This window comes from Macaca mulatta, chromosome 10 (genome assembly GCF_049350105.2).
Source record: "Macaca mulatta isolate MMU2019108-1 chromosome 10, T2T-MMU8v2.0, whole genome shotgun sequence".
NCBI lineage: Eukaryota > Metazoa > Chordata > Mammalia > Primates > Cercopithecidae > Macaca > Macaca mulatta.
In genome coordinates, this window is record NC_133415.1 from 82,443,535 (window position 1) to 82,515,623 (window position 72,089).

The 72,089-nt window shown below is 45.4% G+C and overlaps 1 protein-coding gene and 1 pseudogene across 2 annotated transcripts; both read left to right on the top strand.

Annotated features, from left to right (window-relative positions):
- Window positions 1-208: 208 nt before the first annotated feature.
- LOC716034 (signal-regulatory protein gamma) lies at window positions 209-28,119 on the top strand. 2 transcript variants are annotated; one of them, XM_028828282.2, is made up of 6 exons: window positions 209-533; window positions 9,238-9,594; window positions 20,996-21,313; window positions 21,924-22,256; window positions 26,962-27,046; window positions 27,634-28,119. In XM_028828282.2, exons 1-5 carry the CDS (start codon window positions 461-463, stop codon window positions 27,042-27,044), a joined length of 1,164 nt encoding a protein of 387 aa, XP_028684115.2. In that variant the 5' UTR covers window positions 209-460; the 3' UTR covers window positions 27,045-27,046; window positions 27,634-28,119. The 2 variants fall into 2 exon arrangements, with proteins under 2 accessions (XP_028684115.2, XP_077807517.1); XM_077951391.1 differs by having other exon boundaries at window positions 388-533; window positions 9,241-9,594.
- A 6,697-nt stretch (window positions 28,120-34,816) lies between these two features.
- Window positions 34,817-72,089, top strand: part of LOC100424840 (signal-regulatory protein beta-1-like) — a 37,428-nt pseudogene continuing 155 nt past the window's right edge.

Consider the following 72,089-nt stretch of genomic DNA (forward strand, 5'->3'; position numbering starts at 1 on the left):
TTCTCCTACCTCCAGCTGAGTGGCATTTGGTTGAGGCTGGTGCAGAACGAGACCACAAGCCAACCACATCCTAGGGTCTTGAAATAAAGACTTTAGAAAACAGTTCCTAACAACAGGTCTTTCTTGGCTTAAAAGCCCCAAATGGCAAATCACCAAGAAGACCTGAAACTGGGGTTGGGGTCATGAGGAGGGAGCACAGGCCCCAGGCAGGCAGGAAGCATTCTTTCTGCTAACCCTGTCTGATTCTCCTGAAAATGGAGCACAAGTAACTCCTTGCTTTGTAGCTGCCTGCTGTGCCTGATTTGTATGTCACAATCTAGAAGCAGGTTACTGTTGCACTCCATCACAGCCACTTCCTCTTGAATTGAGGGAGGAGGGGCTTGTCTTCTCTCTTCAGAGCAGGGCCTGAGATCTCCCCAGAACAGGCGTTTGAACAGAGCAGGCTTCTGAGGTCTCCAGAATGCCTGTCCCAGCCTCCTGGTCCCATCCTCCTGGTCCTTTCCTGCTTCTGACTCTACTGCTGGGATTTACAGGTGAGCATTGCATTGGGCTAGAACCCTTTCTCCCTGCCTCCTGGACCTAGCCTTGCCCCTGGACTTGCAGCGATTTCAGATCAGCACAAGCACTGCCAAGGAAAGTCAAGGACTGGACATTGTCCAAAAGCAGAAGATCAGGGAGCTGAGCACTTTCTCTGTGGATCTGCAGTTGGCTACCAGAGGCATCAAACCTTGTGATGCTTCTGCCACCATCACAATTACTTACATTTTTATAATATTTTATTTGATGAACACAGAAGAATCATTATTAAATCCTTACCTGTCTTGAGTCCTCCCACCCATTTTCCTGTGCCCTCCTCCTCTTTAAGAAGTTCCACATTTCATGCTTACAGCGCCCTATATTCCTTTCCTAGGGCTTCCATAACGAAGCACCACAGACTCAGTGACTAAAACAATAGACATTTGCTTTCTTTCTTTCAGTTCTGGAGGCTGAATTGCAAAATCAAGGTGCCAGCAGGGTTAGTTTCTACTGAGGTCTTTCTCCTTGGCTTGTAGAAAGCTATCTCCTCCATGTGTCTTAACACATGGGCTTCCTCTGTGTGTGTCTGTGTTCTCATTTTCTCTTATGAGAACGTCAGCCATATTGGATTAAGGCTCCCCACCAATGACCTCATTTAACTAAATTGCTTCACCCATTTATGCCTAGTGCTTCATTATTGGATCACTAAGCTTGCAGGAGTTATTTATATCCTACTGCTCAAGGGCATCACTAAGTTCTGATTTTTCTTTTTTTTTTTTTTGAGACGAAGTCTCTCTCTGTCGCCCAGGCTGGAGTGCAGTGGCCGGATCTCAGCTCACTGCAAGCTCCGCCTCCCGGGTTCCCGCCATTCTCCTGCCTCAGCCTCCGGAGTAGCTGGGACCACAGGCGCCGCCACCTCGCCCGGCTAATTTTTTGTGTTTTTAGTAGAGGCGGGGTTTCGCCGTGTTAGCCAGGATGGTCTCGATCTCCTGACCTTGTGATCCGCCCGTCTCGGCCTCCCAAAGTGCTGGGATTACAGGCTTGAGCCACCGCGCCCGACCCTGATTTTTCAAATTTAAAAAATTGCAACCTCAGGCATAAATGGGTTAAAGACCTTGTCTCCAAATATGGTCACATTCTAAGGCGCTGGGGACTGGGGCTTCAACCCATTTGCTTTGGGGGCACATTCAGCCCATAACAGGCACCACAAACTCCCTTAGTCATCTTGATTTTCCTCTGGAGAATTTATTTTCCCTTCCCCCAGGCATACAGGATTGGGAGGTCTTTCCTGGTGCCACTTGGGAGAGCCCTGTTCACTGCTCCCAGACAGGCTGCCTGTCCTCACCCCTTTTCAGACCATGCAGCTGACCGCTGGTCACAGGGCTGGGCACAATAGCCTCTCAGTTGCCCACTGGGCCTTCCTGTGATGTCACCTCACAGGTCTTAGAGGGCAAGGGTCTCACTGTTCAAATTATTTTTCTTACACATACACTGTACCCAAATGACAGCAGTAATAGTTCAGCAATTGCTCTCTTCCTGTAAGGTAGACACACTTATCATTTTGCTTGTATGAAGTCAACTAATCCTCACAACATCCCTGTGTGAAAGCTACAACTCTTGTGCCCTATTTGCAAATGGGGAGTGAGGCAGAGGGAGAAACTTGTTCATTGTCCCCTACCTCAGTCCATGGAGCAGTTGGGATCAAGTCCAGGTGGACCAGCTCCAGAGTTGATCACCCTTTTAGCCATGTTATGCTATATGCAGAAATACTAGAAAATGCAGGGAAGCAAACGTTAGATTAATAGTCACCCATCACGCCAGTCAGAAACAACCAGAGGTAAAACGCTAGCATATGTATGTATTTCCAAAATGTTGTTAAAAATATGTTGGATGATTTCTATGTGCCAAATATTTTACTGAGATTTTTAAATTTGTAATAATTGTAATTAATGCACAAAACAACCTTACGTACTAACATGATAGGCCAAACTTTTATATATATTTGTGTACACATTACATATACACATATATATATGCACATGTGCATATGCATGTACATGTACATGCACATATGAGATTTCATTTTTAATCATTGTTTCTCCAACTTTTTATTTTCTATTTTCAGTGACATTTTTAACAAAATAAATATTTTATTTTATTTTTATTTGACAAAAGTATATATACTTACGTACAACATATTATGAAATATGCATTCATTGTGGAATGACTAATTTGAACTAATAAACATATGCATTACCTTATACATTTATCATTTTTTATTGTGAGAACTCGTAAACTCTGCTATCGCAGCAGTTTTCAAGAATACAACTCATATTATTAGGTATAAACACCACATTGTACAATAGATATCTTGAACTTATTTCTCTTATCTAAATTGAAATTTTGTATCCTTTGACTAATATCTCCCCAACTGCACCCCCTCTCTAACCCTGGATAAATACCATTCTACTTTCTACTTCTATGAGTTCAACTTTTTAGATTCTACATATAAGTGAAATCATACAGTGTTTGTCTTTCTGTGCCTGGCTTATTTCACTTAGCAGAATGTCCTCCAGGCTCATCCCCATTGTTGCAAATGACAGGATTTCCCTTTTTGTAAGGCTGATTAGAATTTCATTGTGCATATATACTACATTTTCTTTCTCCATTTACCTGCTGATAGACACCTAGGTTGATTCCATATCTTGGCTATTGTAAATAATGCGGCAATGGACATGGAAGTGCAGATATCTCTGTGACATGCTGATGTCATTTCCTTTGGATATACGCCAGTAGTGAGATTGCCAGATCAGATAAGAGTTACATTTTTAATTTCTTGAGGAACCTGCATACTGTTTTCACTAATGGCTCTACTAATTTACATTCCCACCAACTGTCTGCAAGCGTTCCCTTTTCTCCACATCTTCTCCAAAACTAGTTAAATTTCCTCTTTTTGATAATAGCCATTCTTACACGTGTGAGATGATAGCTCACTGCGGTTTTAATTTGCATTTATCTCATGAATAGTAAGACTGGATATTTTTAATATGCTGACTTGCCATCTTAATATCTTCTTTTGAGAAATGTCTATTTGGATCTTTGGCCCATATTTTAATAGGGTTGTTTTCTTATGGTTGAGTCGTTTGACTTCCTTATATATTTTGTATACGGACTCCTTATTAGATGTACGCTTTGCAAATGTCTTCTTCCATTCTGTAGGTTGTCTCTTCACTCTGTTGATTGTTTCCTTGGCTGTGTAGAAGCTTTTTTAGTTTGTTATTAATGCCATTTTTTTGTTGTTGTTGTTGCTTTTGTTGCCTGTGCTTTGGGGCTCAAATCCAAAAATGTATTGCCAAGACCAATGTCATGAAACTTTTCTTGTAGTTCTTATACAGTTTCAGATCTTACATTTAAGTCTTTAATCCATTTTGAGTTGTTTTTGTATGCGGCATGAGAAGAGGGTCTAATTTCATTCCCCTACACATGGATATCCAGTTTTCCCAACACCACTTTTTGAAGAGACAGATCTTTCACCATTGTGTTTTCTTCACACTTTTGTCAATAGTCAATTGAGTGTGAATGTGTGAGTTTATTGCTGGGTTCTCTGTTCTGATCTATTGGTCTAAATGTCTCTTTTTATGCCAGTGCCATGCCTTTTGATTACTTTGAAACTGTAGTCAATGTTGAAATTAGGCAGTGTGGTGCCTCCATCTTTGTTCTTTTTTTTTTTTTTTTTTTTTTTTTTTTTGAGACGGAGTCTCGCTCTGTCACCAGGCTGGAGTATGGTGGTGCAATCTCGGCTCACTGCAATCTCCACCTCCCAGGTTCAAGCGATTCCCCTGCCTCAGCCACCTAAGTAGCTGGGACTACAGGTGTACACCACCACGTCTGGCTAATTTTTTGTGTTTTTAGTAGAGACAGGGTTTCACCATGTTGGCCAGTCTCGATCGCCTAACCTTGTGATCTGCTCGCCTCAGCCTCCCAAAGTGCTGGGATTACAGGCATGAGCCACCATGCCTGGCCCCATCTTTGTTCTTTTTGCTCAAGATTGCCTTGACGTAGCATATCACATTTGGAGATTTATGAATGTTGTACCATCCTTGCATTCCTGAGATAAATCTCATGTGACCATGCTGAAACACACACAGGATTTTAAAAATACTTTCTTTACTATAACCTTCAACTCATTTTTTCAGTCTACATGAAATGCACATTAAAGAGATGTATGGTTTTCTCTATTGCCCAGCCATTCTGCCTTCTTCCTAATTCTCTAATCTTACCACTCAAAGTCCCCCAATCTGTTAATATAAGCAACAGGTAAGCAAACTTCTCCCTTGGTAAAATGCATTTTCCCTCAAAACTGAATTTCTGTGCATTTCTATTCTGAAATTTCCTCTTCCATGAATGGTAGAGATGAGGAAAAAAATGTGAGGACACAAATGACACAGATCTGCCTATATTACCTATAACTATAGTTATATTTATATCCGTATCCATATCCTTATCCTTATCCTTGTCATCTAATGTACACTGAAGCCTCCAAGCCTTAGGAAATCTACCAGGCAATAACTTTACAATTTTTGAACATTCACCATATGACAGACACTGTTGGAAATGCTTTACATCTTTTACTTCATATGATCATTATATACAAATTGATATTCTTGTCACATTCCCTCACATAAGAAAACAGAAGCACAAAGTGCTCCAAGCTCACTCATTGGTAACTGGTAGAGTTATGATTTGAACTCAGGCACTCTGACTCTAGAGGTCACAGGTTTCACCATTACTCAAACACTTCCGGCCCTGATTCTATTCCGTGCGATTTCTGCAGCTGCTGCTCTTGGGAGTGGAGTGGGCGATGTGGTGTGAAGGAGGATTGTGGTTTTCTTCTCTAGGCTCTTCTACTTTCTATATGTTTGCAAACTGATTGGTTTTTTTGTTTGTTTTGTTTTGTTTTCACTAAGTCCTCTACATGAGAAACTCATTTTCTGTCAAATTCCACAGAAGAAAACCACCTAAAATAGAAGATTTCAGTCTTCTAGGGAAATGTCCCACTGAGCAATTCAAACATTATACACATACCTATTGGATACCTACTGTGTGCCAGGATCTGATATAGAAACATGGGGTACTTTGGTAGAATAAAAAAGAAAAAGTAATTGCCCTTTTGCTGCTTGCATCCACTGGGGAGAAAGACAGTAATCAACACACATAGTAAATAAGTGAATGAAAAAATTAATTTTTGGCAATGATCAGTACAATAAAAATAAAGTATGAGTATGTGAATGTTAATCATCTTGTGAAAGTATTCATATATCCCTTTTATTGATTGTTTTCATCATAAATAGATGTACAAATTTATCAGATGCTTTTCTGCATCAAAATAGATGATCATGTTTTTATCATGATCAAAATAGATGTTTTGATCAAAACAGATCAAAATTTTATCAGGATCAAAATAGATGTTTTTTCTATTTGTTCTATAAATATGGCATACCATACTGTTTGTTTGTCACTCGTATATTGAAACATACTTGTATTTCAGGAATAAATACCACGTGCTCATGGTTTATTATCCTTCTAACATGCTGTTCAATTCAGTTAGCCAGTATTTGGTTGAGGATTGTTGCATCAACAAATCCAGTAGTAATAAGGCCACTGTCAACAGAAAGGTGCGCAGCTGTACCTGACAGAAATTTAAATTTTGTGTTTCAGTAGAAGTTTAAGTTCCAATGAGACCCATTTCAGATGAGCAGGGACTGGCCTGTGGGACAACCAGTGGTTAATGCTTGCAACAGAAAGTATTCCCCCTAGATCTGGAACACAAGCCAGTAGATTCTAGTCATTTTTTGTTAGAATGAAGTAAAGAACAAGGCAGAGAGGGGCTTTTTTTGTTTTGTTTTATTTTTCATTTTGCGTTAGAAGCCCTGGGGAAGTTTATGACCATGAGGAGTGGTCTAGAGATTCCAAGAGGAATGAAAATCATTGCCGAAGTCTCTAGAGAGAAGAGGTATTTTTGTTTGTTTGAAAGCACTAAAAGGAGTGCCTGTGATTTTAATTTGTAAGTAAAATTTGTAAATGAAGAATACATTGCCACTGGTACCTCAGAACAACTTAGAGATTCTGGATTATGTGACATTATTGTAAGTATCATACGAGTCTTCTTTGAAGAAGTTGCTATATCATCCTGTGCTCTGAAGAAATGCGGCTGTCATTATTCATATTGGAATAGGATACACACTTTAGGATAGAGAGCTTTGGCAGCACTCCAGAAGGCAACACATAACTGTGCATAGCACAGCACAGGAAAGCCATCAGGGTAAAAAGCCTTCTCAAATTCGTGGAGCCAATAAGTAGCAAATCAGTAAGCCATGAACAGTCAAAGTGCATCTCCTAGGAACTTTCTACCCTGGTTTAGAATAATCCCCTCTTCATTGCCACTACTGATGAAAATGGTAGAGTAAGTCCTGCAGGTTATGTCTTAAAGGATCACTCTAACATGGTTATGAAAATTTCATCTGGAGAGGCATAGTGGGGTAGGGCATGCCACACAGGAAACCATATGGGAGGAACCCCCAGGGAGAAGGCTCAACCAAGCAGAAGGGGAAGCAAGAGAGACAAGAGATGGGAAGCCATTGCCTTTACCGGGAGTCAGGATGGAGGACACAAAGAAAAAGCATGATGGGTTTTACTAGAATGTTTCAGTGTCACTAGGTCACAGTAGAGGAGGACAAGAAGAGGAATTGTGGCTGGGACTAGCTTTATCACAGTGTTGTACCTGGTTTGGCAGGGTGCTCACAACTTGTTTGTGGGATGTTGAGGTATCAGGTAAATACGATTTAAAAAAAAAAATTACATATAACTGGACATCTTTATTTCTTCATATAACTTTGATTTGCCACATGGCATCCTTTCATTTCCACCTGAAGCACTCCCTTTAACATTTCTTGTAAGCAAGGTTTTGTGGTCATGAACTATCTTAGCTTTTGTTTATCTGAGAATGTCTTAATTTCTCCCTTGTGTTTGAAGGACACTTTCGCCAGGTATAGAATTCATGGTTGACAGGTTTTTCCTCTTACAGCATTTTGAACACATCATCCCTCGGTCTTCTGGCCTCCAATGCTTTATATAAGAGCTCAGCTGATAATCTACTGAGGGTCTCTTGAATGCGAGGAATCGTTTCTCTCCCACTGCTTTCAGGATTCTTTGAATTTAGTTTTTGACGGTTGAATTATAATGTCCTTTAGTGTGGGTCTCAGATTCTATCCTTGAGTTAAACTTGCATTTCTTCAGTGTCTTTAAATTTGTACATTCATGTATTTTATTAAGTTTGTGAAGGTTTTGGCTGTGATTTCTTCAAATAATCGTCTGCTCCTTTTTCTCTTCCTCTTCTTTTTCCCCCTGGGACTCTAATAATGTATATTTCAATCCAATTGATAGTGTCCCAGAATTCCTTTAGATTCTGTTCTCTATACTTTATTCCATTTTCCATCCATACCTCAGTCATAGTAAGTTTAATTATTCCATCTTGCAGCTTTATGACTTTTCTTCCACCTGCTCACACCTGTTAGGGAACCCCTCTACTGAACTTTCAATTGTTGTATTTTCAACTTCAAAGTTTCTATTGGATTTCTCTTCATAATTTCTCATTCTGGCTGTTCTTATTTTGTTAATGTGTTTATATTCCTGCTGTTTTAGTTATTTGTCCATTGTTTCCTTTACTTTCTTCAGCATTTTTAAGACAGTGGTTTTAATACTGGATCTAGTGTCAGAGTGAACCCAATGTATCAGAAGAGTCCTTATAAGAAGGAGGAAGGAGATTAATTATTTGAGAAGGACATGTGAGGATGCAAGCAAGATGTTAGAGTGATGGGAAGATGTGACAGTGAGAAAGGAATGTGGGCAGCCTCTAGAATTTGGAAAGGCAAAAAACAGCCTGCAGAAGACACATAGCTTTACTGACAGCTTTTAAATATACACCTACACACATATATATAATATATGTGTGTGTATATATATATGTGTATATATAATATATTATATATATAATATACATATGTGTGTGTGTATATATGTATGTGTGTGTGTGTGTGTGTGTGTGTGTGTGTGTGTATATATGTAAAAACACTTCAAAGTAGAGTTCAGGAGTTCTACTCAGGTCCTCAACCCAAAGCTCTACCTTGAAATTGAATCCCTTGGCTGGGCTTGATGGCTCTCACCTGCCATCCCAGCACTATGGAAAGCCGAGGCAAGTGGATCACTTGCACTCAAGTAAGAGCAACCTGGGCAGAATGGTGTGACCTGTTTCTACAAAAATACAAAGATTAGCCTGGCATGGTGGTGTACACATGTGGTCCTAGCTACTCTGGAGGCTGAGGTAGCAGGATCGCTTGAGCCTGAGAGGTTGAAGTTTCAGTGAGCCATGATTATGCCTCAGCACTCCAGCCTGGGCAACAGAACAGGACCCTCTCTCAAAAAAAAAAAAAAAAAAAAATTGAAACTCTCTGTGCCTCAGGGCTCAGTGCCCTCAATTGTAATACAACCTCATGTTATAGGCTTGTTGTGAGGGTTAAATGAGATAATACACGCAGTGTGCTGAGATCAAGTCCTGCTCCTGATTCCTGATGTGCACCCAGTCACTGAATGTCTTTGATAAACACGAGGAAATACAGAATTATGTAAGGATGAAAAAAATGATTGCTTTGTGCTCCTTTCCAGAAGTGGCAGGTGAAGAGGAGCTACAGATGATTCAGCCTGAGAAGCTCCTGTTGGTCGCAGTTGGAGAGTCGGCCACTCTGAACTGCACTGTGACCTCCCTGCTTCCCGTGGGACCTGTCCTGTGGTTCAGAGGAGTTGGACCAGGCCGAGAATTAATCTACAATCAAAAAGAAGGCCACTTCCCCCGGGTAACAACTGTTTCAGACCTCACAAAAAGAAACAACATGGACTTTTCCATCCGCATCAGTAGCATCACCCCAGCAGATGCCGGCACCTACTACTGTGTGAAGTTTCGAAAAGGGAGCCCTGAGAACGTGGAGTTTAAGTCTGGACCGGGCACTGAGATGGCTTTGCGTGGTGAGTACAGCATGGATCTCCCTCATCCCTTGATGTGTGACAATAACTCAATAATAGCACCTTCCATTCTTTGAGCCACAATCAGGTGTGGTGGTGGGTGCTCATTTTCATGACCTGATGTCACCCCCTTCTACAGATCAGGTGAGTTAAGGCCCAGGGACATCACGCTATTGCTCAAGGTTCCACGGCTGGTAAATGATGGGAAAGACTGCATCTCCAATCTGTCTGGCTCTACAGCTCTTGTCCTTCCCAATCTGGCCCAGCCCTCTAGTTCCATGAATGAGGAAACTGACAGATTGAGTGATTTGCCCGGGTACAGGGCCAGAGCTCACCTGCAGCCTCCAAAGGTGAGTCTCTTCTTTATGCAACAGGCACTCACTGAGAATCCACTGTGTGCCAGACTCCACCCTGGATGTTGTGCAAAGAGCAGTGAATGAAACAGCCAATAGCTCTTCCTCCACCAAGCTTACATTCTCTTCCATTCTAATGAGGAGAAATCCATCCAGGGGATGGAGCGTGTAAATCGTGTTTTTCTTTATTTAATCTTCAGAAACATCACACAGGGAAGATTCCTGGGAGGCACAGATTCACTCTTCAGTCTGATGGCCTGGTGGGAGGAGATGCCAACAAGTTTGGTGTTTGCTGTGGGTCTATTTGAAGCCTTGTGTGATTTCAGGACTGAGTCACACAGTCACTGTGGCCTCTGAGCAGAGCTGGGTCATCTCAGAATATCCCTCACCTCAGGAAAGAGGTCATACATATGGCTGGCTCAGGGTTGCCCAATTTAAGGCAGTAATAAAACCTATTTGAGGTTTCCAGCCAGAGGCCCAGAATCCTCATCCCACCTCCTGAATCCTGACATTTCAACATGGGAAAGACCTTCACGCTTTCAGCCCAACTCCCCTTTACAGATGGGGGACTTAAGCCAAGAGATGACAGGGGCCTTGTCCACAGTCACAGGGCCAGTTATTGATGGAATCAAAGCTAGAGTCCAGGTCCGGATCGAGGCAGGCTCCTTCCTTCCCCAGCATTTGTTAAGACACTGTCTTCATAGAAGAACCTGGTGCATCACAGGTGCTAAATAAAAGCTCCTCAGACAGAACCATGGATCAGGGAGCCGGGATTTCTTTTTTCATCCATTTCCCAAAGGTTCAGAATGCACCTCACATTCAGACACTAAAACCCACTGGTGGTTGGAAAACTTCCTCCAAACATAAGCCCTATCCTTCCATATTGAGATTCCACGTCAGGACATAGAACTGCTCCACTCTTTAACAGCTGCAGAATACTCCAATTTATGGAAATACCAAAATTTATTTCACAGCATCCTGTTGATGGATATGTAAGTTGTTCCCAAACTTGAGCTACTAACAATCCTTCAGTGGATGGCTTTGTACATGTATCACCCTAGTCAGGTGGGAGACACCCACTGGAAGTGACATTGCTAAGTTAGAGGGTGTGTGTGTTTTCATATATGAGAATATTGTCTAATTTCCCTCCTAGATGGTGTAGCAACAGGGCTTCCCACAACCCTTGAACATAGATGTGGAAGTGGCTTTATCCTGATTGTGCAGATAATATAGGCAAAGACACTGAAGTTTCCAGATGGTGCCTCCCCAGCCCAGGCAGTCACAGCCAATAGTGGCTCAGGTGTGACTCAGATCTGCTAATTCCTAATAGGGTGCTCACCCCTCTTTGCCATGCTCTTAGCCTAAATGATGCCCTGGATGACAAAGGAGGGAGGCAGGGAAGGGGGCCAGGGAGCTGCAGTTGTGCCAGAGTCTCCTTATAACCAGCGCTATGAGGGAGGAGCCATTTGTTGCCTCCTTTAAAGATGAGGACACTGAGGCTCAGAGAGGAGACCTGAGTGGTGAGCAGGTCAGGGAGCCAAGGTTTCCTCCCCACCAGCCTGACTCACGGCCCTTGTCTCTGCAGTACTCACTCAGCTCTGGTTTTCCAAGTGTGGAGAAGTGCTCCAACCTTCTCTTTCCAAACTCTGGCATTGTTCAGTTCTATAGCAAAAAGCATTAAGAACAAAACCGAGGCTGGGTGCAGTGGCTCACGCCTGTAATCCCAGCACTTCGGGAGGCCATGGCCGGTGGATCACCTGAGGTCAGGAGTTTGAGACCGCCTCACCAACATGGAGAAACCCCGTCTTTACTAAAAGTACAAAATTAGCCAGGCATGGTGGCACGTGCCTGTAATCCCAGCTACTGTGGAGGCTGAGGCAGGAGAATTGCTTGAACCTGGAAGGTGGAGGTTGCAGTGAGCCGAGATCGCAGCATTGCACTCCTGCCTGGGCAACAAGAGTGAAATTCTGTCAGTCAAACAAACAAACAAACAAACAAACAAACAAGCAGACAAATAAAATGAAAAAAAAAAAAAAAAGCCCTGAAGGGGTAGGAGGGGCTGGCTTTACACTCCCATCAGAAAGGTCCTGCATGTGTCTCATATATCAAGCTTGTTCCTAAAGGACAGGTCTCAGCACACATGAAGCATTTAGGACTCTACCCCCGTGTTACGCTGTTTCTCCTTCACTGAGCAGCATCTACGGAGCAGAGTCGGGCCTCCTGCAGCCCAGCAGAGCACGTGCCCACCCCTTGTTGGTGCTAAGGACCAAGGATGAGGAGATGACGTATTTCCTATGGGGTGCATCACGCCCATAGGAGCAAGTTTCCATGCTCCCCTCGGGCTGTCAGGAGCCCACAGTGTTTTATGGCTACAGGGTATCTGGGCCTGGACACCCAGGAGGGAGGCTTCTCACTAGAATTGCATGAAGTCAAGAATCTCGAAGGCAAAATTAAGAGTGCGGTCAGTGTTGGGGCTCAAGAATTCAGGGCACTTGCTCTGTTGATGGACAGGAGTGCTTGGTGGGACACAGGAGGTGCCCACTGGGACACATGGAGGACAAGGAGGCAGTGCCTTCATTTCTCTCAGCCTCAGTTTCCTCATCTGTAAAATGGTGATCATCACGACTCCTTTAGGAGAGGGGATAGGATTTGAGGTTCTCTCTGTAAATCACCTAGCACATTCTAAGCATCCCCAAATTGAGGTGCTATTTCAAGGTTGTGTAATCTTAGGCCAGGCTTGCCTTCCCTTGAGTCCTTGGTTTCTCCATCTGTGTGATGCTGATAATCATGGCCCCCACTCTAGGTTCTGCGAGGATTGGAGAGGATGTGCACAGAGCCCCTAATGGTGGTAGTGTTCAGGTGATTACTGAACTTCCACAGAACAGTGGTTAGGACAACATGGGCAGGATCTCAACTGCCTGGACCACTTCCCGACTCTGCCACTTTCTAGTTTTGCGACCTGGGACAAGGCAACCACCACCGTGGGCCTTGGTGTCCTCGCCTGTTGATGATAACACTGACATCACAGACTGGGGGCAGAGCTGAAGGAGTTAAATCATGTAACATGCTCAGAGCAGCACCTGGAGTGCAGTAAATGTTCCATAAATGTGAACTGTGTGATGCTGAAGCCATGACACTTCAGATGGGTCAGTGCTCCTCCAGGCCTCAAGGATATATGGGGTTTGGGGTGGAGTCTGGTAGCTTTCAATCCTGGCCGCCCATTAGAATCACCTGGGAAATTTTGACAAAAATGTTTACAAACCTGGACTCAGGATCCACCCTAAAAATGCCAATTTAATTGGTCTGACATGGGCCTGGACATCTGAACTCTTCATGACTCCAGAAGATTCTCATACGCAGTCCCTTGGCAAAGGTCGTGCCCCCTGGGGTTGGGGCTTTGAGAACAGCTTTTCTGGGGGTGGGTGCTTCAGAAAAAAATGTGGTGGAAACATCTCAGGAGGCCTCAGTGCCCTGGCTAGGACCCCTCCCACAGTACAGGCCTCAGGACCCAAGATAGAGTTTCCGGATAAAGCCCTGCTCAGATCCAGCATCAGTGCTAGAGGACTTTCCATTGTGGAAACATTTGTATCTAAAAAGGCACTGAAATCCCAGTACTCCTCAGCCCCAAAAGCCTCCCTGCCTCAAAACACCAAGATGTCACAGCAGGGCAGGGCCAAGATGGCTGACTAGAAGCAGTAGTAATCCGAGGCTCCCGTGGAAAAGAACCATAAAAGTGAGCAAATCCCGCAACACTAACCAAAGTATCCAGGTTCTGACATTAGAATTGACTAGGCAGCTGGCGAGACCCACGGAGAGGAAGAGCAGTGTGGTGCAGTGGCCCACCTGAGAGCTGTGGGGCAGGGAAGCCCCCATCCCCCAGTCAAGGGAGGCGGTGAGTGAGCGTGCTACCTAGCCTGTGAAACCGAGCTTTATCCACAGAGCTGTGCAACCCACGGATCGGAAGATCCCACTCGTGAGCCCACGCCACTGGGGCATAGGGTCCCAACCACAGAGCCATGCAGATTCTCAACAGTCATTTAGCTAGAATCTCCTTAAGGCTGCCGAGATCCCAGGGGAAGGGGCGGCCAGGACCACAGCTGTGGTTGCCTGCTGTCTAAGTAGGCTGAGCTCCTCGGGGGATGGGCGGCAGCCAGCACTGGGACTGATCATTGCTTAACACACTAAGTTCCCAGGGCAAGGGAAAGGTGGCAGCCATCTCTATAGCTCCAGGCCACGCTTTTCCCCTACTGGCGCCAGGAAGTTTGGATGGCCTGTTTCCAAGAAGTATCCCCCACAGCCCAACACATCAGCTGTGGCAGACTGTAGCCAGAGTGCCTCTTCAGGACGGACCCATCCCTCCTCACTGGGTGGGGCCTCCTTGCAGGAACTCCAGCAACTCCAGACCGGGTCTCAGGGACAGAACTCTGATCTCCCTGGGCCTGAGCCCTATGGGGAGGGGTGGCCACAGTCTTAGTCTGGCAGACTTAGTTTTTCCTCCTGCTAGTTCGGAGAAATCTGGGCAGCCCAGATAAGTGGGTTACCCCCCACTGAAGCACACCCACTCCACCAAGGGACAGTCAAAGTGCTTCGTTAAATGGGTCCTGATCCCCGTGCCAGGATCAAATTCACACATAACAATATTAAGCTTAAATGTAAATGGGCTAAATGCCCCAGTTAAAAGACACAGACAGGCAAATTGGATCAAGAGTCAAGCCCCATTGGTGTGTGGTATTTAGGAGACTCATCTCACATGCAAAGACACACATAGGCTCAAAATAAAGGGATGGAGGAAAATTTACCAGGCAAATGGAAAGCAAAAAAAGGCGGGAGTTGTAATCCTACTCCCGGACAAAAGAAACTTTAAACCAACAAAGATCGAAAAAGATAAAGAAGGGCATTACATAATGGTAAAGGGATCATTTCAACTAACTATCCTAAATATATGTGCCCCCAATACAGGAGCACCCAGATTCATAAAACAAGTTCTGAGAGACTTACAAAAAGGCTTAGACTCCCACACAATAATAGTGGGAGACTTTAACACCCTATTGTCAATATTAGACAGACCAATGAGACAAAAACTTAATAATGATATTCAGGGCTTGAACTCAGCTCTGGATCAAGTGGACCTAATAAACACCTACAGATCTCTCCACCCCAAATCAACAGAAAATACATTCTTCTCAGTGCCACAAGGCACTTATTCTAAAATCAACCACATAATTGGAAGTAAAGCACACCTCAGCAAATGCAAAAGAACGGAAATCATAGCAGACAGTTTATCAGACCACAGTTCAATCAAATTGGAATTCAGAATTAAGAAACTCACTCAAAACCACACAACTATATGGAAATTGAACAGCCTGCTCCTGAATGACTCCTGGGTAAATAATGAAATTAAGGCAGAAATTAAGAAGTTATTTGAAACCAATGAGAACAAAGAGAAAACATATGAGAATCTCTGGGACACAGCTAAAGCAGTGTTTAGAGGGAAATTTATAGCACTAAATGCCCACATCAGAGAGCTAGAAAGATCTGAAATCAACACCCTAACATCACAATTAAAAGAACTAGAGAAGCAAGAGCAAAGAAATCCAAAAGCTAGCAGAAGACAAGAAATGACTAAGATCAGAGCCAAACTGAAGGAGTTAGAGACACAAAAAACCCTTCAAAAAAGTCAATGAATCCAGGAGCTGGTTTTTTGAAGAAATTAACAAACAGACCACTAGCTAGACTAATAAAGAAGAAAAGAGAGAAGAATCAAATAGACACATTAAAAAAAGATAAAGGGGATATCACTGCTGACTCCATGGAAACACAAACTATCATCAGAAAATACCATGAACACCTCTATGCAAATAAACTAGAAAATCTAGAAGAAATGGATAAATTCCTGGACACATACACCCTCCCAAGACTAAATCAAGAAGTAGAATCCCTGAATAGACCAATAACAAGTTTTGAAATTGAGGCAGTAATTAAAAGCCTACCAACCAAAAAAAGCCCAGGACCAGACGGATTCACAGCCGAATTCTACCAGAGATACAAAGAGGAGATGGAACCATTCCTTTTGAAACTATTCCAAATACTAGAAAAAGAGGGACACCTCCCTGACTCATTTTATGAGGCCAGCATCATCCTAATACCAAAGCCTGGCAGAGACACAACAAAAAAATAAAACATCAGGCCAGTATCCCTGATAAGCATCGATGTGAAAATCCTCAATAAAATACCGGCAAACTGAATCCCACAGCACATCAAAAAGTTTATCCACCACAATCAAGTTGGCTTCATCCCTGGGATGCAAGGCTGGTTCAACATATGCAAATCAGTAAACGTAATCCATTACATAAACAGAACCAATGACAAAAACCACATGATTATCTTAATAGATGCAGAAAAGGCCTTCAATACAATTCAACATTGCTTCATGCTAAAAACTCTCAATAAACTAGGTATTGATGGAACATATCTCAAAATAAAAAGAACTACTTATGACAAACCCACAACCAATATCATAATGAATGTGCAAGAGCTGGAAACATTCCCCTTGAAAACCAGCACAAGACAAGGATGTCCCCTCTCACCATTTCTATTCAACATAGTATTGGAAGTTCTGGCCAGAGCAATCAAGCAAGAGAAGGAAATAAGGAGTATTCAAATAGGAAGAGAGGAAGTCAAATTGTCTTTGTTTGCAGATGACATGATCCTATATTTAGAATGCCCCATCATTTCAGCCCAAAACTCCTTAAGCTGATAAGCAACTTCAGCAAAGTCTCAGGATACAAAATCAATGTGCAAAAATCACAAGCATTCCTATACACCAACAACAGACAAGCAAAGAGCCAAATCATGAATGAACTCCCATTCACAATTGGTACAAAGATAATAAAATACCTAGGAATACAACTTACAAGGGATTTGAAGGACCTCTTCAAGGAGAACTACAAACAACTGCTTCAAGGAAATAAGAGAGGACACAAAACAAATGGAAAAGCATTCCATGCTCATGGATAGGAAGGATGAATATCATGAAAATGGCCATATTGCCCAAAGTAATTTATAGATTCAATGCTATTCCCATCAAATTACCATTGACATTCTTCACAGAATTAGAAAAAACTACATTAAATTGTATATTGTACCAAAAAAAGAAGCCAGTATAGCCAAGACAATCCTAAGCAAAAAGAACAAAATTGGAGGCATCACGCTACCTGACTTCAAACTATATTACAAGGCTACAGTAACCAAAACAGCATGGTACTGGTACCAAAACAGACGTATAGATCAATGGAATAGAGCAGAGACCTCGGAAATAACACTGTACATTTACAACCATCTGATCTTCAACAAACCTGAGAAAAACAAGCAATGGGGAAAGGATTCCCTATTTAATAAATGGGGCTGGGTAAACTGGCTAGCCATATACAGAAAACTGAAACTGGACTCCTTCCTTACACCTTATACAAAAATTAACTCAAGATGGATTAAAGACTTAAATGTAAAACCCAAAACCATAAAAACCCTAGAAGAGGCCGGGCACGGTGGGTCAAGCCTGTAATCCCAGCACTTTGGGAGGCCGAGGCGGGTGGATCACGAGGTCAGGAGATCGAGACCATCCTGGCTAACATGGTGAAACCCCGTCTCTACTAAAAATACAAAAAACTAGCCGGGTGTGGTGGCGGGCACCTGTAGTCCCAGTTACTCGGAGGCTGAGGCAGGAGAATGGTGTGAACCTGGGAGGCGGAGCTTGCAGGGAGCCGAGATCGCGCCACTGCACTCCAGCCTGGGTGACACAGCGGGAGACTCCGTCTCAAAAAAAAAAAAAAAACCCTAGAAGAAAACCTAGGCAATACCATTCAGGCACAGGCATGGGCAAAGACTTCATGACAAAAATGCCAAAAGCAATTGCAACAAAAGCGAAAGTTGACAAATGGGATCTAATTAAACTAAAGAGATTCTGCACAGGAATAGAAACTATCATCAGAGTGAACAAGCAACCTACAGAATGGGAGAAAATTTTTGCAATCTACCCATCTGACAAAGATATAGTATCCAGAATCTACAAGGAATGTAAACAAATTCACAAGAAAAAAAACAAACAACCCCATCAAAAAGTATGCAAAGGATTTGAACAGACACTTCTCAAAAGAAGACATTTATGTGGCCAACAAATATATGAAGAAAAAACTCAACATCACCGATCATTAGAGAAATGAAAATCAAACCCACAATGAGATACCACCTCATGCCAGTCAGAATGGTGATTATTAAAAAGTTAGGAAACAATAGATGCTGGTGAGGCTGTGGAGAAATAGGAACGCTTTTACATTCTTGGTGGGAATGTAAACTAGTTCAACGATTGTGGAAGACAATGTGGTGATTCCTCAAGGATCTAGAACCAGAGATACCATCATTACTGGGTATGTACCCAAAGGAATATTACTCATTCTACTATAAAGACACATGCACATGTATGTTTATTGCAACACTATTTACAATAGCAAAGACATGAAACCAACCTGAACGCACATCAGTGATAGACTGGACAAAGAAAATGTGGTACATATACACCATGCAATACTATGCAGCCATAAAAAAGAATGAGTTCATGTCCTTTGCAGGGTCATGGGTGAAGCTGGAAACCATCATCCTCAGCAAACTAACACAGGGACAGAAAACCAAACACCACATGTTCTCACTCATAAGTGGGAGTTGAACAATGCGAACACATGGACACAGGGAGGGGAACAACACACACCAGGGCCAATCAGGGGGTGGGGGATGAGGGGAGGGAGAGCCTTAGGACAAATAGCTAATGCATGCAGGGCTTAAAATCTAGATGTTGGGTTGATAGGTGCAGCAAACCCCCATGAAACACATACACCTACGTAACAAACCTACACATTCTGCACTTGTATCCCAGAACTTAAAGTAAAATAATAATAATGAAAAGATGTCACAGAGGACTCTGTTCCCTCCTCCTTCCAAAATGCTTCCAGCTCTACCTATGATCTTACTTTGATCTTACTTGTTTTTTGAAAGCCAATTGTCCAGACTTCGTGGTTTTGCTTCTATTATCATTTGAGCTTTTCGTGAGCTACAGGGAGCAGGATTTGAGCCTTTTCTTGGTGTTTCTACTCCTCTATGTTCTGCTGCCTAAAGAATAAATGTATAGATTCAGAAGCAGTAATGACAAAACCTCTTGATAACAGCCACAGGGCTCATTTATTAAGCACCTGGTACATACCAGGCTCTGTGCTTGCATTCACCCTCCCTCATCTTACCAGTGTGGGATTTTTATCCACTTTTGGCCCTTTGCCAGCTGGGGTCCCCTCAGACCTTGGTCCTATAAGGGACTCACACGAGGACCCCCTCGAGGCAATGAAGGGAGGATTAAAGAGCTGAGAGGTACAGAGGGAACAGCCAGCTCCTGAGAAGCCTTCAACAAATGGGAAATGATTGCAGACTCTCAGCCCTCTAGGGATGCCCAATGCTGCTGGTGTCTTAATGACTTGACTTCTTCAAGTGACACCCTTCGTACTGTGCCCATAAACTGTTTGCATGTGGTTGGGAGCAAGTTAATATTTACAAATGCAAGTATGCCTAACACATGTTTCCTGGTGACTGCTATAGGAGGTGCAGGGTAATAATTAGCAATCTGGAGACACGTTTAGGACTCATCTACAGGGAGAAACTATCCTCATTTTTCTGATTCTCCAGTTTGTGTGCTTTCAGGACCCAGGATAGATTTCTGCCTGTTGGGGTGGCCTGGATCTTTGTCTCTTGTAATGGATTAACGATGAAGAAATCACCCACCTTTGGCTTTCTTAGTACTCAGTGATCATTGTTTTTGACCCCAAACTGGCCCAACTGAAGACCTAGATTCCAAGAAACCTTCCCTCTTTTCAAATTTGGGACTTGTCACAGATTAGACCCGCTAACTAAAAAAAATAATGATTGATAGGAAGGCCAAAGGAAATAGCATTTATTTGTGAATTAAAGAGTTGCAATTTGGGAACCCTGAGTCATGGCAGCCCTGAATAGTGGCCCATAGGGCAATGCAGGAAAGGCTTTTTACAGGGGACTTTCATAAAAGGTTGTTTTTGAAAACAGTTCATTGGCTGGCAGAAATGCTAAACTGCAAACTCGTATTCTTTGGTTACTTAATTAGGATACTCCAGGATGAGAGTGATCAAAATCCCATGTACCTTGACTTCAGTGCGTTGTTATCCAGGTCTACAGCAACATCCTGTGGCTTGACCTTCAGCAGGTGTGAGTGCAATGCTCTTACAAACGCTTGACTCCATGTTAAAGTTTTAGCCTTAACTACTTCATTTTCTTTCAAAAACTCTACTGGAATATTATGAAAAGAATGAAAAATATGAAATAAATTCATAAATACACAAAGAGACAGCTCTGGGTGTATATAAAGTCTGGGTTAAAGACAGATCTGTGTTTATTTTTATGAAGCATCTTCTGACTGATCAAAAGCAAAACTTCTTCCATTGCCTCATTTAATCCTTGTTGCACCCCTGGGAAGGAAAAATGCTGCTGTCCCATTTTGCAGATGAGGAGCTGGGTATGCCAGGCCACCCCTCTCATGGGCTGAACAGCCTGGTTGCAGTTCTCACGGTGGTGCCACTTTGCCATTGTTCCTTACTTTGACTTCTGTAAACACCCTCTCTGAGGTTGGTGAGCTCTCCGAGGGAAACAGGGTAGGACCATTTAAAACACAAAGGGAGACCAATCAGTAACTTTGTTGCTGTGCCCAGGTTGGTGGAAGTCACCCTGTGTGGAGAGGAAGACTTTGAACTCAGGCCTGGACCTCCCTCTGGGACCTTCCCCTACACTGTCTGACCTGGGGCTGGTCCTCACCTCTTCCAACCTTTGTACCCTGCTATGTAAAATGAGAATAAGAACACCATCCTCTCCACATTATTAGAAGAATTAAAATTAACATATCTGAAGGTTCTTAACAGTGTCACACACTCATTATTAGTGATCATCGTCTCAGTCATGTCTCTTGTTTATCGATGCTCCTTTTGTAGCCAAACCCTCTGCCCCAGTGGTATCGGGCCCTGCGGCGAGGGCCACACCTGAGCACACAGTGAGCTTCACCTGCAAGTCCCACGGCTTCTCCCCCAGAGACATCACCCTGAAATGGTTCAAAAATGGGAACGAGCTCTCAGACTTCCAGACCAACGTGGACCCCGCAGGACAGAGTGTGTCCTACAGCATCCGCAGCACAGCCAGGGTGGTTCTGGCCCCCTGGGACGTTCGCTCTCAGGTCACGTGTGAGGTGGCCCACGTCACCTTGCAGGGGGACCCTCTTCGTGGGACTGCAAACTTGTCTGAGGCCATCCGAGGTAGAGGACCCTCACACCCAGCCCAAGCCCACATCTGGCTGCCACACCCACTCCCCTCTACCCAGGCTATTGCTCCACAGCTTGAATGGCCTGGAATCTATTCTCTAATTGTGCTGCCCACCTCCCATACACCTAGGTGTGCTGGTCACTTACTACCATTTTATTGGCAGCAGTCATGGGACCAAGGGGACCAGTGACTTTGGCACTTGGTCATGTGCCAAGCTCTCCACTAGAGAGCTTCATTTTTCTCACCAAGAACAACTACTATTAGTGAGCACCTACTATGAGCCAAGCCCCTACGTCTTTGGTGGTTGCACTGATTTTGTTACAGTTATGACATTCCAACTGCATGCCAGGGGTTGTACTTGTAGATTTCACTCAATCTTACTCTAGTAGGAGCTATCAGTTCTATGGCACCTACTGTGTGCCAGGCATTGTGCTTTGTAATTTCACTCATATGCAAAGAGCACCCTCAATGTCTGAGCACGTGCTGCCTGCCTAGCACTGTCCTGGTGACGCCGTCACCGTGGTGGTGGGAGCTAAGTTATGGAGCCCTCTCTGTGATCTGTCTGTGCCACAAGGTCAGAGCTTCTGCCCTGTGCTGTTTCAGTTCCACCCACCTTGGAGGTTACTCAACAGCCCATGAGGGCAGGGAACCAGGTAAACATCACCTACCAGGTGAGGAATTTCTACCCCCAGAATCTACAGTTGACCTGGCTGGAGAATGGAAACGTGTGCCGGACAGAAACGGCCTCGACCCTTACAGAGAACAAGGATGGTACCTACAACTGGACAAGCTGGCTCCTGGTGAACACATCTGACCAAAGGGATGATGTGGTCCTCACTTGCCAGGTGAAGCATGATGGACAGCTGGCGGTCAACAAAAGCCTTGTCCTGGAGGTCTCAGCCCACCAGAAGGACCAGAGCTCAGATGCCACCCATGGTGAGGTTATTCAAAATTTTTAAATTTTGTCTCTTTCTTTCATGTTAAAAGTAATATCCATGCTTGTTATAAAATAAGCTAGAAGTCTATGAATACAAAGTAAAATTTTAATGTCAGCTCCATCCCCCCAAATCCCACATACCAAGAGTCACCACTAGTAAGAATTTGATGCACAAGTTAATAGAACTTTTGACATAAATATATATTTAAGAAGCAAAGAGGGAGGCAGGGGGAACTATCTTTTCATAGAGGCCTTTGCCTTCCCTTATTCCTTGAGAGTTGTTACGCCCCTGTTTCTCATCAGCCCACCCTCGTGCTCCCTACTTTTTGTAACTTCTGCTTTGTTTCTGTTTCATCCTAAACTTTTCCATCCACATTTATGACCTCATCCCAGTATACCCTGACATCTACTGTGTATGTTTCAGAAGGACAAATGTAGTTTAAAACGGTACAAGGCCTGCAGGTGACCATGAATGGTCACAGAACAGACCTCTTCTGTGTCCTGATTGTGATATTTGAGCAACAATAATTACAACCTCCTCTGCAAATTTACTAAGTGCAAATTTCCATTCATCTATGATCTCTGTTTTCGCTTCAATCACCCGGTGAGTCTGGAGTTTTAAAGAAGGGGAAACCAGGACTTGGGAAGTCATGGGGGATGTTGTTGAAGACCTCTTGCCTTTAGATCAGGTGATTGGTTCAAACTAATTAAAGTAAATCTGGGTCCCTGAGGACAAGGTCAGTACCAGCCTAAAATGCAAATTTGTGCTAGTTAGAGAAACATTCCTCTTCTGCTGGGCATTATCCCATGGACCTGAAGTTGGCCTGTATTCCCCTCTCTATGACCAAAATATGTCTTACTTCCCTCTTACGTAATACCAGGAGAGGTCTTAACTCCACGAGACTTTTCAGAGGCCCAGGTTCCTCCCACATACCTTATGGTGTTAGTCTTATCTGCTGGGTCAGTGCTAAGTCATAGATTTGTCCATGTCCCTGCCTGCTAGAAGAGTAAATATAGGAAATGGAGGGCAAACGATGTCTTCTATAATCAGAGATGTATGGAAGGTGTGTGATCACGTCCACAGCTAACTCAGTCATGCGTGTACACTCAGTTGCAAATGGAATCCATAGTTGGGTGATCTTATGACTAAAGACAGGTTTATCATTATTATAGTTATATATATAATATATAATATTATAATATATAATATATTATGTTATTTCAAATTTTTAATCACTGAATTTCATAAAATGATTAAAACAATTCCCTCATATCATCTAAAATGGAGTATACATGCAAATTTTCCTCAAATTTCTATTATGACTATTTTTCTGTGCACTAAATTTGGATTTAATTCATCTTTAAATGCTTTGCAGTATTTTTCTCTGAAACACTTGGGTCTCAAGAATTTTGAGGGGTGTTTTAAAATGATGAATTCAATTTCCTCAATAGTTTAGGGTTACTCATATTACTTATTTCGTATTGGGTGAGTTCTGGTAAGTGGTGCTTTTTGAAGAAGTTTGTGTCCATTTTATCTAAGTTGTCATATTTTTGTGTGTAGAATTGTTCATAATATCTCCTTATTATCTTTTTGGTGTCTGAAGGGTCTATGGTGATATCCCCTGTTTCAACCTGATATTGAAAATATGCCGGCCGGGCGCGGTGGCTCAAGCCTGTAATCCCAGCACTTTGGGAGGCCGAGGCGGGCGGATCACGAGGCCAGGAGATCGAGACCATCCTGGCTAACACGGTGAAACCCTGTCTGTACTAAGAATATAAGAATATTAGCCGGGCGAGGTGGCGGGCGCCTGTAGTCCCAGCTACTCAGGAGGCGAGGCAGGAGAATGGCGTGAACCCGGGGGGCGGAGCTTGCAGTGAGCCGAGATTGCGCCACTGCACACCAGCCTGGGGCACAGAGCAAGACTCCGTCTCAAAAAAAAAAAAAAAAAAAAAAGAAAATATGCCATTTCTGTTTTCTTCTTCATCAGCCTTGCTATAGTTTTTTCCCCCCCATTTTATTGATCTTTTCAAAGGACCACTTTTTTTCAGTGAGTTTTTTAAATTGTTTTTCTGTTTTCAGTTTATTAATTTTTTGCACTCTTCTTTGTATTAATTCCTGCCTCCTGCTTGCTTTGAGTTTATTTTGTTCTACTTTTTCTAGTTTCTTGAAGTGGTGATTTAATTGACTTGAGGCTTTTGCTCTTTTCTATGTCGTTCCTTTGCCTCTGTTTATGGCTGGGCTGGTATTGGGGGGTGGGTTCCAGGTGCCTGGCTGCAGGGCTGTCCCTTTGTCCTGAGGCCCCTAGTCAGTCTCCCTTCTTCCTCTCCCACCTTGGAATTTCTCCTATTCCTGTTCCTTGTGATGTTTCTAAGGTTCATAGTTTTACTTCTCAGGGAGGTAAAACTGCACCATCAAGACTGGATTGCATTTGCTTTTTAGTTATTCATCCACACTGGCTTGGACCAGGACCAGGGCTGCCATTTTTGGGTGCCTTCGGTTTGCCAGATGTAGCATCTTTGCTCAGGTACTAAGGCTGGAAATGCATTTTAAGTTGTCTAGGCTGGCAGGTAAAGTGCAAGATGCCTTGTGATTACGTAAGTGCTGCACCATTGGTGTGGGAGCCTGGTGACAGACTGTGCACTAGGGTTAGGTGAGTGTTTTGACTCACAGTCATTTTGCAGTTTGGCCTTCTATCTTCAAGTAATACTGAGAACAGGGCTGTGCAGAAGTTACTATTTTGTTTTCATTTTTTATTTTGATTTGGGGAGGATATTTTGTAGAAATAAGTAGCTATGCTGCTGCAATTGTACCTGGCAGCTCCTACATCAACTGAAGATCTTTAAGTGCTTTGACCCAAATGTCCATTCCCACATCTCAGGGTCCCACAACTTCCCCATTAGGACCCTACCCCAGCATAGCAACCGTTGAAGCTGAGATTCATCCTTCTCTGTGATTCTGCTACTCTTTTAGTGATGTCCAGAGCCCAACCCTCTGTTCTTTCTGCCATGTAGTCACAAGAGATAAGAAAGTACAGTGCTGCCAAGAAGTCCTCTTGCTTTCACAGTGAACCTTAACTCATAATCAATCACTCTTAGCTTCTCAGCATCTTTCCCCCAAAAAATTGATGCCCAGTGATAGCCATCGAACAACTTAGTCCTTATAACTACCATTTCCCAATCTGTTTCAAAAGCCTGATGCCAAGGAATTTCCTGCCTGTGGTTACACCATCCCAGTTTACTGCCAGTGAAAGTTTTATCAACTGCATCACAGTCACAAGCCATGGTGCCTAGCCCCACTCACTGCCAGCCCTGGGGTCCTCATTACGAGCTGATGAGTATACAGGTTTCAAACTTATATTTTAGAGTCTGTTTTCCAGACCACTTACCAAGGTCAGTTTCTCTGTAAGGCAGACTAGAGATGGATACAGGAATGCAGGAATCTTCCTGAAGAGCTGTAGGGTCAACATGCCTCAGGAAATGGGGAGGCAGGACTGTAGGAGGAGGGAGGCGCTGAGCTACAGTGCAAGTAGGACAAAGACCCAGCTGCTCCTGGGGAGATCCCAAGAGCTGAGAGGGTTTTTAATTGAAGAGAGAGGCGTGGCCCTCCTATTTTCAATTCAGCCAATCTTTCTTGTGGGCTGTCCCTTAGAAGGAGGAGTGAACTTGGGCAGTGCAGCTCTCAAGGGAGAAGTCCCAGAGAGCCACCCAGCCGAGAACTGCTGGCCTTTAACACCCCAGCAGCCAAAGATGCTGAGATTTCCATTTCTTCCTTAAGGACCCACCAGCACCATTTTATTTATTTAAAATACACTGTAATATCTTTAATGGCCCAAACTGCTCGTGTTAAAAATGTTGATTTTAAAAGCCCGAACTGCTCTTGTTAAAAATGTTTATTTTAAAGCCCGAACTGCTCATGTTAAAAATGCAGAGTCCAAACATGTGCTTCCCTGTAACTGAGTTTGCCCAACTAACAGAAAGATTTCAGATGACACCTGCACTGGGGTGGAGGTGGCCTAGGTGACGTCTGAGGCCCTCCCAAGCATGAGACCCATTTCCATGACTCACCAGGGTGTTTTCTAGCCAGATGGTTTCATTATGTCCAGCGCTCCACGGCTCCTCCAGGTTCTGAGAACACGGAGTCCTCCCCTTACTTCTGGGGCTAAACAGGGAACCTGCAACTCTCATTGTGAAGCCATCCTCAAGCCACCTGCCTACGCTTTTACAGTCATTAAAATTTCCCTGGGAAGTTGGACTTGTTTTGTTCCAAAGGATACAGTCTCATGGATCATCCTAAGGAACACTAGTGATGAGCTTCTTTAGGTTTGAATGCAAGTAACCTTGTGACCCTCCCTAAAATCCATGGGCCTCAGTTTCCCTATCAGAACAGAATGATAATCCCTGCTCCACAGGCTTGTGAGGGTCAAGTAAGGAACCCAGTTGCCACATGTATGAATACCTGAGTATACGCTCACTCCACCTCTTCCCTCCAGGAGAATAAGCTGGCAACCCGGGACAGGATGAGTGAGAATGGGGAGCCTCTTTCTGTGGCTTCTGCCTTGTGCTGGAGTGAGGATAGCCAGGGCAGGATGCAAGTTCAAAGGTGGGGCATAGATGGACCCAGGCAGCCTCAGATGGAGGCGGAGGCCCTTACAAGGGCCTCCCAAGTGGCCTCTCTCATAGCTTCTCCTCTTCCCTGATTTCCAGGCCCGGCATCATCTCTTACTGTGCTGCTCCTCATAGCTGTCCTCCTGGGCCCCATCTACGTCCCCTGGAAGCAGAAGAGCTGACTGTAAGTACAAGGAAGGGAGGACCGACCAAGGGCTATTCCAGAACGGCAAGGCCAACAGGGAGGCCCAGCCCACATGCCATGCAGCATCAGGGTCCATGGAGTTAAGCTCCCTCCGCACCCTGGGAAGTCTTGGGGAACCCTCTAAGAGGCTCCCAACCCGCAGAAATTATGTGGATGGTATACGATGTGGGATGCTTGAAACGGGTTCAAAGGTGTCCACAGTGCCCTGGGAGTTTCATGGAGGCAGTGATGAGTGGGTGGTTCCTTCCAGGCTATCTGTAGATCATTTGAATGCTGGGACTCGATGGGGTCAGAGGAATCCACATTGTAGACCAATGTTGAGAAGCCCAGATGAGAAGCTCTGAAGGCTATTTGTGCTCTGACCCTCTGGGTGTCTGAGTGGAAGGAATATGGGAAAGGGCATCAGGACTCGGCAGGATGGCTGAGCACACAGAGTTCTATCTCAGGCCTGCCTGTCCACCAGTGACAGGCATTGCAGGAGACCAGCCCCAGGAACGTAACAGACTCTCAGGAAACATTTCTTGAATGACGAGCAGATGACTAAATGTGGATGTGTTTTCCCACAGCTCCTTCCTTCCTCCCCTGCCACGTGGGACCCTCATCTCTGCTGCCTCCTTCCTTTCTTGAGAGGCTCAGCTTGAGAGAATGAGTTAGTGAGAAGCTTCTCTAGACTTGGCTCCAAACGCCTCCCCTCCCAAGACATCTGCCTGCCCACAGGCTCCTGTTGCTCCTTCACACAGACCTTGATGCCCCAGAGCAGGGTCTTCATTCATGGTCCTGAGAAGAGGCCATGGGACTGGGCTCTGGGCACTGACTTATGACACCTCCCTAGAATGTGAGAAACACGCCATGTCTAAACACACCAGGACTCCTCCCATCCATCGCCTTGGGACTGGCCATAAACCACAGACTCTCTCCAGGCTTTCAAGAGTTATCCTGTCTTCCAGATTCCTGCCTACCCCAACTCCCCAGCCTTGTTGAGGTTCTCTATCGCCTCTTGAATACAAATGCACTCCCAAAGTGGTTTTAAGAAAATAAAAAGATTCTCCTTCCTCTTTGTCTAAGGGTCTTACTCCTCACACTCAGAAACAAAGAATCTCTCCCTGCTCTCTCCGTGATGGGAACACTAGTTCTAGCATCCTGCAGGCTTCCCAGCCCTGCTGCTCATGGCGGAAATGCTGCCACAGTCCAAAAGCCTCCTTGACTCCTGGAGTCCTCCTTGATGTCTCTTTACACCCCATATTCAATTCTGCCTTCAAAATACTTATGATCACTCATGAGACGGTAAGTGTTTAAAAACGGACTCTCTTAAATGAAAAAAAAAAAAACTGCTTTGTTGTGCTTGACAATTTATGTGGTGTAATCACCCCCAACATGGCCAGTTTCAAGCTACTAGAAGTTCAGGAATTGCAAAATTCCTGAAATTTAACGGTTGGCTTTCAGGGGTCAGTCCAAGCTTGCTGCAGGACAACACTGAGTTCCATCCCTAACCTGAACACTTCTCACCTCCACCACCCCTCCCTGTCCTGGTCAGCATCAGCTCTTCCGGGAACACTGCTGTAGCCTCTGTTGGCTTTCATTTTTCAGCTACAGTGATTTTTGGAAAAGTCAAATTGTTGCTTCTTCCCCAACACAGCTGCATGACTCCCTTCATCCCTCCTTCAAGCCTCTGCTTAAGGTCACTTTATTAAAGGCACCTTTTGCAAACCACCCTGTACATAGTATCAATTCTCCCGTCTACCCCGACATTTTAATTTCTCTTATCCTGATTAATTTTTATTTAGCATTTATTACCATAAGCATTATACCGAATACAGGCAGCCCTAACTTTTCATGGCAGAGCAGGATTGCAAGAATGACTGTGCAGCCAGAAACCCAGGAAAGCAATCTCCACATCCAATCAGAAAAACAGTGATCATTTTGTGACCTTTACAATCTTTTGTCAAAATATCGGAAACTCTCATACTGTCAGTTACAAATGTAGAAGGCAATAAAAAATAATAAATGAATATTTATTAGTACACCATAATTCCAAACATTGGAAACATCGAGCGTTCAAGTATTTTATTTCTTTGTAAAAATGTTTCAAGAGTAGTTGAAAGAGTGCTTACCTCCTTCTTGTACACTTCTGATATGGAGCAAACATCCTTTCTACCTGGGTGTTTTATCACCTTCCTCTCTAAGTTTGGATTTGTTTCTAGCACCTTAGCATTTGCATTTTCAGTGTGGTGAAATCTCTGCAAAAGTTCCTTTCACGTGAAGATTTTTGCTGTTGTCACATCCTCAGGGACACCTTCACCCTATTTGTCAGCACCCCATCCCATATCTGTTAAATTCACCTTCTCTGAGTCCTGCAGGCTGCCTATCTGAAGCTTCTCAAACACTACCAGGATCTGCGTTGCCTCCACCAGCTACTTATGCCTCTATAACGCCACCGACATTCAATTTGAACCTTACCTCCAGCATTTTCACTGCTCATTTATTCACTGTATTTTCACTGTGGTTGTCCAATCTGTCTTTCAATTATTTGTTTCCCAAAAATGTCACACGGGCTCATCACCAGTTACATGAGGTTGCAGTCTTGTGTGACCCTGTGCCCCTGGCCTGTGGACTTCACAAGTGCCTCTCAGTTTTTCCCCCTATGGTGAGACAGGATGGCTAGAGGGGACTGGAGTTGGTTGCTCGCCTTCCCAAGGTAGGTTAGGCTCTGATCAAATTCCAGCAGATTAGGCTCTGGTAAAAATAGTTTCTCCTGAGAGCTGGGCTTGGTAAGAAGAAAGAATGCTCTGGTGTATTTCAAAATGGTTCACTTTCCCCTCCCCACCCCACAGGAAGCGTAAGTGAATATTTCTCTCATATTTACTCTGAGTACCTAATCAAGCTCCTGGAGGTAAAACTCACAACAGTGTTGGAGTTCCCTGTGACTGGGTCCTCCTGGAATCTGTTTCTTAGACTGGCCCACGCCAAGTCTCTAGCAATTCTTGAATTACAGTGCAGGTTTTCCTACCCTGGCACTGGTTCCCATGGAGGTTTTGGCTTCAGGAAGTTGTAATTATCTATATCATTTTGTCTAACTTCCGATGTTGGAGACAGTGGTCTGTTCTGTGACCTCATTTCTCTGACGGACCTAAGAAGAGTTGTTATTTCTTACATCATCTTGTTACTTGATGTTGGCTCTAGGGACTTTTTGCAGGGGTCATCCAGGAGTTTTGGTTCCATCCTTAAAGGCTACTACAATAACAAGACCTCAAACTTTCCACACCCAGAATTTCAGTCTCTGAAGATCCAAACTCAGTCCTTAGCTACATGGCCCCATGGATCAGGGCTGTCCAATGAGGAAGGGCCAAGGGAACCCTGGCATGAAGGGAGTGCCTCTGGGACAGAGAGCAGGCCCAGGGCAGTCAAACTGTCTCCACTACTGTCCAAGGCTCCCAGGTGTGGGATCCCCAAAGTGGATATCAGCAACTTCCCAGGGGTGGCAACTGTGCCTGCTTCCTCTTTTACTATGAGGCTGTGCCAGTCTCGTGGCCTTTTCCTTCCACGGCAAATTCCCTCCTCAGATGTCATGGCAGGTGGGGCTTCTCCTTTCCTGCAGGGCTTAGAGGCTGGGGTCTCCCCATGATAAACCTTTGAACACAGCAGGCAATGGCCATAGCTGTCTTCCAGCCCACCTGGACGACCCTTGCCTCTTTATGCTATTGGGACTCACAGGTGAGTGCAGCCTGTTCTACAAAGGTGTATTTATATGTAATGTCTCCTCACCCTCTCAGCCCATCTCACCCGTTTTTATAGATTTCCATTTGGGAACATTTTCTTCTCTCCCATCCCAGCAGGAGACAAGATTTGGAGCACGTTTTCCATGAGCATCTGTGCAGACTCTTACTAGGATGTGCCTTTCCCTAGTCATAGTGATTTTCCGAGGCCATGCTTGTACCATAACCCTGGTGCTAGTAATGACTTCATGATTATAGGACTGGACACATGACCCACACTCATCATGTGGTGGTACCTGCATACCCCCCAGCCATTGGCCAGGGTTGTTGCAACTGCATCATAAATCCTCTAGGACAGAGAGTCTGTTTTTTAAAGGTATTACCAAAACACCACCTAATAACTATAACATCTAACTTTTGGAGGACAGTCAGCAATTATTAAGGAATTTGCATATGTTAATCCATTTTATCACCATAGCAAACCTCTGAAGTTGATATGATTATTATTTCCATTTTATATTTGAGAGAACTCAAGAAGCAGAGATGTTAAACAGGTTCCCTTAGGTCACACAGCTAGAACTGATAGAACTAAATTCAAACCTAGAAGTTCTGATTCCTAAGCCCACAAGCTTAACCTTTGCTCTTCTCAAACATTCACCGACTTGTCACTTGTCCCACAGCCTTATCTCATTATCTGCACCTTGTGTCATGACTGCAGGGCTAAACTTGACAGAAAGAGAATTTTAGTTTATGGTTCCCCAGGCTCCTGGTTTTCTCAAAAATTTAGGCTGTATCTGTACTGCACAAAGTCAACCTAAATTTGAAATTCAATTCTCCACATGATTTCCACAACATTTTTCACTCAAATTGTATCTATGCATCTAATAGATCTTCATTGAAGGATTGGAGTTCACAGGAAGTCATCTTGCTGCTTTAAGTAGAGATTCTGCCAAAGTATGGAAACTATTCTATCAATATTTGAGTCATATATTTCAAACGATAATTTTTGAAGGCATAATATTTTGTGACTCATCTTTCAGGTTAGTTGTTACTTTCATAAAAGGAAACATTTCTCTTTCAACCATTTGTGCTTTTTACCTTAAACTATACTTCTTAAGATAGTATTTCTATTGCAACATTTTCAAACTGTTTTGTGTTATAGCTTTTGCCATTGCTATATTTATACCTATTGTCATTAGTTTGTTTTTTTAAATTTTTTATTATACTTTAAGTTCTAGGGTACATGTGCACAACGTGCAGGTTTGTTACATATGTATACATGTGCCATGTTGGTGTGCTGCACCCATTAACTCGTCATTAGGTATATCTCCTAATACTATCCCTCTCCCCTCCCCCCACCCCATGACAGGCGCTGGTGTGTGATGTTCCCCTTCCTGTGTCCAATTGTTCTCATTGTTCAATTCCCACCTATGAGTGAGAACATGCGGTGTTTGGTTTTCTGTTCTTGCGATAGTTTGCTGAGAATGATGGTTTCCAGTTATATTCATATCCCTACAAAGGGCATGAACTCATCCTTTTTTATGGTTGCATAGTATTCCATGGTGTATATGTGCCACATTTTCTTAATCCAATCTGTCAGTGATGGACATTTGGGTTGGTTCCAATTCTTTGCAATTGTAATTAGTGCCACAATAAACATACGCGTGCATGTGTCTTTATAGCAGTATGATTTATAATCCTTTGGGTATATACCCAGTAATGGGATGGCTGGGTCAAATGGTATTTCTAGTTCTAGATCCTTGAGGAATCGCCACACTGTTTTCCACAATGGCTGAACTAGTTTACAGTCCCACCAACAGTGTAAAAGTGTTCCTATTTCTCCACATCCTCTCCAGAACCTGTTGTTTCCTGACTTCTTAATGATCACCATTCTCTCCCTTCAAAGGAACACAGCTCCTTGCCAGCAACGGAACAAAGCTGGACGAAGAATGACTTTGATGTGTTGAGAGAAGAAGGTTCCAGACTATCAAACTTCTCTGAGCTAAAGGAGGAAGTTTGAACTGTTAAAAGTGAAGGCCATGGAGTGTGACAACCTGTGTTCTAGTTCTAAAAGCTGGGTGATGTTGAACAAATTTATTATTGCCTGCGTGCCTCAAGTTTCCTCACCTGTAAAAAAAGGTTAATGGTAGTGCTAATTTCCTGGGGCCAGACTGATGAATTAATAAGGTAACTGACATAAAATGCTTGGCACAGTATCTGGAGCACAGGACATCTACAATAAACACAGCAGCTACTACCCTTCATGTCATCTAGAGACTAGTTTCTTGTTTTAAAGTGTAATTTGGCATCGATTAACATGATTCTATCATTTTTATGTTCATTTCTGTGACTGTGGAGAAGGAGGTGATGATTTCACCCATTGTGCATCTGCCACATTGAAACAGAAATTTGGGTGGAAATGTGATGACTTTTACGATTTCATTTGACAATTACTCATGATAGGTGAAGGATTACAAGCCCAGCATGGGAAAGAGAGGTTTCCAGACAGGTCTTTCTTAGTCATAGATGATGCAGGAGAAACCATTTCTCCTACCAAGGAAGTTTTTCTGAAGCACAAGCATATCAGGAAAGCAGTGAACTCTTCCTGTACACAAATGTAATTATAGCCACAATTTTTTGGTTATAATTAAATATGAATCAAGCCTTCTGTATGGTTTATATTACTCTTACCACATCACTACAAAGTGCATGTTATAACTTCCATTTACATGTAACTAAATTAGGGCTTAGAGAAGTCAAGTGTTTTGCTGAAAGTCACGCAGCCGGAGATTGTAAGAAAAAAAATTCATCTACAGATTGACAAAAAGCAGGGTGAAGAGGATCCAGAGGGAGTGATTGATCTCAGAGTGTCAGAGGTAGACCAAGTATACCATATAAGCTGGGTCCCAGAAGTCCTGGGAAGCTGGGAGAAGGCCACTAGTGGGAAACTCAGCATGCAGGAGGAATGCATTTAAAAGCAATATTTGAGTTCCCTCTTCACCTGGCACCATGCGTATCAATAATAACCTACTGAATCTCAAGGATGTATAGTCATTATCTCTTTTGATGTTCACCAAAACATGGCAGTGATACTTATTATCCCAAGGTTAGAAGGCAAAACTGAACCTAGGTAGGCCCAGTAACTTCCCCAACTCCTTAACACATCTTCTTAGCCAGGGTATTTATTCTCCCGCCCTCCTCAGTTCCCATCTGAACACAGTGATGAATGGAATAGGTGTTCTGTGTGCAGAGCAAAGAGTATTGAAATTGATGTGACTGCCCCAGGAATCTGCCCTCCATATTCTTCCCCATAATAAGCTTATACCCTCTCCATAACCCGTAATCCCCACCTCACCCCACAAAACAGATCCTTATTACCCTAAGCCCACTTCCTCTCCTGGAAGAAGTCAGGAAGCAATTCCTTCTTCTGGGTGCAGGCACATGAAAGTGCTAAGGTCCACCTGAGACTGAATTTGGGTGAAGTTTTGCCAGTTATACTGATAAAGGTTTGGAATAGGGAACCATTTCAAGAGCAGACCTGGCTCCTCTCCAACACTGAGCAGGTCCTGTGATCCCTCCTCCTGTCCCCAAATGAGTAGTACTTGGTTGAGGCTGGTGCAGAATGAGACCACAAGCCAACCACATCCTGGGGTCTTGATATGCAGAGTTTAGGAAATGTTTCATAACCACAGGTCCTTCTTGGCTTAATAGCCCCAAATGGCAAATCACCAAGAAGACATAAAGATGGGGTTAGGAGTCATGTGGAAGGAAATCAGACCTCAGGTGGGAAGGAAGCATTATCTCTGCTAAGCCTGTCTGATTCTCCTGAAATGGAGCGTGAGTAACTGCTTGCATTGTAGCTGCTTGCTGTGCCTGATTTCTATTTCACAATCCAGAAGCAGGTTACTGCCTCACTCCATCACAGCCACTTCCTCTTGAACTCAGGGAGGTAGGGTTTGTCTTGTCTCCTCAGAGCAGAGTCTGCGATCTTCTCAGCACAGACGTTTGGACAGAGCAGGCTCTTAAATTCTCCAGAATGCCTGTCCCAGCCTCCTGGTCCCACCTTCCTGGTCCTTTCCTGCTGATGACGCTACTGCTGGGGGCACTCACAGGTGAGCATTGCCTTGGGTTAAAATATTTTTCCCTGCCCACTGAGCCATGGCCTGCCCCTGGACTTCCAGGTATTCCAGACAATGACAAGTGCTGCCAAGAAAGGCCAAGGATTAGGCCTTGACTGAGAGCAGAAAATCAAGGAGCAGAGTGCTTTCTCTGTGCATTTGCAGCTGGCTACCAGAGGCATTGAACCACAGGATGATTCAACTCCCACTACAACAATTACTTACATTTTGATAGTATTTCAACTGACAAAGCAGAGAAGAATTATTATTTAAATCCTTACCAGTACTGAGGCCCTAGGGCCAAGTGACATGCCCAAGTCCACTGAATGAGCTCAGAGACACCCTAACAGGGTTATGTGGCTCCAGGCCCAGCATTCTCTCTTCACCAAACTGAGGATGTGAAGTCTGTAATGATGCTCACTTGAGTAGGGCAGTGGTGCAGTGTGTCCCAGGAATGTTCAGCCACCATCCTACCTAAGGGTGCTCCTTACTTCGTCCTCTGTTTCCCCATGCTCCTCCCTCCCCTGTGACCTTATTTTTACTACCCATTTCTCTGTGACCTGTTCCTCTTTAAGAAGTTCCACATTTGCTACTTACTGGGTCCTTATTCCTTTTCTAGGGCTTCCATAACAAAGAACTGCCTGCTGGGCAGCTAAAACTACAGACATTTACTTCCTTGCAGTTAGGGAGGCTGAAGTCCAAGATCAAGGAGTCAGCAGGGTTAGTTTCTACTGAGGTCTCTCTCCTTGGATTTTAGAGGGCCATTTTCTCTCTCTGTCTTAACACATGGTCTTCCTCTGTGTGTGTCTGTGTCCTCATCTCTTCTTATGAGAATATCAATCACGTTGGATTAAGGCCCACCCCAATGACCTCATTTAACTAAATTACTTCTTGAAGACCCTGTCTCCCAAACTGTAACATTCAGAGGTGCTGGGGATTAGAGCTTCAACACGTGCATTTTGAGGAACACATTCAGCCCATAACAGATACTACAACCTCCCTTGGTTCTCTTAATTTCCCATGGATAATTTCTTTCGCCTTCCCCAAGACAGGCAGGATTGGAGGGCCTTTCCTGGTGCAGCCTGGGAGAGCCCTGCTCACAGCTCCCAGGCAAGTTACCTGTCCTGATCGCTTCTCAGGCCATGGAGCCGACCCCAGAACCAGAGGGCTGGGCACAGCAGCCTCTCAGTTCCCCACTGGGCCCTTCTGTGATGTCACCTCACAGGCCCTAGAGGGCAGGGGTCTCACTTTTCAAATTATTTTTCTCACACATACACTGTACCCAAATGGTAGCAGTAAGAGTTTAACAATTGAGCTCTTCCTACCATGTAGACACAGTTATTAGCAGTTTGCCTGCTTTATCTCCACTAATCCTCACAACATCCCTGTGTGAAAGCTACAACTCTTATCCCCTATTTGCAAACAAGGAGTCAAGTGGAGGGAAGAACTTCTCCATTCATTGTCTTCTACCTCAGTCTGTGGAGAAGCTGGAATTCAAGTCCAGGTCGACCAGCTCCAGAGTTCATTCTTTTAGTCATGTTATGCTACTAGCAGAAATATTAGAAAATGCGAGGAAGTAAACATAGAATTAATTATTGCCACCCCCGCGTAGCCCCCATGGCTACGGGGAGCCCCGTCGCCGGGGGGTGAGGCACACCCTGCGACCTGGCTCCTAGCAGCCACCCCCGCCTCGCCCCCTGGCTACTGGGAGCCCCGTCGCCAGGGGGAGGCACCCCCGCGACCGGGCTCCAAGCAGCCACACCCGACTTGCCCCCCTGGCTACTGGGAGCCCCGACTCAGCGAGGGAGGTGAGGCACCCCTGCAACCGAGCTCCCACCAGCCACCCCTGCCTCATCCCCCTGGCTACTGGGAGCCATGGTGGACTCAGCCTGTTTCCAATATTGTCAGTAATATCATCTTCCCCTCTGAAAATTATGAACTCTTTCACAGACGGTTGTACAACCCCACTATGCACACCCTCAGAGGGTGTACAGCCCTCTCTATTAGGAGTCATATCATCCTCTTCCTCCCTGAATATTAACAACAGGATCCCAGGAGTGTTTCTATTCCCTGTGATATTGGGTATCATATCCTTTTCTCTCAAGCAGAAGTTTGAAACAATAACACTGGGGGCGTGTACACCTTCTCTGATATATTAATTAATATCATCCTCTCCCTGGTGGATATCAAGAACAAGTCTATTAATTATTAATATAATAAATATAATAACTAATACTAATTATCAATATTAATGATCACATTAAGGATCATAGAAATTCGTACTGGTTTAAATATTAACAATCTGTAATAATAATTAATAGTAATATCACTATTAATAATTAATAATGATATCAGCTTTTAATGTTTCTTAAATCAATACAAAGTGATGTTGGTAATAAAAAAATAATTAGCATTAGGGACTAATAATATTGTTAAATGGCATTAATATTAATAATTAATTTGAAGCCTGCTTAATCATGTATTTAAAATAATTATCCATACTTAATAATGGTATCCTATCAATTATTAGTATCATTGATAATTATTAAAATTGATCATTGATGTTTAATAATCATATTATTACTCCTAATACCACAGGGATTGTACACCTACCTGTGATGCTGTTCCTAATATCCAGGAACGGAGAGCACGATTTTAGTTTTAATATCACAGTAGGTGTACACTCACCCCATGACACCGATCCTAATATAAACGGGTAGAGTATGACATGATTCCAAACATAGCAATGAATGGACAATCACCCGGTAATATTGCTCCTAATATTCCCGGAAGAAGCCTATGCTATTATTCCAATATTTCAGGGAGTGTACAGCTCTTCTGTGATATTGTTCCTAGTATACAGAGGGGGAGAGGATGATAATAATTTGTAGGCTGTGTTCACCTGCCATGTGATATTGTAACTAATATCCTGGGAGGGAGAGGATGATATTACACTCTGTACAGCAGGAGGCGTCCACCCAGTCTGGGATATGGTTCCTAATATCCATGGAGGGGAGAAGCTGATATTACTCGCAATATGGCAGAGGGTGTACATCCACCCTGTGACATTCTTCTTAATATTTCAAGGCCGAGAGCTTGATATTACTCCCAGTATCGCAGACACTGTACAACCCCTTCTGATACTCTTCCTGATATCTGGAAGGGGAGAAGATGGTATTACTCCCCATAACGCAGGAGATGAACAAAAACTGTGTGATACCAGTGAGACACCCCCCCCAGCGATGTAGTGACTAAGAGGCAATCCCTCTCCCCGCTGGCTACTGGGAGCCCCATCGCCGGGGGGTGAGGCACGCCCCCTGATCAGGCTCTCAGCAGCTACCCCCGACCGGCCACCCTGGCTACTGGGAGCCATGTGGACTCACAGCCTCTTTCTTGTATTGTGAGTAATATCATCTCCCCATCTGAAAATTATCAACTTCTTCTCAGACGAATGTACACCCCCAGTGTGCACACCCTCAGAGAGTGTAACCCCCTCTGTATTAGGAGTCATATCAGCCTCTTCCTCCCTGAATATTAAGAACAGTATCCCAGGGTTGTTTCTACTCCCAGTGATATTGATTGTCAGATCCTCCTCTCCCAAGCAGAAATTTGAAACACTATCACGGGAGGTGTACACCATTTGTGATATATAAATTAACATCGTCCTCTCCCCAGTGGATATCAGGAACAAGTCTATTAATAATTAATATTAATAATTCTATTAATATTAACAATAATTATTGATTTTAATGATCACAATGAAGAGAGTAAAAATTAATACTGGTTTAAATGTTAACGATTTGCAATTATAATTATTAGCAATATCACTATTAATAAAAAATTATGATATTAGCAATTAATGTGAATTAAATCAATACCAAGTGATGCTGGTAATCAAATAATAATTAGTATTAGGAACTAATAATATTATTTGATGACATTAATATTAATAATTAATTGAAATTAATTATAATTAATGCATAATCACGTTTATAAAATCATGCATAATCATGTTTATAAAATCATTATCCATAATTAATAATGGTATCTTGTGAATTATTAGTATCATTGATAACTATTAAAATCGATCATTGATGTTTATAATCATATTATTATTCCTAATTCCACAGGGAGTGTAAATCTACCTGTGATGCTGTTCCTAATATCCAGGGACGGAAAACATGATTTTCTCTCTCTCTACTGTCCTCCATTTGCCACCCTAGCTGTCCTTTCCCTGTCACCCTGAACTTCCCTGGGCTCCTAGACAGGCACAATTGTTGGAGCCTGATTTTCATTATGCTCCTATAGGAGGAAAAGCAAATGAATTCAACTGATGGAGTTTAGGTATGATTTGCTGTGGGAGAAAGAAAGCAAAAGTAAAGTTATGGATGGAGCTCCTTGGGTGGATTTAAGATACCGTTGTTGTGGAATGATGTTGCGTGCCTTCACTTCCTCATCTCGTGTCAGAGAGAATCACCCTGTTCAGCAACTGCTTTCTGTGGGACATGTAGATCATCCTCTCGGTTTGTTTCCCTGTCGCCTCTCAGTAGTCTAGCAACAATATAGACTCTTCAAAAGAATGGGAAATCCCAGCTTTGCTTAAATACAGAAGCACTCACAGGCCATTTTCTAGGACAATATTGCCACCTACTGGAGGCAGCCACAAATGCACACCAATAAAGGCAGCCACCACTTAACCGGCTGCCAAACCCTTGAGATCCACTGCCTGATTCAAGGAGGCCTCTTCCATCTGGCATCCCTTTTTGGAGATGGGTCAACTAAGACTCATTGACTAACAAAGGGAGAATCCAAAAGTCAAAAAAAGCAGTTAAATGAAAATGATATATTCAAGAGCTCAGCTGGGGTGGTCTTGGCATCATATTGGTTTTACAAGAAAAGAAAATGTCAGATGCCTTTCTGGGTGAAGTGTTATCTCCTACTTTGTTACCTGAATTGTGTTATTTTCCTCCGATGAGGGTTTACTGTATCCTCCTGACACAGAGTGAAATCAGATCATTAAGATCTAATTGATAATCAGACCTCTTAATGATCAGATTTCAGTCATGGATAAAATCAACTTGAGACTCAGTTGCAGAACGTCAAGGCTCTGTCTACTTCTGGTTGGCTTCGCTTCTAGACTGTAGCCTGGAAGGGCCCCAGCCGACGACTTGGGATGTTTACTAGTGTCCTCCCACTTCCTGCCTTATCAAATTCAGAACTCCAATTTTTATCTCCTCAGCACTGTAAGTCTTTAGGGCACTCTGCTCCACTTTTCATTGGATTACTCCAATGGGCACAAGGCATGAAACTTAGTGCCATCTTTAAGGATGTAAAGGGTACAGAAATGATGCTCCCTGTCATGTATGCATTTAGTTCATCAGTTGTGGAGAATGACCGTTCACTATCACAACCAATTGGTGGGCCCAATTGCAGCCACTGCGCCAGATGTGGAATCTTTGCTAGAGCAAATGCACATTGACTCAGGTACATGGTATGTGGCCATCAATTGAATTAATCCATTCTCTTCTATCTCTATCAGAAAAAGGGATCATAAATAGTTCCACTCATATGGAATAGACAACAGTATACATGTGTATTTTTGCCCTAGGACTATATTAAATATAGTGTTCCTTTTGTTATAATATAGATAGAAAAGGTGTGGACTACTTGTACATCCTTCAGACCATCACACCTGTCTACTATATCGATGTTAACATGCTAATTAGGCCAGATGGCAAGAATTAATCAACACCTTGGAGGTGCCAGTACATGTGCATTTCAGGTGACAGGAAGTAAATCCTATGAGGAATCAGAGGCCCCCTAAATCAGGGGCATGCTAAGACAACCCATCCAAAGAAAAGGATGAATTATTGAATCTTGCATACCCCATGGAGAAAAAGAAAGTACACTGCCTGATAAACCTCTTTGGGTTCTAAAGGTAGCATATTCTACACATGGGCATACTGTTTCAGTCAATTTACAGGGGACACTATAGCCTACCAACCTTGAGTGGGGTCTGGATTAGGAAAGGGTCCCAGAAGATCCAAGCTATAGTGAAAACAGTACGGCTACTTGGACCGTGTGCCCTGGCTGACCCTCTGGTATCAGAAGTATCAGATGTGGGAAAAGATAGCATGTGGAGTTGATGGCAAGCCCAAGTGGGAAAAGTACAAGGCAAAATTTTGGGGTTCTGGAGAAATGCCATGTTTTTGCAGTGGATAATTATATATCTTTTGAATAACAACTCCTTTTGAATTATATACTGTTTGAATATACCTTTTGGCCCCTGGTAGGAGCACCTAACCATGAGACATTAAGTGACTCTGCATCCAAATCTCCCCATTTTGTAATGAGTTCTATCAGATTTATCAAGTCATAATGTCAAGTGTGGCCAAAAAAACCAGTCTCTCATAGAATGGAGTTGGAATACCTAGCATTGAGCAGCATGAGCAAGAAAGGAGACCACAAGTGAGTTGTATGAGAAAGGCTCCCAAAGATGTTCACAGCCTAATCCCTGGAATATGACTATGTAGGTTATATGGAAAAAGTGAATTAATGTTGCAGAGGGAATTAAGACTGCTAATCATCTAAGTTTAAGATAGCAAGGTTATCTTGGATATCTGGATGGCCTGATGTAACCACAATGATTCTTAAAAATGAGAAAAGGGAGAATCAGAGATTCAGAGGGAAATGTGACCATGAAAGAGGCATAGAGAGATGCAACACTGCTGGCTTTGAAGATGGAGGAAGAGGCCGTGAACCAAGAAATGTGAGTGAGCTCTAGGAGAAAGAAGAGGCAAGGAAATAGATTCTCTTCTAAATCCTCCAAAGAGAACTTCATTTTAGTCCAGCAAGACACATGTCAGATGTCTGACCTATACAGGCGTATACTTGGGCCTGGGAAACAAAGGGTAGAGGCAGGAAGGGCCCTGCTTACCTTTATCTGTATTCCTAATAATACACTTAGGGAATTTGTGCTTCCTGTCTCTCCGTCTGCCATTCATGGCCCTGCCAGCCCCCAAGTCAGGACTCTGTAGGATGAAAGGTCCTGATTCCCTATAGGGGCACACTTCTGCCAGGGGACATGGAAAGAGTCCCGCTGAACTCTAAGCCATAGCTTCTGCCTGTCACTGCAAAGACTTTGTATCCAGAGACCATTATGCAAGAAGAGTCACTGTCTGGGCTCAGGCAATTAACCCAGTTCTTCAGGAGGAGGAAGTGCTTATGTGACCCAGTAAGGGCAGGAAGAAATATGTTTGCCACTCACATGATCCATTTGGACCCTACTTGACCAAATTTGATAGTAAACAGACAATTGCACCACCCTAGCTTGAAAATAGCATGGGAGCCAGGGTCTCAGACCCCTCAGAAGTGAAGATTTGGGTCATGCCACCAGGTAAGACACCAATACTAGAAGAAGCATTACAGGAGACTGAGGGTAATTTAGAATGGACACCAGAAAAGGGAGACAGTAAAAATCAGTCACATCCCCTAAATCAATTGCTGTGAGAAAAAGGAGAATTCTCTCTGAAATTCCAAATAAAATAAATTCTCCCTTTTATTTATTATTTTATTTGAGAGAATTCTCTCTCAAATTCCAGCTGTGCATTGTACCAACTAGAATTTGAAACCAAAAACAATACCATTTGTTTGAGCAATTCCCCTCCTTCCCATCCAAACTAACTTGCTGAGATTTTGATTGCAGTTGCAATGAATCTATAGAACAAGTTGGGAAGAACTGAAAATGTGACAATATTGAATCTTTCTATAAAGGTACATTGAATATCTCTCCATTTATTTAGTCATTCTTTGATTTCATTCATCAGAATTTTGTAGTTTTCTTCATAAAGAGCTTGTTTAGTCTTTTTAGATTTATGCTCCAGCTGTCCCTTCCCAGTGGAGTTGTATAGATAGTGCTATTTCTCCCAGCCACAATGTGTGACAATACACATGAAGTATCGTCAACCAGGGAAGCTCATCTGAGCTTCAGTGTCAGGGTTTTTACTGGGGGCTAGTGATGTAGATATGGCTGACCTTAGTCTCCAGATCCTCCAGAAGTGGTGCTGATAATGTGTGGCCCAAGGCCACCACTATCAATATTAAATAAAATAGACTTCAGATCAGAGAAAATTACCAGAGACAGAGAGTGCTATTATATAATAATAAAAGGATCGATCACCAAAAAGACATAGTAATTACAGATATGCAAGCACAAAACAACGAAGTGACACAATATGTGAAGCAAATCCTGATATAATTAAAAGGAGAAATAGGCAAATCCACAATTATAGTTGGAGAACTCAACACCCTTCTCTCTCAACAACTTATGGAATAACTATACAGAAAAACAGCCTGGATATGGAAGAACTGAACAACATGATAAATCAACAGGGTCTACTGGTCATTTATAGAACACTCCATCCAACAGTAGAGTACACATTCTTTTCAAGCACCCACAGAATGAATACAAAGATAGATCATATCCTAGGCCATGACACAAACCTCAACAAAGTTGAAAGAGCTGAAATCATATTGAATGTGTCCTGTGGGCTACAATAGAATCAAAACTAGAAATCAATAACCTAACAATAACAGAAAAACCTCCAAACATTTGGAAGCCAAACAGCACACTTCTCACTTCTTCTTCTCTTTTTTTTTTTTTTTTGAGATGGAGTCTCACTGTGTTGCCCAGGCTGGAGTACAGTGGCGCAATATCAGCTCACTGCAAGCTCTGCCTCCCAGGTTCACGCCACTCTCCTGCCTCAGCCTCCCAAGTAGCTGGGACTACAGGCTCCCGCCACCACACCCGCCTTTTTTTTTTTTTTTGTATTTTTAGTAGAGATGGGGTTTCACCTGGCAAACCCTCACCAGTGCCACACCAGACTCTGCTGTTATGTCGGGACGTACCAGCTGGAGAGGACGGGGGTAAGGGCTAGGACTCAGGACTAAGGCACAGTCTAGCCCCACACACAAGGGGTGTGCAAACCAGCTCTGGGAGAAACAAAGGAAAACTACAGGCATCCACTCCCTGCTCCTCCCCAACCCCAAGGTGGGAGGGGGTGGCCCAGCTGAGTAGGAAGCATCTGGGAAACCCAAGGACCCCCTCACCCAAAGGAAGAGAGTCCCTGAGGTGAAGGCAGGCCCTTGACCCAGGGCTGGGAAATGAACAACCCTGGGGGCAGGGCGTGATGGACAGCAAGGGAGGAGCGAGCCAGTGGGAGGTTGGAGGGTGCAGCCTCTCAAGTAGGAGGAGGAGCAACAGGGGAGAGCTGAACTCGGGAGTGCCCAGAGTGGTGATGGTCCTGCCATGCCAGGGGAGGGATTGCCAGCATTGGCAGGGATGGGGCGGGCATCCTAGAGGCCCAGGACACTGGTTCGCTACCTCTGCGGCCCAATTCCCCAAGTGAAAATGCTAGGAAAGGCATAGGGAGCACTCCGGTGCTCCAGGAAGGCTCGAGGGGCCCCTTCCTGAGCCCCTCAGTAGCCCAGAGGGCAGAGGAGCAGGCTAGGTGTCCAGAACCCCTCAAGACAAGGTGGCCAGCCCTGATTGGGAGGGCTTAAGCAGGGGAGGGAATAGGCAGACAGGGTCCCGGGGCAGGGGAAAGGAAGTTCCCTACTTGGGGGACTGTAGGGGATCTGGCATCCTATGAAGCCGAGGCAGCTTCTCACTGTGGGCCTGCCCCCATCAACTCCTACCCCAGGTCTTTTCCAGAGTCCTCCAGCTCACTCCCACCTCCAAAAGAAGCCACCTCTTCCTACACTCCATCTCCAGGGCCCAGTTCTTAGGACAGCTCTCACGAATCCTCCCAGTCCCCTGTGAAGAGAAGCCTGGAGGAAAACCAACGCCCTGTTTATGCAGGGTGGGGAGACCGAAGGAGACCCCATCTGCCCAGGTGTCAGGGGACCAGCCCCTCAACACCACCCTAGCCTCTTGTTTCTTTCTCCTGAATCTTCCGCAGACCCCCTCCCCTGGCCATCCCTTGTCCCTGGGGAGCCCTGACTGGGAAGGGTATGGGCAGGCTGGGCAGGACTTCGGTTTCTTGTGCCCGGAAAGACTACAGTTTGAGCCAAGCAGCAGATGTCTCAGGCACATGGGTTATACGGACGGGGCTCAAGCATTAGTTTCGTCATCAGAAAGGGGGGTCCCTGTAGCCGCTCAGCCGGAAGCAGGGCTTATACGTTCGAAGGTGGTTTTTCCTCTGCTCAAACCGGATGGAACCGGCTCAAAACGGACGGAACCGGATCAAACCGGATCAGACCGGATCAAACCGGAACAAACCGGATCAGACCGGATCAAACAGGCTCAAACCGGTTCGAACCGGATCAGACCGGATGGAACCGGATCGGACCGGATCAGAGCAGCTCAAACCGGTATAAACCGGTTTAAACCGGTTAACACCAGATCGAACCGGATCAGACCGGAACAAACCGGCTGAAACCGGACCAGACCAGCTCAAACCGGATGGAACCGGATCAAACCGGATCAGACCTGCTCAAACCGGATGCAACCGGATCAAACCGGTTCAAACCGGATCAGAGCGGCTCTAACCGGTTCAGACCGGATGGAACCGGATCAGACCAGTTCAGACCGGGTCAGACCGGATCAGACCAGATGGAACCAGAGCAGACCGGTTCAAACCGGTTCAAACTGGTTCAAACCGGATCAAACCGGATCAGACGGATCGAACCGTCTGAAACCGGATCAGACCAGCTCAAACCGGATGGAACCGGATCAAACCGGATCAGAGCGGCTCTAACCAGTTCAGACCGGATGGAACCGGATCAGACCGGCGCACACAGGATCAAACCGGATGGGACCGGATCAAACCTGATGAGACCGGATCACACCAGTTCAGACCGGAACAGACCGGTTCAGACCAGATGGAACCAGAGCAGACCGGTTCAAAACGCTTCAAACCGGTTCAATCCGGATCAGACCGGATCAAACAGGCTCAAACCGGTTCGAACCGGATCAGACCGGATGGAACCGGATCAGACCGGCTCAAACCGGTTCAGACCGGATGAAACCGGATCAGACCGGCTCAAACCGGTTGAAAACGGAACAAACCGGATCAGACCGGATCAAACATGCTCTAACCGGTTCGAACCGGATCAGACCGGATGGAACCGGATAGGGCCGGATCAGAGCAGTAAAACTGGTTTAAACCGGTTTAAACCGGTTAAGACCGGATCGAACCGGATCCGACCGGATCAAACCGGCTGAAACCGGATCAGATCAGCTCAAACCGGATGGAACCGGATCAAACCGGATCAGACCGGCTCAAACCGGATGGAACCGGATCAAACCGGTTTAAACCGGTTCAAACCGGATCGGGCGGCTCTAACCGGTTCAGACCGGATCAAACCGGATCAGACCGGCTCATACCGGTTCAGACCGGATAGAACCGGATCAAACCGGTTCAGACCGGATCGAACCGGATCAAACCGGTTCAAACCGGATCAAACCGGCTCAAACCGATTCAGACCGGATAGAACCGAATCAAACCGGTTCAAACCGGATCAAAGCGGATGGAACCGGATCAGACCGGATCAAACCGGATGAGACCGGATAAAACCGGTTAAGACGGGATCAAACCGGATGAGACCTGATCACACCAGTTCAGACCGGATCAGACCAGATGGAAACGGAGCAGACCGGCTCAAACCGGTTCACACCGGTTCAAACCGGATCAAACCGGATCAGACCGGATCAAACCGGCTGAAACCGGATCAGACCAGCTAAAGCCGGATGGAACCGGATCAGACCGGATCAGACCAGATGGAACCAGAGCAGACCGGTTCAAACCGGTTCAAAGCGGATCAAACCGGATCAGACGGATCAAACCGGCTGAAACCGGATCAGACCAGCTGAAACCGGATAGAACCGGATCAAACCGGTTCAAACCGGATCAAAGCGTTTGGAACCGGATCAAACCGTATCAGACGGTCTCAAACCGCATGGAACCGGATCAAACCGATTCAAACCGGTTCAAACCGGATCAAACCGGATGAGACCGAATCAAACCGGCTGAAACCGAATCAGACCAGCTCAAACCGGATGGAACCGGATGAAACAGGATCAGACCGGCTCAAACCGGTTCAAACCGGAACAAACCGGATCGGACCGGACCAAACAGGCTCAAACCGGTTCGAACCGGATCAGACCGGATGGAACCGGATCGGACCGGATCAGAGAAGCTCAAACCGGTTTAACCCGGTTTAAACCGGTTAACACCGGATCGAACTGGATCAGACCGGATCAGACGGGCTCAAGCAGGTTGAAACCGGATCAGACCAGATGGAACCAGAGCAGACCGGTTCAAACCGGTTCAAACCGGATCAAACCGGATCAGACGGATCAAACCGGCTGAAACCGGATCAGACCTGCTCAAACCGCATAGAACTGGATCAAACCGGTTCGGACCGGATAGAACCGGTTCAAACCGGATCAAACGGGCTCAAACCGGTTCAGACCGGATAGAACCGGATCAATCCGGTTCCATCCGGATCAAAGCGGATGGAACCGGATCAAACCGCATCAGACCGGCTCAAACCGGATGGAACCGGATCAGACCGATTCAAACCGGTTCAATCCGGATCAAAGCGGATGGAACCGGAGCAGACCGGATCAAACCGGATGAGACCGGATAAAACCGGTTGAAACCGGATCAAACCGGATAAGACCGGCTCACACCGGCTCAGACCGGATGGAACCGGATCAGACCGGCTCACACCGGATCAGACCGGATCAAACCGGTTGCAACTGGATCAAACCGGCTCAAACCGGTTCGAACCACATCAGACCAGATGGAACCGGATCAGAGCGACTCAAACCGGATAGAACCGGATGAAACCGGATCAGACCGGCTCAAACCGGTTCAAACCGGAACAAACCGGATCAGACCGGATCAAACATGCGCTAACCGGTTCGAACCGGATCAGACCGGATGGAACCGGATAGGGCCGGATCAGAGCAGCTCAAACCGGTTTAAACCGGTTTAAACCGGTTAAAACCGGATCGAACCGGATCCGACCGGATCAAACCGGCTGAAACCGGATCAGACCAGCTCAAACCGGATGGAACCGGATCAAACCGGATCAGACCGGCTCAAACCGGATGGAACCGGATCAAACCGGTTCAAACCGGTTCAAACCGGATCAGGGCGGCTCTAACCGGCTCAAACCGGATCAGACCAGCTCAAACCGGATGGCAGCAGATCAAACCGAATCACACCTGCTCAAACCGGTTGAAACCGGATCAAACCGGATAAGACCGGCTCACACTGGTTCAGACCGGATGGAACCGGATCAAACCGGTTCAAACCGGATCAGAGCGGCTCTAACCGGTTCAGACCGGATGGAACCGGATCTGACCGGCTCAAACCGGTTCAGACCGGATAGAACCGGATCAAACCGGTTCAGACCGGATCAAACCGGTTCAAACCGGATCAATCCGGCTCCATCCGGTTCAGACCGGATAGAACCGGATCAAACCGGTTCAAACCGGATCAAAGCGTTTGGAAGTTACAGGCCGGATGGAACCGGATCAAACCGGAACAAACCGGTTCAAACCGGATCAAACCGGCTCAAACAGGTTCAGAGCGGATAGAACCGGATTAAACCGGTTCAAACCGGATCAAAGCGGATGGAACCGGATCAGACCGGATCAAACCGGATGAGACCGGATAAAAGCGGATAAGACGGGATCAAACAGGCTCAAACCGGTTCGAACCGGTTCGAACCGGATCAGACCAGATGGAACCGGATCAGAGAGACTCAACCGGATAGAACCGGATGAAACCGGATCAGACCGGCTCAAACCGGTTCTAACCGGAACAAACCGGATCAGACCGGATCAAACAGGCTCTAACCGGTTCGAACCGGATCAGACCGGATGGAACCGGATAGGGCCGGATCAGAGCAGCTCAAACCGGTTTAAACCGGTTTAAACCGGATCGAACCGGATCCGACCGGATCAGACCGGCTGAAACCGGATCAGACCAGCTGAAACCGGATGGAACCGGATCAAACCGGATCAGACCGGCTCAAACCGGATGGAACCGGATCAAACCGGTTCAAACCGGATCAAAGCGGTTCAGACCGGTTCAAACCGGCTCAAACCGGATCAGACCAGCTCAAACCGGATGGAAGCAGATCAAACCGAATCACACCTGCTCAAACCGGTTGAAACCGGATCAAACCGGATAAGACCGGCTCACACTGGTTCAGACCGGATGGAACCGGATCGAACCGGTTCAAACCGGATCAAACCGATTCAAACCGGATCAAACCGGATGGAACCGGATGAAACCCGATCAGACCGGCTCAAACCGGTTCAGACCGGCTCACACCGGATCAGACCGGATCAAACCGGTTCAAACTGGATCAAACCGGCTCAAACCGGCTCGAACCGGATCAGACCAGATGGAACCGGATCAGAGCGACTCAACTTGATAGAGCCGGATGAAACCGGATCAGACCGGCTCAAACCGGATGGAAGCAGATCAAACCGAATCACACCTGCTCAAACCGGTTGAAACCGGATCAAACCGGATAAGACCGGCTCACACTGGTTCAGACCGGATGGAACCGGATCGAACCGGTTCAAACCGGATCAAACCGATTCAAACCGGATCAAACCGGATGGAACCGGATGAAACCCGATCAGACCGGCTCAAACCGGTTCAGACCGGCTCACACCGGATCAGACCGGATCAAACCGGTTCAAACTGGATCAAACCGGCTCAAACCGGCTCGAACCGGATCAGACCAGATGGAACCGGATCAGAGCGACTCAACTTGATAGAACCGGATGAAACCGGATCAGACCGGCTCAAACCGGTTCAAACCGGAACAAACCGGATCAGACCGGATCAAACAGGCTCAAACCGGTTCGAACCGGATCAGACCGGATGGAACCGGATCGGACCGGACCAGAGCATCTCAAACCGGTTTAAGCCGGTCTAAACCGGCTCACACCGGATCGAACCGGATCAAACCGGATCAGACCGGCTCAAGCAGGTTCGAACCGGCTCACACCGGATCAAACCGGATGGGACCGGATCAAACCGGATGAGACCGGATCACACCAGTTCAGACCGGATCAGACCAGATCAGACCAGATGGAACCAGAGCAGACCGGTTCAAACCGGTTCAAACCAGTTCAAACCGGATCAAACCGGATCAGACGGATCGAACCGTCTGAAACCGGATCAGACCAGCTCAAACCGGATGGAACCGGATCAAACCGGATCAGAGCGGCTATAACCGGTTCAGACCGGATGGAACAGGATCAGACGGGCTCACACCGGATCAAACCGGATGGGACCGGATCAATCCGGATGAGACCGGATCACACCAGTTCAGACCGGGTCAGACCGGATCAGACCAGATGGAACCAGATCAGACCGGCTCAAACCGGAAGCAACCGGATCAAACCGGTTCAAACCGGTTCAAACCGGATCAGAGCGGCTCTAACCGGTTCAGACCGGATGGAACCGGATCAAACCGGTTCAAACCGGTTCAGACCGGATAGAACCGGATCGAACCGGATCAGACCGGATCAAACCGGATGAGACCGGATAAAACCGGTTAAGACGGGATCATACCGGATGAGACCTGATCACACCAGTTACGACCGGATCAGACCAGATGGAAACAGAGCAGACCGGCTCAAACCGGTTCAAACCGGATGGAACCTGATCAGACCGGCTCACACCGGATCAGACCGGATCAAACCGGTTGCAACTGGATCAAACCGGCTCAAACCGGTTCGAACCGGATCAGACCAGATGGAGCCGGATCAGAGCGACTCAACCGGATAGAACCGGCTGAAACCGGATCAGACCAGCTCAAACCGGATGGAACCGGATCAAACCGGATCAGACCGGCTCAAACCGGATGGAACCGGATCAAACCGGTTCAAACCGGTTCAAACCGGATCAGGGCGGCTCTAACCGGTTCAGACCTGATGGAACCGGATCAGACCGGCTCAAACCGGTTCAGACCGCATAGAACCGGATCAAACCGGTTCACACCGGATCGAACCGGATCAAACTGGTTCAAACGGGTTCAGACCGGATAGAACCGGATCAAACCGGTTCAAACTGGATCAAAGCGGATGGAACCGGATCAGACCGGATCAAACCGGATCAGACCGGCTCAAGCAGGTTCGAACCGGCTCACACCGGATCAAACCGGATGGGACCGGATCAAACCGGATGAGACCGGATCACACCAGTTCAGACCGGATCAGACCAGATGGAAACGGAGCAGACCGGCTCAAACCGGTTCAAACCGGCTGAAACCGGATCAGACCAGCTAAAGCCGGATGGAACCGGATCAGACCGGATCAGACCAGATCGAACCAGAGCAGACCGGTTCAAACCGGTTCAAACCGGATCAAACCGGATCAGACGGATCAAACCGGCTGAAAACGGCTCAAACCGGTTCAGACCGGATAGAACCGGATCAATCCGGTTCCATCCGGATCAAAGCGGATGGAACCGGATCAAACCGCATCAGACCGGCTCAAACCGGATGGAACCGGATCAGACCGATTCAAACCGGTTCAAACCGGATCAAAGCGGATGGAACCGGATCAGACCGGATCAAACCGGTTGAGACCGGATCAAACCGGATAAGACCGGCTCACACCGGCTCAGACCGGATGGAACCGGATCAGACCGGCTCACACCGGATCAGACCGGATCAAACCGGTTGCAACTGGATCAAACCGGCTCAAACCGGTTTGAACCGCATCAGACCAGATGGAACCGGATCAGAGCGACTCAAACCGGATAGAACCGGATGAAACCGGATCAGACCGGCTCAAACCGGTTGAAACCGGAACAAAGCGGATCAGACCGGATCAAACATGCTCTAACCGGTTCGAACCGGATCAGACCGGATGGAACCGGATAGGGCCGGATCAGAGCAGCTCAAACCGGTTTAAACCGGTTTAAACCGGTTAAAACCGGATCGAACCGGATCCGACCGGATCAAACCGGCTGAAACCGGATCAGACCAGCTGAAACCGGATGGAACCGGATCAAACCGGATCAGACCGGCTCAAACCGGATGGAACCGGATCAAACCGGTTCAAACCGGATCAAAGCGGTTCAGACCGGTTCAAACCGGCTCAAACCGGATCAGACCAGCTCAAACCGGATGGAAGCAGATCAAACCGAATCACACCTGCTCAAACCGGTTGAAACCGGATCAAACCGGATAAGACCGGCTCACACTGGTTCAGACCGGATGGAACCGGATCGAACCGGTTCAAACCGGATCAAACCGATTCAAACCGGATCAAACCGGATGGAACCGGATGAAACCCGATCAGACCGGCTCAAACCGGTTCAGACCGGCTCACACCGGATCAGACCGGATCAAACCGGTTCAAACTGGATCAAACCGGCTCAAACCGGCTCGAACCGGATCAGACCAGATGGAACCGGATCAGAGCGACTCAACTTGATAGAGCCGGATGAAACCGGATCAGACCGGCTCAAACCGGATGGAAGCAGATCAAACCGAATCACACCTGCTCAAACCGGTTGAAACCGGATCAAACCGGATAAGACCGGCTCACACTGGTTCAGACCGGATGGAACCGGATCGAACCGGTTCAAACCGGATCAAACCGATTCAAACCGGATCAAACCGGATGGAACCGGATGAAACCCGATCAGACCGGCTCAAACCGGTTCAGACCGGCTCACACCGGATCAGACCGGATCAAACCGGTTCAAACTGGATCAAACCGGCTCAAACCGGCTCGAACCGGATCAGACCAGATGGAACCGGATCAGAGCGACTCAACTTGATAGAACCGGATGAAACCGGATCAGACCGGCTCAAAGCGGTTCAAACCGGAACAAACCGGATCAGACCGGATCAAACAGGCTCAAACCGGTTCGAGCCGGATCAGACCGGATGGAACCGGATCGGACCGGACCAGAGCATCTCAAACCGGTTTAAGCCGGTCTAAACCGGCTCACACCGGATCGAACCGGATCAAACCGGATCAGACCGGCTCAAGCAGGTTCGAACCGGCTCACACCGGATCAAACCGGATGGGACCGGATCAAACCGGATGAGACCGGATCACACCAGTTCAGACAGGATCAGACCAGATCAGACCAGAAGGAACCAGAGCAGACCGGTTCAAACCGGTTCAAACCAGTTCAAACCGGATCAAACAGGATCAGACGGATCGAACCGTCTGAAACCGGATCAGACCAGCTCAAACCGGATGAAACCGGATCAGACCTGCTGAAACCGGTTCAGACCGGTTGAAACCGGATCAAACCGGATGAGACCGGCTCACACCGGTTCAGACCGGATGGAACCCGATCAAACCGGTTCAAACCGGATCAAACCGGATGGAACCGGATGGAACCGGATCAGACCGGCTCACACCAGTTCAGACCGCATGGAACCCGATCAAACCGGTTCAAGCCGGTTCAAACCGGATCAAACCGGATGGAGCCGGATCAGACCGGCTCACACCGATTCAGACTGGATGGAACCGGATCAGACCGGCTCACACCGGATCAGACCGGATCAAACCGGTTCAAACCGGATCACACTGGATCCAACCGGCTCAAACCGGTTCGAACCGGATCAGACCAGATGGAACCGGATCAGAGCGGCTCAAACCGGATGGAACCGGATCAAACCGGATTAGACCGGCTCAAACCTGTCGAACCGCCACCCCCGTCCCGCCCCCCCTGGCGTCTGGGAGCCCCATGGCCGGGGGGGCGAGGCACCCCCTGTGATCGGGCCCCCAGCCGCCACCCCCGGCCCGCCCCCCTGGCGTCTGGGAGCCATGTGAACTCACAGCCTTTTCTTGTATTGTGAGTAATACCATCTCCCCATCTGAAAATTATCAACTCCTTCTCAGACGAATGTATACCCCCAGTGTGCACACCCTCAGAGGATGTAACCCTTCTGTATTAGGAGTCAAATCAGCCTCTTCCTCCCTCAATATTAAGAACAGTGTCCCAGGGTTGTTTCTACTCCCAGTGATATTGATTGTCATATCCTCCTCTCCAAGCAGAAATTCGAAACACTATCACGGGGAGTGTACACCCTTTGTGATATATAAATTAACATCATCCTCTCCCTGGTGGATATCAGGAACACGTCTATTGATTATTAATATTAATAATTATATTAATATTAATAATTATTATTATATTAATGATCACAATAAAGAGAGTAAAAATTAATACTGGTTTAAAATGTTATCGATTTGTAATAATAATTATTAGTAATATCACTATTAATAATTAAATTATGATATTAGCAATTAATGTGACTTAAATCACTACCAAGTGATGCTGGTAATCAAATAATAATTAGTATTAGGAACTAATAATATTATTTGATGACATTAATATTAATAATTAATTGAAAGCATGCATAATCATGTTTATAAAATCATTATCCGTACTTAATGATGGTATCCTGTGAATTATTAGTATCATTGATAACTATTAAAATCGATCATTGATGTTTAATAATCATATTATTATTCCTAATTCCACAGGGAGTGTAAACCTACCTGTGATGCTGTTCCTAATATCCAGGGACGGAAAGCATGATTTTACTTTTAATATCGCAGTAGGTGTACACTCACCACGTGACACTGATCCTAATATAAACGGGGGTAGACTATGACATGACTCCAAACATAGCAATGAATGGACAGTTACCCGGGAATATTGCTCCTAATATTCCCGCAAGAAGTCTATGCTATTAGTCCCAATATGGCAGAGAGGGTACAGCTCTTCTGAGATATTGTTCCTAGTATACAGAGGGGGAGAGGATGATAATAAATCGCAGGCTGTGTGATCCCGCCCAGTGATATTGTAATTACTATTCTGGGAGGGAGAGGATGATATTACACTCTGTACAGCAGGAGACGTCCACCCAGTCTGGGATATTGTTCCTAATATCCACGGAGGGGACAGGCTGATATTACTCGAAAAGTGGCACAGGGTGTACATCCACCCTGATTCATCCTTCACAATAATCCAAGGCAGAGAGATTGATATTATCCTCAGTATCACAGACACTGTACCACCCCTTGTGATACTCTTCCAGATATCCAGATCCGGTTCCCAGCAGCGGGTGAGGCACCCCCCCGCGATCGGGCTCCCAGCCACCATCCCAGCCGGCCCCTGTGGCTTCTGGGAGAGCCTTGGGTCAGAGAGCCAGCATTCCTTTTTTCATTAATTTCACAAAGGTTCAGAATGCACCTCACATTTAGGTGGTTTTCTTCTCCTTGACTCTTCTGATTTCTGCATGTACACAAGTTGATTTTTGTTTTCACCAATTCACCCACATGGGGAACACATTTTCTGGCAAATTTCATGAAAGCAATTCACTTAAAGTACAATATTTAGTCTCCTCGGAAAGTGTTCCACTGAGCAATCCACAGATTACACACATATTTAATGAATACCTACTATGTGCTAGGACTTAACAAAGAACATTGTTGAATAAAAGAGAAAAAGTACGTGCCCTTTTTTTGCTTGTCTCCACCAGGGAGAATGATAGTAACCGATACACATGATAAATAGGCAAATAAAATAGTATATTAGACAGTGATAAGTGAAAATAAAGTATGTGTATATGGCTTTTATTATTTTATAGAAGTTTCATATGTTCCTTTCATTGATGGTTTTTGTCATAAAAAGATCTCCAAATTTGTCAAATGGTCTTCTGTATCAAATGAGTTAATCATGTGTTTCTTCTCTTTCTTCTATAAATATTATATATTACATTGTTTGTCATTTGTGCATGGAAACATTCTTGTATTCCAGAAATAAATATCGCTTGCTCATGCTATATAATTCTTCTAATATGATGCTCAATTCAGTTTGCTAGTATTTGGTTGAGGATTGTTGCATCAATAAACCAAGTAGTAATAATGCCAACTGTCAACAGAAAGGTGTGCAACTGTACCTGGCAGTGATTTTAATTTTGTGTTGTAGTGGAAGTTTAAATTCCAATGGGTGTCATTTCAGATGAGCAGAGCCTGGCCTGTGGGGCAATTTATGATTAGTGATTGCAACAGGAGAGTATTATCCTTGAATCTGGTCTAGAGACTCCGAGAGGCATGAAAGACATCGCCAAAGTCTCTACAGAGAAGAGATATCTTTGTTTGTTAATTCATTTAAAGACACTAACAGGAGTGCCTGTTGATTTTAATTTGTAAGTAAAATTTCTAAATTAAGAATATGTTGCCACAGGCATCCCCAAAAAAATTACAGATGCTGGATTATGTGACATTAATATGCATATCACATGAATTTTCTTTGAAGAGGTGTTACCAATGTTATATCTACTTGTGCTCCTGAAGAAAGGTGGATGTCATTATTGATATTGGAACAGGATCCTCGCTTCAGGATGGAGAGCCATGGCAGCACTCCAAAGACAACACAAAGCTGTACATAGCATAGTACAAGAAAGTCATCAGGGTAAAAAGCCTTCTCAAATTGTGGAGCCAGTCAGAGTAGCAAATCAGTAAGTCATGATGAGTCAAAGGCATTCCCTAGGAACTTTCCACCTGAGTTTAGAATGATCCCATCCTCATTGCCATTGCTATTGAAAATGTTACAGTGATTCCTGCTGGTTGAATCTTAGAGGATGACTCTAACATGGCCATGAAAAGTTCATATGAAGAGGCATACTCACAGTTCCTAGAGATGGAAGTAGGGCAGGCCATGCAAGAAGCCATGTGGGAGGAGCTCCCAAGGAGCAGGCTCAATCAAGCAGCTGAGTAGGCAAGAGAGATGGGATTCCTGGGCAAGTGCCTTTACTGGCAGTCAAGGCTGAGGACACACATAAAAACTATGATGGGTTTTACTAAAGTGTTTTAATGTCACTAGGTCACAGTAGGGGAGGACAAAAAGAGGAATTGTGACAGGGACCAGCTTTAAAATACTGGTTACCTGGTCACCTGGGCAGGGTGCTCACAGCTTGTTTGTGGGATATCGATGCATGATTTTTAAAAAATGTACACATAACTGGACATCTGTATTTCTTCATACAACTTTGAGTTGCCATGTAGCATCCTTTCATTTCCACCTGAAGCACTCCCTTTAGCATTTCTTGTAGGCAAGGTTTAGTGGTCATGAACTCTGTTAGCTTTTGTTTATCTGAGAATACCTTAATTTCTCCCTTGTATTTGAAGGACACTTTGCCAGGTAAACAATTCATGATTGGCATGTTTTTCCTCTTTTAACATTTTGAACTTACAATTGCTCTATCTTCTGGCTTTCAGTGCTTTGTATAAGAGCTCAGCTGAAAATCTTATTGAGGGTCTCTTGTTTGTAAGGAATCGCTTCTGTCTTGCTGCCTTAAGGATTCTCTCTTTGACTTTAGTTTTCAACAGGTGGATTATAATGTGTCTTAGTGTGGGTCTCTGAGTTTATTTTTTAGTTCAACTTGCATTTCTTCTGTGCCTTAAATTTGTAGATTCCTGTATTTTATGAAGTTTGTGAAGATTTTTGTCCACTGTGTCTTCAAATAATCTTCTATTCCTTTCTCTCTTTCTCTTTTTTCTCCCTGGAACTCTAGTAAGGTGTATGTTGATACATTTGATAATGTCTCACAGCTCCCTTAGATTCTGTGCTCTAGACTTTATTCTGTTTTCCACCCGTACCTCAGTCTCAATAATTCCAATTATTCCATCTTCCAGTTTTCTGATTATTCTTCCACCTGCTTATACCCATTGGGGGACCCCTCTAGTGAACTTTTAGTTGTTGTACTTTCAATTCCTAAGTTTCTGTTTGATTTCTTCCTATAATTTCTCTTTCTTTATGTTCTTATTTTGTTAAGACATTTACATTCCCTTAACTCTTGGTCCGTTGTTTCCTTTACCTCAGCATTTTTAAGACAGTGATTTTAACATCTGGGTCTAGTATTAGGGTGGAGCTAATACATCACAAGGGTGCTTACAAGAAGGAGGAAGGAAAGTAATTCTTAGATAAGGACATTGAAACATCCTTATATTCCAGGATGTTTGCATGTGAAGATGCAAGCAAGAGGTTAGAGTGGTGTGAAGATGTAACTGTGAGAAAGGAATGTGAGAAAACTCTAGAATTTGGAAAGGCAAAAAACAGAGCCTCCAGAAGACACATAGCTCTGCTGAAAGTGATTTAAAAATTGTCAAAATGTGAGGTGTAAAACATGATGTTTTCATATACATATACATACACATACACATACACATATACATATACATATACATATACGTAGTTAAATGATTATTAAAGTTAAGCAAATGGACACATCCATCATCTCCCATAGTTATGCTGCATGTGTTTTATGTCAACAGCACCTGAAATGTGCTCTTTAAGCAAAAATATTGAATTCAATACAACATTATTGACTAGAGTCCTCAGATTGCACATTCATTCTCTGGACTTCTTCATCAGACTTAGCGCAATTTTGTATCTTTTGATCTCCCCATCACCTCCCACATGTTCACCCCTAGTCACCACTGTTTTATTCTCTATCTTTGTGTGTTTGACTTTCATCATTTCTTCTTGATTGTACCCCAGCAACACTATTTTGGACTTCTAACCTCCAGAACTATAAAATGTTACATTTCTTTTAAGACACTAAGTTTTGGTAATTTGTCACATCAGCATTAGGAAACTTACCTAACGTGATTGTGCTATGGGTGAAAAATTACCAGGGGCTTAAAACAATGTTGTATTTCCACTGGAAGCTACATATTCAGTGTGTATTGGCAGTTCTGCATGCAACGGTCATTCACACATCCAGGCAATGGAGCAGGCCCCATCAGAGCCTTGTGGGTCTCTGGAAGGGAGAAATTGATCCATAGAGGCTCTTGCAGTTAAACACACAGCCCACAAATTATACCCAACATTTCCGCCCAAAACTCAGTGGTCTAAAGAAGTCACAGGGCCCCACCCAATCCAGCGATACAAAAAGTGCCACACTCCATGTAACCACACAGTGGAGGCCATATTTGGCAAAACATGGCACTTCCAAGGAGGGCTCAATAGTTCTACTCAGGTCCTCAACCCAAAGCTCTACATTAAAATTGAACCTCTTGGCCAGGCGTGGTGGCTCACATCTGTAATCCCAGCAGTTTGGAAGGCCAAGACAGATGTATTGCTTGAGCCCAAGAGTTAGAGACCAGTCTGGGCAAAGAGTAAAACTGTGTCACTACGAAAAATATAAAAACTGACCAGGTATGGTGGAATGCACCTGTGGACCCAGTTACTTGGGAGGCCAGGGTAAAAGGATCACTTGAGCCTGGGTGGTTGAAGCTATAGTGAGCTGTGATTGCATAACTGCACTCCAGCCTGGGCAGCAGACAGAGCAAGACCCTGTCTCCAAAAAAAAAAAAAGAAAGAAAAAAAAGAAAAGAAAAGAAATAAGAAAAAAGAAAAGAAAGCAAACATAAAGAACAAAAGACAGTAAGGAAAAGGAAAGTGAACCTCTCTGTGCCTCAGTGTCCTCGCTTATATTACAGTCTTATGTTACAGGCCAGTTGTGAGGGTTAAATGAGAAAATACATGTAGTGGGCTGAGCTCAAGGCCTGCTCCAAGTGTGCATCCAGTCAATGAAAGTCATTAATAAACACTTGAGGAAACACACAGGATCATGTAAGGATGAAAAAATGACTGCTTTGTGCTCCTTTCCAGGAAGTTGGGTGAGGAGGAGCTGCAGGTGATTCAGCTGAGAAGTTCGTATCAGTTGCAGCTGGAGAGTCGGCCACTCTGAACTGCACTGTGACCTCCCTGATCCCTGTGGGGCCCATCCGGTGGTTCAGAGGAGCTGGACCAGGCCGGGAATTAATCTACAATTGGAAAGAAGGCCACTTCCCCCGGGTAACAACTGTTTTAGACCCCACAAAGAGAAACAACAAGGACTTTTCCATTTGCATCAGTAGCATCACCCCAGCAGAGGCCGGCACCTACTACTGTGTGAAGTTCCAGAAAGGGAGCCCTGATGTGGAGTTGAAGTCTGGAGGAGGCACTGAGCTGTCTGTGCGTGGTGAATACAGTGCGGGCCTCCTTCGTCCCCTGGTGTGACATTAAGTCAATAATCACATTATCCATTCTTGGAGCAACAACCAGGTGTGGTGGTTGGTGCTCATTTTCATGATCTGATGTCACCCCTTCTCCAGATCACATGAGTTGAGGCTTGGAGATGTCATGGTAGTCGCTCGAGGGTCCATGGCTTATATTTGATGGAAAAGACAGCATCCTCAGTCTGTGGCTCTACAGCTCTTGAGTTTGCAAAGCTGACCCAGCCCTTTGGTTCCACAGAGGAGGGAACTGACAGATTGAGTGATTTCCCCAGGCACAGGTCTGGACCTTGCCTTCTGCTTCCAGAGAAGGCTTCCCCGCTCAGGGTGACCCAGTCTCCTCTTTATGCAGCAGGCACTCACTGAGACCCCACTGTGCACCAGGCTCTGCCCTGGATGCTGTGAAAACAGCAGTGAATGAAAAAGCCTAAAGCTCTTCCCCACCAAGCTTACATTCTCTTCCCTTCTAACGAGGAGAAATCCATCCAGGGCATGGAGAGTGTAAATCATGTTTTTCTTTATTTAATCTTCAGAAACACCCCACGGGGAAGATTCCTGGGAGGCACATTCACTGCTGAATCTGATGGCCTGGTGGGAGGAGATGCCAATAAGTTTGGCATTTGCTGTGGGTCCATTTGGGAAACCCTTGTGTGATTCGGGGACTGAGTCACACAGTCACCATGGGCTCTGAGCAGAGCTGCTTCATCTCAGAATGTCCCTCACCTCAGGAAAGAGTTCCCACACGTGGGTGACTTAGGGGTTCCCCATATAAGGCAGCAACAATGCTTATTTGGGGTTTCCTGCCAGAGGCTCAAGAGCCTCGTCCTAACACCTGAAATTCTGGAATGTCAGCACAGGAGGGATCTTTAGACCATCCAACCCAACCCCCTTTACAGATGGGGGACTGAAGCCAAGACATGACAGGGACCTTGTCCATGGTCACAGGGCCAGTTAGTGACAGAATTGGAGCCAGAGTCCATGTGTGAATCGAGGTAGTCTCCTTCCTTCCCCAGTGTTGGACGCTGTCTCCATGAAGAACCTGGTGCATCATAGGTGCTAAATAAAAGCTTCTCAAACAGAACCACAGGTCAGAGAACCAGCATATCTCTTTTCACTCGTTTCCCAAAGGTTTACAATGCACCTCATATTCAGACACTAAAGCTCGTTGGTGATTGGAAAACTTCTCCCAAATTTAAGCCCTGTCACTCCATATCGAGATTCCACATCAGAACATAGAGAGCTGCTCCAGTTTTTACAGCTGAAAAATACTCTAATGTATGGAAATATCAAAATTTATTTTACAGTCTTCTGTTGATGGATATGTAAGTTATTCCCAACCTTAGCTACTAAAATAATCATGCAGTGGATGACCTTGTACATGTGTTACGCTGCTCAGGCAGGAGACACCCACTGGAAGTGGCATTCTTAGGTCAGAGGATAGTGTGCTTTCATATTTGAGAATATTGCCCAATTTCCCTCCTAGATGATGTAGCAATCAGAGATTACAGGCGTAAGCCACCAAGCCTGGCTAATTTTGTATTTTGTAGAGACAGGGTTTCTCCATGTTTTTCAGGCTGGTCTCGAACTCCTGACCTCAGGTGATCCATCTGCCTTCGCCTCCCAAAGTGCTAGGATTAAAGGCATGCGCCATCATGCCCGGCCCCATTTCAAACACTTTTAAGACAGTGGTTTTAACATCTGGCTGTAGCATCAGGGTGGACACAATATATAAGAAAGTTCCTTACAAGAAGGAGGAAGGAGATTAATTCTTAGAGAAGGACTTGTGAGGATGCAAGCAAGAGGTTAGAGTGATGGGAAGATGTAACTGTGAGAAAGGAATGTGGGCAGCCTCTGAAATTTGGAAAGGCAAAAAACAGAGCCTCCAGAAGACACATAGCTTTACTAACAGTTTTTTTTTTAATGTGTATATGTAAAGCGTAAAACATGATGCTTTCGTGTACATGTGTGTACATGAAAATGTACATTGCCCAGTAATGACTGAAATCAGCTCCCCATAACCCTTCAACTTAGACACGGAAGGTGACTTTATCCTGATTGTGCAGATAATATTGGTAAAGACACTGAAGTTTCCAGGTGGTGCCTCCCCAGCCCAGGCAGTCACAGCCAGTGGTGGCTCAGGTGGTGCCTCCCCAGCCCAGGCAGTCACAGCCAGTGGTGGCTCAGATGTGACTCAGATCTGCTAACTCCTAGTAAAGTGCTCACTCCTCTTTGCTATGCTCTCAGCCTAAATGATGAGCTAGATGAGAAAGGAGGGAGGCGGGGAAGGGGGCCACGAAGCAGCAGCTGTGCCAGAGTTTCCTTGTAACCAGTGCTATGAGGGAGGAGCCATTTGCTACCTCCTTTAAAGATGAGGACACTGAGGATCAGAGAGGAGAACTGACTTTTGAACAGGTCAGGGAGCCAAGGTTCTAACCCCTCAGTCTGACTCACAGCCCTTGTCTCTACAACACTCAGCTGTGGTTTTTCAAGTGTGGAGAAATGCTCCAACCTTCTCTTTCTAAACTCTTGCATTGTTCAATTCTACAGCACAAAGTGTTAAAAACAAAACAATAACCCTGTAGGGTCGAGGGGCTGGCTTTACACTCCCATCAGAAAGGTCCTGCAGGTGTCTCATGATATGCCAAGCCGGTTCCTAAAGCACAGGTCTCAGCACACATGAAGCATTTAGGATTCTCCCCCCGTATTGTGCTGTTTCTCCTTCACTCAGCAGCATCCATTGAGCAGAGTCAAGCCTCCTGCGGCCCAGCAGAGCATATATCTGCCCGCTCATGGCGCTGAGGACTAAGGATGAGGAGATGAGGCATTTCCTAGAGAGTGTTTGGGGACCATGTGAGCAAGAGTTTAGGTTCTTCCCTCCAGCTGTCAGGAGCCCACTGTCTTTTGTTTATGGCTGCAGGGTAAGCAGGCCTGGGCACCCAGGAGGGAGGCTTCTCCCTAACATTGCATGACGTCTAGAATCTCAAAGGGACAATTGAGGTGGCAGTCAGTGTTGGGGCTGAAGAAGTTAAAACACTTGTTCTGTTAATGGACATAAGTGCTTAGGGGGACACAGGAAATGCCCACTGGGACACATGGAGGATGAGGAGACAGTGCCTTCATTTTGTTCAGCCTCAGTTTCCTCATCTGTAGAATGGAGACAATCATGGACTCCTTTAGGAAAGTGGTAAGGTTAAGGTTCTCTCTGTAAATCACCTAGCACACTGTAGGCACCCCCAAAGTGAGGTGTTATTTCAAGATCATGTGATCTTGAGCCAGTCTTGCCTTCCCTTGAGTCCTTGGGTTCCCCATCGGTGCGATGCTGATTATCATGGCCCCGTTCCGGGTTCTGTGAGGATTGCAGAGGATGTGCACAGAGCCCCAATGGTGGTGGTGTTCAGGTTATTACTGAGCTTCTGCAGAACGATGGTTAGGAGAGCACGGGCAGTATCCCAGCTGCCTGGGCCTCTTCCCGGCTCTGACTCTTCCTGGCTCTGCCACCTGGGACAAGGCACTTTGCCACCATAGGCCTTGATGTCCTCACCTGTTGATGGTAACGCTGACCTCACAGACTGGGCAGAGTCTGAAGGAGTGAAATCGTGTAAAATGCTTAGGGCATCAACAAGCACACAGTAAATGCTCAGTAAATGTGAGCTTGTTAGGGTGAAGCTGTGTGACCTCAGACAGGTCAGGGCATCACTAGGCCCCAAGTATAAATGGGGTTTGTGTTGGGGTCCAGTGGCTTTCAACCTTGGCTGCTCATTACAATCTCTGAGAAAACTCTCAAAAAAAAATTAACAAAGCTGGACCCAGGATCCCCCTAAAAATGCCAGTTTAATTGGTCTAACGTGGGCCTGGCATCTAAAGTTCTGAATGGCTCCAGAAGATTCTCACACACAGCCCCCTAGCAAAAGCGGTGCCCCAGGCTTTGGGGCTTTGAGAACAGCTTTTTGGGCCATGGGTGCTTCAAAACAGACATGCTGGGAACATTCACGGAGGCCCCAGAAGCCTGGACAGGACCCCTCCCGTGCTACTGGCCTCAGGGCCCAAGATAGGAGACTGGGACAAAGCCTCGCTCAGATGCAGCCTCAGTGCTGGGGAACCTTCTGTCTTGAAAACGTTTGTATCTAAGCAGGTGCTGGAGGCCCAGCAAATCCTTACTCCTCGGCCCCAGAAGCCTCCCTCCCTCAGCACTCCCAGATGTCACTGAGGTATCTTTTCCCTCCTTCTTCCAAAATGCTTCCAGCTTCACCTGTGATCTTACTTGAAAGCCAGTTTGCCAAACATGGTGGTTGCTGCTCCTTTTATCATTTGGGTTTTTCTGGCAGCTGCAGTGAGTAGGGTTTGAGCCTTTCCTTGGTGTTTCTGCTCCTCTTTGTTCTGTTGCCTGAAGAACAGCTATGCAGCTCCAGAAGCAGTAATGACCAAACCTCATGATTACAGTCACAGGGGTTATTTATTAAGCACCTAATACATGCCAGGCTATGCACTTGCATTTACCCTCACTCATCTTCCCAGGATGGGGTTTCTATCTACTTCTAGGCCTTGGCCACCAAGAATCCTCTCAGAGTCTCGCCCTACACAAGGGCTCACATGAGGACCCCCTCTAAGAAATGGAGGGAGGATTAAAGTGCTGAGAGGTACAGAGAGAGCAGCCAGCGTCAGGCGGCCAAGAAGCCCTCAATAAATGGGAACTGAAGACAGCCTCTCAGCCCTCTAGGGACACCCATGCTGCCGGTGTCTCAAAGACTTGACATCTTCAAGTGACACCCTCCTTACTATGCTCTCAAAATATTTCACGCATATTAGGGAGCAACATAATATTGGCAAAGGCAAACATGTGTAATATGTGCTTTCTAAGACGACGGCAGAAGGTTCAAGGTAATAATTAGCAATTTGCAGACACCCTTAAAACTCATCTACAAGGAGAAACCACCTCATTGTTCTGATTCTCCAGTGTGTTTGCTTTCAGGGCCCAGAATTGGTTTCTGCGTGTTGGTGTGGCCTGGGTCTTTGTCTCCTGTAATTAATTAATGATGAAAAAATTAATCAGCTTTGGCTTCCTTAGTACTCAGTGATCCTTGTTTTTGACCCAAACCTGACCTAACTGAAGATACAGATTCCAAAAACAAATTTCCTATTTTCAAATGTAGGACTTGCAGCAGGTTAGAGCTACTAACAACAACAACAACAACAACAATAATGGTTAGGAAGGCCAAAGGAAAGAGCATTTATTGGAAAAATAAAGAGGTGCAATTTGAATACACTGAGTCAGCAAAACCCTGAATAGTGTCCCGTATGGAAACGCAGGAAAAGCTTTTTATAGGGGATTTTCACAAAAGGTTGTTTTTGGAAACAGTTCATTAGCTGGTCAAAAATCCTAAACTACAAACTGTTCTCATTGGTTATTTAATTAAAGTACTCCAGGTGAGAGAGATCAAAATCCCACGGACCCTGGCTTCAATTGTTATCCAGGTCTACGGCAACATACTGTGGCTTGACCTTTAGCAGGTGTCATTCCAATGCTCTTACAAACTCTGGGCTCTACGTTAAAGCTTTATCCTTAATTAATGCCTTTTATGTGACAGAATGAAATATTTGTGAAAAGAATAAAAATATGGAAGGATTCATATTTGTATAACACCCAAAGAGAGACCTCTGTGTATCTGTAAAATCTGGGTTAAAGATAGATCTGTCTTTAATTTCGAGAAGCATCTTCTGTGTTTGATCCAGAGCAAAACTGCTTCCATCACCCCATTTAATCTTGGCGACATTCCAGGAAGTAGAAATGCCGTCCTCCTGTTTTGCAGATGAGGAGCTGGGTGTGCCAGGCCACCCTTCTCCTGGGCGGAGCAGCCTGGCTGCAGCTCTCACGGTGGTGCCACTTTGCCATTGATCCCTGTATTGGCTTCTATAAACGCCCTCTCTGAGGTTGGTGAGCTCTCCGGTGGAGGCCAGCTAGGACTAGTTATTAACAAGGAGGGAGACCAGTCAGTAATTTTGTTCCTATGCCCAGACTGGTGGAAGTCACCCTGTGTGGAGAGGACTTTGAACTCAGCCTGGACTTCCCTCTGGGACCTGCCCCTACTCACTGTCTGACCATGGGCTGGTTCTCACCTCTCAGAGCTGTTGTGTCCTGATCTGTAAATTGAGAAAAGGAGACTGCCTTCCCGACATTATTAGAAAGATTAAAAACGAACGTCTCAGAAGGTTCTTAACGTGTCACACGCTTATCATTAGTGATGGTCATCTCAGATATGTCTCCTATTTATCGATGCTCCTTTTGTAACCAAACCCTCTGCCCCCATGGTATCCGGCCCCACAGCGAGGGCCACATCTGAGCACACAGTGAGCTTCACCTGCGAGTCCCACGGCTCCTCCCCCAGAGACATCACCCTGAAATGCTTCAAAAATGGGAATGAGCTCTCAGACTTCCAGACCAACTTGGGTGCTGCAGGACACAGCGTGCCCTACAGCACCCACAGCATAGCCAGGGTGGTGCTGATCCCCATTGATGTTCCCTCTCAAGTCATCTGTGAGATAGCCCAGGTCACCTTGTAGAGGGACTTTCTTTGTGGGACTACCAACCTGTCTGAGGCCATCCGAGGTAGAGGAACCTCACACCCACCTCAAGCCCACACCTGGCTGCCAAGCCCACTCCCCACTCCCCAGGCTACTGCTCTAGATCTTGAATGGCCTGGAATCAGAGGATGATGCTGCCCACTTGCCATGCACCTAGGTGTACTGGTCACTTACTATCATTTAAATGGCAGCTGTCAGGGGACCACCAACTGTGTGCCAAGCTCTGTAGCTAGAGAGTTTCATTTATTTCACCAAGAGCAACTACAATTAGTGAGCAGCTACTAGGAGCCAAATCCCTATGTGCTTGGTGATTTCACTGATTTTGCTACAGTTCTTACCTTCCTACTGTATGCCAGGGGTGGTGCTTGTAGATTTCACTCATTCTTAGCCTAGTAGGAGCTACCAGTCCTTCAGCACCTGCTGTGTGCTAGGCACTGTGCTTAGTAATTTCACTCATATGCAAAGAGCGCCCTCATTGTCTGAGCACGTGCTGCCTGCCTAGCACTGTCCTGGTGATGCCCTTATCGTGGTGGTGGGAGCTACATTATGGAGCCCTCCCTGTGATCTGTCTGTGCCACAGGGTCACAGCTTCTGCCCTGTGCTGTTTCAGTTCCACCCACCTCGGAGGTTACTCAACAGCCCATGAGGTCAGAGAACCAGGTGAACATCACCTGCCAGGTGAGCAACTTCTACCCCCAGAGACTCCTGCTGACCTGGTTGGAGAATGGAAATGTGTCTCAGACAGAAACAGCTTCGACCCTCACAGAGAACAAGGATGGTACCTACAACTGGATGAGCTGGCTCCTGGTGAACACCTGTGCCCACAGGGACAATGTGGTGCTCACCTGCCAGGTGGAGCATGATGGACAGCCAGCGGTCAGCAAAAGCCATACCCTGGAGATCTCAGCGCACCAGAAGGAGCAGGACTCAGATGTCACCCATGGTGTGGTTACTTCCCATTTTTAAATTTTGTCTTTTTCTTTAATGTTAAAGGCAATATTCATGCTTGTCATAAAATAAGCTAGAAGTCTATAAATATGAAGTAAAATTTTAAGGTTAGCTTCATGCCCCCAAATCCTACACTCCATAGGTCACCACTACTTAGAAGGTTCAAGGTAGCAATTGGCAATTTGCAAACACCCTTAAGACCCATCTACAAGGAGAAACTGTGCATCAAGAGTTTGACGCACAACTTAATCAATCTTTCGGCGTAAATATACATTAAAGGAAAAAGGAGAGACGGAGGCGATGCATATGTCTATGAAGTCCTGTGTTTCACCTTCTTCTGCATGTCTCATCAGTGCCCCACCTTCCCCTTTACACTTTCTAACCTCTACCTTGTCTCTGTTCTATTCTAAACTTTTCCATCTGCATCTATGACCTCACCCAGCAGTCTCCGGCATCTGCTGTATAAATTTCAGAAAGACAAGTGAAGCTGAAACCTGGAACAGGCCCCCAGGTGACCTGGTCACAGCACAGGCCTCTTCTGTGTTCCGATAGTGATATTTGACCAACAATAATCCCAGTCACTCTGTGCATGGACCATGTGCAAATTCCTGTTCATCTCTGATCTCCTTTCCTGCTTCAAACACCCAGTGACTTTGGAGTTTTACCAAAGGGGAAACCAGGACTCAGGAAGTAATGAGGGATGATGTTGAAGACTTCTGGCCATTACATCAGGTTATTGGTCCAAACTAATGATGGTAAATCTAGTCCCTGAGGACAGGCTCACTACCAAGCTATAATATGAATTTGTGCTAATTAGAGAAATTCTCGCCTTCTGCTGGGCTTTGTCCCAAGGACCCAAATTTGGCCAATGTTTACCCTCTCTATAACCAAAAAATGTCTTATTTCCCTCTCATATAATACCAGGAGGGGGACCCTCTCCTCTAGTCGAATGACAATCTTTGAGTGCTTTGACCCAAATATCTCCTCCCACTTCTCAGGGTCCCACAACTTGCCCATCAGGGCCCAACCCCAGCAAAGAAGCCATTGAAGCTGAGATTCATCCTCCTTTGTGATTCTACTACTCTTCCAATGATGGCCGGGGCCCAATTTTCTATTCGTTCTGCCCTGAGGCTCCAGAAAATAAGAATAAGGACTCAGGTTCCTTCCAAAACACCCTGTGATGTGTGCATCATCTCCTGGGTCAGTGCTGAGTCACTGATTTGTTCATGTCCCTGCCTGCTGGAAGAGTAAAGACAGGACATAGAGGAGAAAAAACGTCCCCAATCATCAGAGGTGTGTGGAAGGTGCATAGTCACATCCGCTGAAAACTTGCTCACACATGCACCTGCCAATGTCCCCAGTCATCAGAGATGTGCGGAAGGTGCAGTCACGTCCGCTGAAAATTTGCTCACGCATGCACCTGCAGTTGCACATTGAGTGATCATGTGATCAAGGATATTTTTCACAAAACCAATGTCATTGTCTAATTAAATTTTAAGCATTTAAATTACTGTTTCATAAAGTTATTAAAATAATTTCCTCATGTTATCTAAAATGGAGCATGCATTCAAATTTTACCAAAAATTTTTAGATCCGTTTCCCTGTGTATTAAATTTGGTTTTAATTTCCCTTTAAATGTTTGCGTTTTCCTATGAAAGATCTGGGCCTCGGGAATATTTTTGGATATTTTATAATCATAGATACAATGTCGTTAATAGCTTAGGGGTATTCACATTTTTCATTTTCTATTGAGTGAGTCCTGGTAAGTTGTGTTTTGAATAATTTGTGGTCCATTTTACCTAAGTTGTCACATTTATGTGTGTAGAGTTGTTCACAATATCCTCTTATAACCCTTTTGGTGTCTGCAGGGTCTGCAATGGTATCCCACATCTCATCCTGATACTGAAAATGTGCCATTTCTCTTTTCTTTTTCATCAGTCATGCTGGAGTTTTTTCCCATTTTATTGGTGTATTCAAAAGATCAACTCTGTTTCAGTGGGTTTTTGTATTGTTTTTGTGTTTTCCGTTTTTTCAGTTTCATTGATTATCTGCTCTCTTCTCTTTCTTTTTTTTTTTTTAATTACTATCACCTGTGTGCTTTGGGTTTACTTTGCCCTACTTTTTGTAGTTTCTTGAAGTGGGGTTTATATTTATTGACTTGAGACTTCCTCTTTTCTATGTCCTGCCTTCATGACTTTCTGTGGCTGGGGGCTGGTATCTGGGGGTAGAGTCCCTGGTGTCTGACTGCTGGGCTGTTCCTCAGTCCTTAGGTTCTTAACCTTGCTCTTCCACCTTGGAAGTTCTCCTATGCCTGCTCCTCATGATATTTCTTGGGTTCACATTTGTACTTCTTAAGGAGGCACAGGATGAGATGATTCTGTACCATCTGGACAAGGCTGAATCTTTTCTTAGACTTTGATCCACCCACTGGCGCTCAGACCAGGGCTGCCATTTTTGGGTGCTTTCAGTGTGTCTGACATAGCATCCTGGCTCATATAGTGAGTCTGGAAATGCATTTTAGGTTGTCTAGGCTGGCGGGCAAACTGCCTGATGCCTTCTGTGATGTGCTGCATCAGTGGCGTGGGAGCCTAGTGAGAGACTGTGCACTAGGGTTATGTGAGTGTTCCCTTTTGACTCACAGTCACTTTGCAGTTTGGCCTTCTCTCTTCAAGTAATATTTACAGCCTGGATTGTGTAGAGTTTACTTTTCCTTTTTTGTTTCTTCTTTTGGCTTGGGGAGGATATTTATAGAGACAAGTAGCTGTGCTACTGCAACTGTCCCCAGCAACTCCGAAGTTAACTGACAATCTTTGAGTGCTTTGACCCAAATGTCTCCTCCCACATCTCAGGGTCCCACAACTTCCCCATCAGGGCCCTACCCCAGCATAGCAGCCATTGAAACTGAGATTCATCCTCTTCTGTGATTCTGCTACTCTTCTATGATGCCCAGGACCCGATCCTCTATTCCTTCTGCCCTGTGGCTCCAAAAAATAAGAATCTACAGTGCTGCCAAGAAGTCCTCTGGCTTCAGCACTGAACCTTAACTGATGATGAATCACTCTTATCTTCTCATTGTCTTTCTCACAAGGATTGATGCCCAGCAACAGCTGACACCTTAGTTCTTATAACTACCATCTCCCAATCTGTTTTCAAAAGACTGATGGCAAGGAATTTCCTTCCTATGGTTACACTATCCCAGTTTACTGCCAGTGAAAATGTTATCAATTGCAACACAACAGCAAGTCAGGGCTTGTCCAGCTCCACTCACCACCAGCCTTGGGGTCCTCATTACCAGCTGATGAGTAATCAAATTGCACACACAGTTATATTTTACAGTCTGCTTTCCAAACCACTTCCCAAGGTCAGTTTCTCTGGGAGGCCAACTGGGGATGGATAAAGGAATGCAGGAAGCATCCTAGAGTGCTGTCGGGGTCAACATGCCTCAGGGAATGAGGAGGCAGGAATGTAGGAGGAGGGAGGTGCTGAGCCACAGTGCAGGCAGGACAAACACGGAGCTGCTCCTGCAGAGAGGCCAAAGGCTGGAGGGTCCTGTAGAGTTGTTTTAAATTGAGGGGAGGGGCTGGCCCTTCATATTCCCAATACAGTCTATCTCTCATGTGTGCTGCCCTCTAGAAGAAGTAAACTTGGGCAATGCAACTCTCCTTAAGGGAGAGAAAGCCTCAGAGAGCCACCCAGCTGAGAACAGTCAGCCTGCAACACTCCAGCAGTCGCAGTTGCTGAGGTCTCCATTTCTCGCTTAAGGACCCACCAGCACCATTTATATATATATATATAAAATTAATACCTTTATTTGTTGCTTTTAACATCCAAATCCCTTTACTTAAAAAATGCAAACAGTCCAACCATGTGCTTCTGTAGATCTGACTCTCTGTGTCCAACAGAAAGATTTCAGATGACATCTGCACTGGAGTTGAGGTGGGGTAGATGATGTCTGAGGCCCTCCCAAGCATAAGGCCCTTTCCCTGACTCACTAGGGAATTTTCCAGCCAGCAGGTTTCATTGGGTCTTGTCCCTGGAGGGCTCCCTGAGATCATGAGAATATGGAGTCATCCCCGTAACCCTGAGGCTAAGAAGGGCAGCATGCAACTCTCTCACTCTGAATCCATTCTCATACCACCTGCCCACCCTTTCCTAATCATTCTTATGACCCTGGGGTGTTGGACTTGTTTTGGACCCAGGAGTCACCCTTGGGGACATAATGATGGGCTCCCCTAGGTTTGGATCCCACTAATCTCCGGGCACTCCCTAAACTCTCTGGCCTCAGTTTCCCCATCAGAATGGAATAATAATCCCTGCCTCACAGGCTTGTGAGGATCAAGTGAGGAATCCAGTTGCCGTATGTATGAACACCTGAGTACACATTCTCTCCACCTTTTCCCTCCAGGAGGATAAGCTGACAGCCTGGGACAGAGTGAGTGAGAATGAGGATCCACTTTCCCTGGCCTTTGCTTTCGGCTGGAGTCAGGGAAGCCAGAGCAGGATGCAAGTTCAAAAGCCTCAGAGCACTGATGGGCCCAAGTAGCCTCAGATGGGGTAAGTGGAGGCCCCTGAGATGAGCTCCC

Coding starts and splice junctions, on each gene's coding strand:
- LOC716034 (XM_028828282.2), top strand. CDS start 461: ATGCCTGTCCCAGCCTCCTGGTCCCATCCTCCTGGTCCTTTCCTGCTT. Junction 21,314..21,923: donor CTTGTCTGAGGCCATCCGAG/GTAGAGGACCCT, acceptor GTGCTGTTTCAG/TTCCACCCACCTTGGAGGTT. Junction 22,257..26,961: donor GAGCTCAGATGCCACCCATG/GTGAGGTTATTC, acceptor CCTGATTTCCAG/GCCCGGCATCATCTCTTACT.